General features: G+C 46.9%; 6 protein-coding genes and 1 pseudogene across 6 annotated transcripts; 6 read left to right on the top strand and 1 right to left on the bottom strand.

Annotated features, from left to right (window-relative positions):
* Positions 1 to 9,929: 9,929 nt before the first annotated feature.
* Positions 9,930 to 10,877, top strand: LOC149521272 (olfactory receptor 14A16-like). The gene has a single exon (XM_089774427.1). It carries the CDS (start codon positions 9,930 to 9,932, stop codon positions 10,875 to 10,877), a length of 948 nt encoding a protein of 315 aa, XP_089630553.1.
* Positions 10,878 to 17,874: 6,997 nt separating this feature from the next.
* On the top strand, positions 17,875 to 31,005 carry LOC149521271 (olfactory receptor 10A2-like). The gene is made up of 4 exons (XM_089774426.1): positions 17,875 to 17,883; positions 20,262 to 21,203; positions 29,383 to 29,661; positions 30,892 to 31,005. The coding sequence occupies exons 1-4, from the start codon at positions 17,875 to 17,877 to the stop codon at positions 31,003 to 31,005; spliced, it is 1,344 nt and encodes a 447-aa protein (XP_089630552.1).
* Positions 31,006 to 32,662: 1,657 nt separating this feature from the next.
* LOC142821311 (histo-blood group ABO system transferase 1 pseudogene) lies at positions 32,663 to 38,125 on the bottom strand (annotated as a pseudogene).
* A 3,542-nt stretch (positions 38,126 to 41,667) lies between these two features.
* LOC102448276 (olfactory receptor 5AP2-like) lies at positions 41,668 to 42,630 on the top strand. The gene has a single exon (XM_006132662.3). The coding sequence runs from the start codon at positions 41,668 to 41,670 to the stop codon at positions 42,628 to 42,630; it is 963 nt and encodes a 320-aa protein (XP_006132724.3).
* Positions 42,631 to 50,307: 7,677 nt separating this feature from the next.
* On the top strand, positions 50,308 to 51,270 carry LOC102448509 (olfactory receptor 5V1-like). The gene has a single exon (XM_006132663.3). It carries the CDS (start codon positions 50,308 to 50,310, stop codon positions 51,268 to 51,270), a length of 963 nt encoding a protein of 320 aa, XP_006132725.2.
* Positions 51,271 to 59,239: 7,969 nt separating this feature from the next.
* On the top strand, positions 59,240 to 60,202 carry LOC106732668 (olfactory receptor 1M1-like). The gene has a single exon (XM_014578337.3). The coding sequence runs from the start codon at positions 59,240 to 59,242 to the stop codon at positions 60,200 to 60,202; it is 963 nt and encodes a 320-aa protein (XP_014433823.3).
* A 6,917-nt stretch (positions 60,203 to 67,119) lies between these two features.
* LOC102448751 (olfactory receptor 1M1-like) lies at positions 67,120 to 68,100 on the top strand. The gene has a single exon (XM_014578338.4). The coding sequence runs from the start codon at positions 67,120 to 67,122 to the stop codon at positions 68,098 to 68,100; it is 981 nt and encodes a 326-aa protein (XP_014433824.4).
* The last annotated feature ends 2,203 nt before the right edge of the window (positions 68,101 to 70,303 follow it).

The following is a 70,303-nucleotide window of genomic DNA, read 5'->3' as shown; positions in this document are numbered from 1 at the left end:
AGCCCTGGCCGGGTTGATTTAGTTGGGATTGGTCCTGCCTAGAACAGGGGACTGGACTTGATGACCTTCTGAGGTTTCTTCCAGCTCTTTGGTTCTATGATTCTATGATTCCTTCAACTTCCTGTGTGTAGACAGCACCAAAAACGGAATGAAGCTATTTCTACTTTAGCTACGCAGCTGACGTAGTTGAAGTTCTATAGCTTAATTCAACTTTTGCCCTGCTGTGTCAATGTTTAAAATTAAGTTGGTTTATGAGAAAACCTTTAAGGGGCAGGAGTATGCTAATGGTGTTCATAGGCTTGACTGCTGTTTGAAGTTTCTTCATGGTGAAAGGACCCAAGTGCCTGACTGATTCCCTATTCCTGGATTCTTTCATTTAATTTCAGAAAAGCACAAAAAGAAGGAAGTTATTTAGACAGAAATTAAAAGGTATAGTGACAGAAGAAAAGTCCCGTCAAGTTCCCGGGAAAATTTCTGTGATCTGTTCTAACCATAATGTTCTATGGTTCTAAGACTGATGAAACATTCTAAAGACACCGTAACAAGGCTCAGTTGCATATTACCCCAATTTGGGCATATCCCAAATTAAAAAAAAAAAAACATTATGAGAGAACCAAAAAAGTGCCACTGTGATAAAACAGCAGAGCAAATGAAGCAGTGAAAGACAAAAAGGCATCGTTTAAAAAAATGGAAGTTAAGTCCTAATGAGGAAAATATAAAGATGTAGGAACTCTGGCAAATATAGCGTACAAATATAATTAGGAAGACCAAAAATGACTCTGAAAAACATTGAGGCAAAGACTCAAAAAGTAATAGGAAAAAAATTAAGCACAACAGAAACAGGAAGCCTGCTAAACAACCAATGGGTCAGCTAGAGGATGGAGATGCTAAATGAGCATTCAAGGACAATAAGGTCATAGCAGAGAAATTAAATGAATTCTTTCCATCGGTCTTCACGGGTCAGGACATGAGGGGGATTCTGAAACATGAGGCATTCTTGTTAGGTGACAGATATGAGGAACTGATCCAAACGCTGATGAGGGGGCTGGAGCACATGACTTATGAGGAGAGGCTGAGGGATTTGGTCTTGGAAGTATGGAGAGTGGGGACTATTTGGTTAGACGGGGATGTGAGATTTTTGCTGTTAATTATTGTATCTGTCAATATTGTCATCTGTTCGGTGCAGTTTCCAGAGAGCTGAAGGTTAGCTCTGATAATGATGAAGAAACGGGGAAACATGTCAGTAGCTCTAGCTGAATTCTCATGAAGGCCTGGTCTACACTAAAGATGTTAAATTGCTATTAATTGACTAGTCGACTAGTCCTTGACATCCTTAGTCTACACTAGGACTTTATTTCAGAATAACTCCCCTTAGGTCGAATTTATAAACAGAGCATCCACACAACCAAATATCAAAATAACGGGCCACTTATTTTGAAATCTGCACTCCTTTTCATCAGGAGTAACGCTCATTCTGAAATAGTTATTTCGAAATGGCGGCCATGTGGACGCTCCGGGACTGCTATTTCAAAATAACTTCCCAGAGTCATTTGAACTAATTACTCCCCAGTGCTTCCTGGGGCTTTTAGTCCAAGATAGTGCATTAGTGGAGCCTGCCTCCGACTAATTTAGAGGGTTCCCCGTAGCGTGAACACGTTAACTCCTGATTTAACAAGTCAAATTTAGTAATTTTGAAATAATCTCTAGTGTAGACATGGCCTAAAAGACTAATTTAAGACTCCTGTGTTATTAATGATATGTTAAAGCATCTAGAGCCTTGGAATGACATGTTGTTGTTCTTTTTATCTAAATAAATTCATTGTCCATCATTCTAGTTGTGGTGGAAAAACTTTCTGGAACAGGGCATACCTGAAATACTCTGATATTTTCTTCCCCCAGACAGTAATGCTTCAGCTCCAAATCTGTATAATTAGATATACGCCACACCTTCTTAACACGTAGGCTAGGTCTACACTGCAAGGGTAAGTCGGAAAAAGAAATGCGCTTTACTGTCGAAAGAGGCTTTTCTGAAATTTGGCGCATCTACATGGCACCAAATTTGGGGAAAAAGTGCTCTTTTGACACACCCCTTCTTCCTTGTGAAATAAGATTTATAGGGATGGTGAAAAAGCATGTCCACTTTTTGAAACATTTTCCAAAAAAGCGGACGCGTTCCTTGGACGGGAAACCTTCAGTATCCCAGAAAAGCAGTGCAGTCTAGACATAGCCTTACCAAATTTTAAAGCAATCTAAGTACAGTTATAACTCATTTAACACGTGCCCACTTAACACATTTTCACAATAGCATGATTTTTTTTTAGGGAACTTTTTTCAAATAACACAGCTATCCCCGAAATAGCACGAAAATAATCAAGTGACAGACTACTTTGCATGGCAGTATAAATTAGTGAAAACAGTGGTAATACACATGAGCAGATGAATACATATGGTCACAGTGCTCCTCTGCTCAGTCACGTGTTTAGCTTTGTGTTTTAACAAACCGCAGAGACTTGTGTTTATAAGCGATGTAACAAACATTTTTGATGAACATGATCCTGATCCTGAATGGAGCTCAAAAGTAGCGAAAAGCTTAGAAAGCGCCATATCTTGCTACACGCAACTTTACAATGAAAAACAAAAAGCAGCAAAGCAGCTCTCTAGCAAACGTTTTCTCATGTTCAACCTAAAAAAATCAGCTAATGAACAAGATAGCCCTGTACCAGCTACATCATCTAATGTTGACATTGACAACCCAGCACCCACAAAAAATTGACTTCGCCAACACCACCTGGAACACAACCCCCACCTTTTCCATTATTTTGACCCCGCATAGCACGTTTTTGCTTAGCACAAACATTTTCAGAAACGCATCTATCATGTTAAATGAGGAATTACTTAACCATTTGGAGTGAGGGCAAACAGAGCACTCCGAGACACAAATGCTTTCCTGTCCTTTAGCGAGGTAGGCCAGCAAGCAGAGAAACCTGAGAACTGTCTGTCTGGGATGGGGGGTCGGGTCCCTTTAAGCACAGACCTCAGCTAGCCTGAAGCAGCAGCCCCACACACTAAGTCCGACAATGTTGCCCTTTTGGTTCCGGCCAGCCTTGCCTTCGATTCAGGGTCCACTCAACGTGGACGCACTATTTCAAATTAGTTTTTGGGTCTAGATGCGTTATTTCGAGTTAGCTTATTTCAAATTAACTAATTTGAAAGAAGTTAATTCGAAATAACGCTGTAGTGTGGACATGCCCTTATAGATACTTGAAAGCTACTATCATGTCCCCTCTCAGTCTTCTCTTTTCCAAACTAAACAAGCCCAGTTCTTTCAGTCTTCCCTCATCGCTCATGCTCTCTAGGCCTTTCACCATTTTCCCTCCGGACCATCTCCAATTTCTCCACATCTTTCTTGAAATACGGTGCCCAGAACCGGACACAATCCTCCAGCTGAGGCCTAATCCCAGAATCACATTCGCTTTTTTTGCAACAGTGTCACACTGTTGACTCGTATTCAGCTTGTGGTCCGTTCTGACCTCTAGATCCCTTTCTGCAGGACTCCTTCCTAGACAGTCGCTTCCCATTCTGTGTGTGAGAGACTGATGGCTCCTTCCTTCCCACTTTGAATTTGTCCTTATTAAACTTCATCCCATTTGCCATTTCTCCAGTTTGTCCAGATCATTTTGAATCGTGAGCCTGTCCTTCAAAGCAGTTGCAACCCCTCCTGGCTTGGTATCATCTGCAAACTTAATAAGCGTCCTCTCTATGCCGATATCTAAATCATTGATGAAGATTTTGAACAGAACTGGTCCCAAAACAGACCCCTGCGGAACCCCACTTGTTATGGCCTCCTAGCAACAGTTAGTAACTACTCTCTGAGAACAGTTGTCCAGCCAGTTAGTTATGCACCTACCTTACAGCAGCCCCATCTGCATTGTATTTCCCGAGTTTATTGATAAGAAGGTCATGCAAGACCATATCAAACGCCTTACTAAAGTCCAGGTATACCACATCCACCACTTCTCCCTTATCCACAAGACTCGCTCGCCTCTCGAAGTAAGCTATCAGATTAGTTTGCCATGATTTGTTCTTTACACATCCATGCTGGCTGTTACCACTATTATAGAATCACAGAATACTAGAATCCTAGAATTGGAAGGGACCTTGAGAGGTTATCAAGTCCAGTCCCCTGACCAAGCACCATCTAGATTGTCCCTGACAGGTATCTGTCTGTCTAAACTGCTTTTAAATATCTCCACGATAGAGATTCCACAACCTCCCTAGGCAATTTATTCTACTGTTTAACCACCCTGACAGGTAGGAAGTTTTACCCAATGTCCAACCTAAACCTACCTTGCTGCATTTTAGGCCCATGGCTTCTGGTCCTATCCTCAGAGGCCAAGGAGAACAATTTTTCTCCCTCCTCCTTGTGACTCCCTGTTGGACACCTGAAAACCGCTATCATGTCCCCTGTCAGTCTTCTCTTTTCCAAACTAAACAAGCCCAATTCTTTCAGTCTTCCCTCATAGCTCATGTTCTCTAGATCTTCTCTTTTCGAAACTTATAACTAATTTTCTCTGTGTTGTGAAAAATCTACTCCCTCCCCGTGGGACAGCATTGATGTGACCTAAGGCATCATGTAGACAGTTCTGCCGGGGGGGGGGGGGGGAGACAGGAGAATTCTGTGCTTGTCCTAGCTACAGGAATTCAGGGATGTGAATTGCCCACACCACGGTGTAGGTAGCATCTTCCTGGAACTCTACAGAGGTGCAACATTTCAGAGTAGGAAGGAACTTGCACTTCTGCAATGATTCCCATGAGAAAAAGCTAGGTGAGTGCACATTTCTGAAAACCTCGTCTCCTCGTTAATTTGCGTTAACAGGCAAAGATGCGTAATGCAGGAGGAGCCCAGGCTGGTGCAAACCAAATGGCCAAGTTCTCATTTTTCATTGTTCTCCCTTCTAACTATCAGTGTTGTCTTCAAGTCATCACTGTCAAGTCCAAGTCAAGTCTCAAGTCACTACAATTCAAGTCTCAAGTTGAGTCTTGATACCCTAACGTCACTTTCGAGTCAAGTTCCAAGTCGAGTCTCAAGTCTTCATTTAAAAAACGTCAAGTCACTTTTGTACAAGCCATCCACATCAGCATTTTAGGACAATTTTTTCACCAAGTCAATTTAACAAAATTAGCAAGTCTCAAGTTGAGTCTCTAGTCACAAACAATGAACCCGAGACGAGTCTCAAGTCGAGTCACCTACGCGACTTAAGTTGGACTCGAGTTCAAATCGTGGGACTCAAGTCAACAACTTTGCTAACTATGTAATCATTGGAATTAATATCTTTATTAATGATCTGGATGAGGGGATGGATTGCACCCTCAGCAAGTTTGCGGATGATACTAAGGTAGGGGGAGAAGTAGATATGCCTGAGGGCAGAGATACGGTCCAGAGTGACTTAGATAAATTGGAGGATTGGGCCACAAGAAATCTGCTGAGGTTCAACAAGGACAAGTGCAGAGTCCTGACCTTGGGACTGAAGAATCCCAAGCATTGGTACAGGTTGGGGACCAACCAGCTAAGTAGTAGTTCTGCAGAAAAGGACCTGGGGATTATAGTGGATGCGAAGCTGGATATGAGTCAACAGGGCGCCCTTGTAGCCAAGAAGGCTAATGGCATATTGGACAGCATTAGGAGGAGCATTGCCAGCAGATCCAGAGATGTCATTATTCCCCTTTATTCAGCTCTTGTGAGGCCACATCTGGAGTAGTGTGTCCAGTTCTGGGCCCCCCACTACAGAAAGAATGTGGGCGCATTGGAGAGGGTCCAGTGGAGGGCAACAAAAATGATTAGGGGGCTGGAGCACATGACCTATGAGGAGAGGCTGAGGGAGTTGGGTCTGTTTAGTTTGCAGAAGCGAAGAGTGAAGGGGGATTTGAGAGCAGCCTTCAACTTCCTGAAGGGAGGTTCCAAAGAGGATGGAGAGAGGCTGTTCTCAGTAGTGACAGATGGCAGAACAAGGAGCAATGGGCTCAAGTTGAGGTGGGAGAAGTCCAGGTTGGATATTAGGAAAAACTATTTCACTAGGAGGGTGGGGAAGCACTGGAATGGGTTCCCTAGGGAAGTAGTGGAGTCTCCATCCCTAGAGGTGTTTAAGTCTCATCTTGACAAAGCCCTGGCTGGGTTGATTTAGTTGGGGTTGGTCCTGCCTAGAGCAGGGGACTGGACTTGATGACCTTCTGAGGTCTCTTCCAGCTCTGTGGTTCAATGATTCCATGGAAGAGTAGAGTTTCTCACACCGTCCTTACATGGCACTTAATTGTCAGTCTTTGCTTCTGGGGACCTCTTAGTGGCTAGCTTCAGAGCACCAGGGCATCTTGAGCCGGGAGCTCTTCTAGCAGCTGCATCCCAAGAATCGCTGATGCAACGCAGGAGAAAAAAATAATCTCTGCACTCCCTGGAAGCAATGATGGGAAGTTAATGAGCAAGTTCGCTAGTCCAGGCCAGCTGAGGTTTCACTGCTGCTAGGTTCCGAGCTAATGTAGGTCACATGGCTGTGCTATAAAGACACATTTTATTTGGTGGATATCTTGAGGCAAACCTGCCTCACCCCTGCCTTGTTAGTAGCCAATGTCTTTCCAGGGCTGTAGCCACGGTGTGAGATCTAGTGTACTGCTGATCCCTTTCCAGTACAGGTTGTCCAGGCGGCTTGGTTTAGAGGTGGGATCGGAGCTGCCCTAGAGAACCGATTCCGCTATTTAGCTCCAGTGCAGGTGAACAACAGGCTGTGACGGTATCAGCTCCGGACACGTGACAGACTTTCAAAAAAAAGTCCCAGATTCTCTTTTCTTCTTCATCTGCCAGCACAGCTAGGAGGGAACAGGAAAAACTCCTCTGTAGAGTGGATCCTTCTCGGCTGGAAACTGCAGAGGAACCCAGCCATTGAGGAAATCCAACACAGTGGCAAGGAAGTGACTGTTGGACATCATATTGATGAAGGCTAAGAGATGAAAAGATGGAGAGACCATGACCATTACAGACCAGTAAGTCTAATGTCAGTACCGGGCAAATTAGTTGGAACAATAGTAAAGAATAAAATTGTCAGACACATAGAAGAACATAATTTGTTGGGCAAAAGTCAACATGGTTTCTGTCAAGGGAAATCATATTTTACTAAACTATTAGAGTTCTTTGTAGGGGTCAACAAACGTGGACAAGGCGGATCCAGTAAATATAGTGTACTTATATTTCCAGAAAGCCTTTGACAAGGTCTCTCACCAAAGGCTCTTACGTAAATTAAGATGTCATAGGATAAGGGGACTGGACATCTTAATTTGGAATCAAAGCACCACATGTTGGAAAATCATCCAGAGAGTCTACCACAATAGGTTTGCTCTTTCAATGGACTACATGAGTAAATTGAAAAAGAATGCACCAGTCAGAACAGAAATGAGTTGCAGTCGGGACTAAGGATTAAGGGTAAGGTTAGTTGATTTCATTTCATTTCAACATGTGGAGCCAGAGTAGTTTTTTTTCCTGTCGATTTTTTTGACTTTTCTTGCAAGTTCCCAAAATCACAAGACAGAATGAAGCATTTTCTATTTTTAATCCACTCCCACTTAAAAAAAAAAAAAGGATTAACATTTCTAGGTCCATTTGTTTAACGGAAAACTCAAGTTACCTTAAAAAAAGAAACCATATAAGTAGAACTTTTCTCACCATCTCAGCTGGAAATATTTTTTTCCAGGATGGCGATATTCAACGATACGATATTGTCAAACATTCATTTCTATTTCTGGTTGAAAGACATAGCTTCAGGGTGGGAAAACTGAGAAAACAAGAGTTGTTAGCTTGTGGGCTATGTTTTAGACCCTCTTCTACATTGAAATTCAGAATCAAAGTGGAACCAAGAAGTTGCAGCCTAGGTCAGGGGTTTTGAAATGCTGGGTTACAGATCCCTTTGTTTCCCAGATATGCGTGATCACAGCTACCATCTGCCGTGGATCACCGTTTCTGGCCAATGAGAGCTGCAGGAAGCGGTACAGACCAGGACACTGGTTGGCGATCAATGGCCAACAGGAGCTACAATTGCCTGTACCGGTGGAGGCACAGGTAAACAAAACATCTAGTGGCCAGCTAGCGGCTTGTGCTTACAAGCCATGAGCCAGCATTGGAAAAACCACTGGCCTAGGCTACATCTATACTGCAGAGCTCAAAATAGCTATTCCGCGTCTTTAAAGCAGCTCGTTATTTCGAAATAGATTTCAAAATAACATCCATGCTGTTCCGATGTCTCTGTATGCCTCCTTCCACAAGGGTTAAGGGACGTTTCGGAATGGTGCTTTATTTTGAAATAAGTGCTGTGTAGACAGTGCCACGTTTTGAAACAAGCTATTCCGAAATTATCCCAAAATAAGCTACACAATTTGCATGGCTGATTTCGAGGTAAGGGCGCAGTGTAGATGTACCCTAAGGGTAGGTCTATACTGCAGCTGGGAGTGTCCTTCCAAGCTTGGGTACGTAGGCATGCATGAGTCGTGTGTGAGCAAGCAGACCAAATCCAGCAATAATGGTGCTTTGTGTACAAACCTGCCCAAGTTCTGGGGGTACCCACCCAGCCATACAGTCTGAGCGGATGGCCAGGCTACTGCTGGCTACATGGGCACTCACTCAAATACAGCCAGTCCCCGACTTATGAACAAATTACGTTCCAAGCACTTGGTTGTAACTCGATGTATTCGTAAATTGGATTACATTCACTGACGTATGGCCAACTGTTTGTAAGTGCTAATTGTGTTTGTAACTCGGGTTCTGGCTGTATAGGAGGTTGGTTGTAAATAAAAACGGTTGTAAATCGATGCGTTCATAACTCGGGGACCAGCTGTACAGATAAAGAATGCCTGTCTATTGGATCTGGGAAGGTCTGTCCCTCCTGTAGTGTAGACAGACCCACAGGCAGTCGTTGGGAAGAGAATCCAGATCTGGTTTGTAGGACAAATCACAGTAAGACGAGCTCCATCCTACACAGAGTTCACAAGGCAGGGAAAGGGAGGAAGGGGACAGAGAAGCACAAAGAGGGGCAGTAACTGGCCCCATGTCACACAGAACCAAGCACAGAACCCAAGTTCTCATGATGACCACTGGCCAGCTGGCACGGACATTACGTGACCGAGGGAAGCCATGCAGCCTAGACAGTCCGAGAGAGACTCTTACCCCATCATGAGCCAGAGAGGAGATTGGTGCCCACAGGACGCTAGGGGAATCTGTGAATGTGGGAATCAGGCAGTGCTGGGATTTCAATATTTTAGTGTCGTGCCGAAGTTTCAAGTCTTTCGCTTGGCAGAATTGAGGGGCCATCTTTGCTCAGTTTATCCTTTTTTTTTCTAAAAATGCATTTGGCCAAGGTGCATGTCAAGCTGTGTCCTAAGTGTAATCAGATGCAGTCCCAATGCATTGAAGAGAATTAAGCCTGTGGATACGAGCATCATTAGACTCTCAGAATCATGGGGCGGGAAGAGGAGTCATCGTGTCCAACCCCCTGCCCAAAGAAGAACCAACCCCAACTCAACCATTCCATCCAGAGCTTGGTCAAGCCGGGACTAAGAAACTTGCAGGCACGGAGATTCCACTCCCTTCCTAGGGGACCCATCCTGGTGTTTCCCCACCCACCTAGGGAAAGAGTTTTTCCTAATATCCATCCTAGACCTCCCCCACTGTAACTTGAGCCCATTGCTCCTCGTTCTGCCATTGCCACCACTGAGAACAGCCTCTCTCCATCCTCCTCGGGAAATAACACCCTTAAGGAGTCCATGCAAATGGCAGGAATTCTGAGGTTTTGACAAGCACATCATGAGATATTCTGGGGGGAAATCCAGGCCATTCCGTCCAACACTTGAATGCTGACAGTGACCCTTCGCTTTCCCTCCACAGGCAGGACACAATGTCCAACGGAAGCACCGCTACTGAGTTCCTTCTCCTGGGCTTCTCTGACGTGCGGGAGCTACAGATTCTGCACTTTGTGCTGTTCCTGGTGCTTTACCTGGCCGCCCTGGTGGGGAACCTTCTCATCATCTCAGCCGTCACTGTCAACCGCCAGCTCCACACCCCTATGTACTTCTTTCTGGGGAACCTGGCTGTCCTAGACCTCGGCGCCATCTCCGTCACCGTTCCCAAGTCCATGGCCAACTCCATATTGAACACCAGGTCCATTTCCTATGTTGGGTGCATCACCCAAGTGTTTCTCTTTGTCTTCTTCAATTCAGCAGACATCACCTTACTGACCGTCATGGCCTACGACCGGTACGTGGCCATCTGCCAGCCGCTGCACTACCAGAGCATAATGAACCAGAAGGCTTGTGCCCACATGGCGGCCGGGGCCTGGATTAACGGCATGCTCAATTCTGCCATGCACACGGGAAACACCTTTGCGATCACCTTCTGTGAGAGCCATGTGGTGGATCATTTCTTCTGTGAAATCCCCCAGCTGCTGAAGCTTTCCTGCTCCGACGCCTACGTTGGCGAAACCGTGGCAATTGTCTTGAGCGCGTTCTTAGTCTTATGCTGCTTTGTTCTGATCACCGTGTCGTACGTTCTGATCTTCCAAACGGTGCAGAGAATCCCCTCGGAGCAGGGCCGGCACAAGGCCTTCTCCACATGCCTGCCCCACCTCGCCGTAGTCTCCTTGTTTATTTTCCCTGGCACCATCGCCTACCTGAAACCCACCTCCAGCTCGACATTCGGTTTGGACCTGGTGGTGGCCACTGTCTATGCCCTGCTGCCACCTGTAATGAATCCGGTCATCTACAGCATGAGGAACATGGAGATCAAAGCTGTCCTGTGGAAAATGTTGGGATCGAGGCTGTTTTCCAAAAATAAAAAGCCCACCTGAGTCCTTTGAACTGGTGTCTCTTGATCAATATAATCAACTGATGGAAGTATCTCCTCGACAATATGCTTTGCAATCTCATTGTGCACTGTTTACACTGGAAAAATGCATCTCAACATGACTCGAGGCCAATAGAGTTATTGTAGCTTTGCACCAATGTAAATAAGATCAAAATCTCTCTCTCTCCCTTCTTTACTGCCACCTGTTACCACACCCTTCCAGCATTGTCCATATAAATCCAGTAGCCACATGGAAGTCCTTTTGAACTTCTTGAAGGCCATGTCTCACCATTAAAAAGACTGGGACTTTTCAGCTTAGAAAAGAGTAGACCAAGAGCATGTCTACACTATGGGCCAAAGTTGAGTTAAGATACACAATTTCAGCTACGTTAATTGCATAGAGGAAGTCCTAGTAGCTTAGCTCGGCTTTTGGCACAATCTATACAACAAGAAGTCGAAGAAAGCGTGTTCTTCCTTCGACTTCCCTTACTCCTCGTAATATGAGGGTTACAAAAGTGGGAGTAAGATGCCCTTTATTTTGACATTATTTCGAAATAATGGGCTTGCTGTGTAGGTGCACACTGTTATTTTGAAATTAGCATGCAGTGTAGACATAGCTGAAGGGGGAAAGGATAGTGTTCTGTAAAATCATTACCAGTGTGCAAAAACTAAGGGAAAGTTAATTACTCGTTCCCATAACATAAGAACCAAGGATCACCACATGAAATGAAGAGGTAGCAGGTTTAAAAGAAACAAACAAAACAAAACTCAGTCCACTATCAACTTGTGGAACTCCTTGCCAGAAGATGTTCTGAAGGCAGGAATTTAACAGGGTTCAAAAAAGAACTACATAAATTAATGGAGGGTAGGTCCATCAATACTTATTAGCCAAAATGGGTAAGAATGGTGTCCCTAGCTTGTTTGTCAAGGGCTGGAAATGGGCGACAGGAGGTATGTCGCTTGCTGATTCCCTCTTCCGTTCACTCCCTCTGGGACACCTGGCATTGGCCACTGTTGCAAGACAGGACACTGGGCTGGATGGACCTTTGGTCTGATCTGGGGTATGTCTAGGCTACAGGGTTTTGTCGACAGACGTTTTGTCAACAGATATTGTCGACAAAGCTTCTGTCGACAAAGAGCGTCTAGACTACATCCAGTTCTGTTGACAAAGCAAGCCGGTTTGTCGACATAACAGTGTGGACACAAAGGACAGTGTAGATGCAATATCGACAGAACTCTGTCAACAAAATGCGTTATTCCTCGTAGAATGAGGTTTACATACGTCGACAAAACTGCTGAGTTTTGTCGACGTTATGTCGACATAACTCAAAGGCAGTGTGGACGCAGGTAGAGTTGTCTCAACAAAAGTCCACTTTTGTCGACAAAACCCTGTAGTCTAGACGCACCCAAGGCGTTATTGCATCTATACTGTCCTTTGCATCTACACTCTCATGTCAACAAAGCCTCTGTCGACAAAAGCCTGTAGTCTAGACACCCCCCGGTATGACTGTTCTTATCTTCATATCTCCTTTTTGTGGGTGTAACGTCTGCTTTGGGTACAGTGGCTATTGGGTTGTGGGTTGTTTCTGTGACAGTCGGGCATGGCAGTCTTAAGTCATGGACTGTGTGTTGTAGAATGTGTGGGATTTCTGGCAAGCTGACCTCACTGGTCTCCTGTGAGGAAGTGGGGAGTTTTGGGGGTTCAAAGGGAGGTGTTGCATGCAGAGGGGGTGCTCAGTGCCAGGATGTTACTGGTTCCATGTGACAAGGGGGGGGAGTTTGTTGTTGCAGAGAACAGCCCAGAACTAGATCCCTGGTGCCCCCAACTCTGCTCAGAGAACACGGCCAGTCTGGCCAGACGACAGACAAGGGGCTGCAGAGGGGAGACCCCGTCAACTGACCCAGCTGGCCCCAGCGAGGAGAGAACAATGGAGGGGGGCAGAAAAGAGGGGCCCAGGCGACCCTCTTACCTGGGGAGAAGACACTGTCCGGGGGAGGGGCTGTTGTGGGGTGTATTGGGGGCTCTGCTGGGAGACTAGGGCTGTTTTTTGGGGACTGAGGGCAGTGCAGGCAGGACTCAGCTGGCTGCAGGGGAGACTCAGATGTGGGAGGTTGGGGGACCGAGGCTGCCAGGCCTGCGGGATCCTTTGCTACATAAACCCCCCTGTTTGCTGCTGGCTGGGAGTTGCTCTGGGCTGGAGAACAGGGGGGCGCTGTTCCCTCTGCGAGTAGGGGTCCCAGGAGTCCAGAAGGAGGGGACCCCCCAAAAGGGGCTCACAGTGGAGGCAGGCGGCTGGAGGCCCTGAGAGGTGCATCCCGGAGTGGCAGCCTCCCCCGGTGAGACTGGGCCCCCCAAGAGAGGGTCGCTGCACTGGAGTGAGCTGTCTCACTGCTGCAGGGCTGGAGGAGCTCCCCAAGAGGCGGCTGCCATGCTGGAGGGGGGGGTCCCCTCTGGGGCCGAGGGTGGGCACGACCAGAGAGCCGAGACATCTCCTCTCTCTCAATGGCAGCTAAGTGCGCTGAATTCCCGACAGCTCTCCTGTCCGGGTGAGTTTTGAGACACCTTGGTAAAGGGCTATCGCTGAGACATCTGGGGGCCCCATTTTCATTGGGTTTCCTCTCCTTGCCCAGCCACATGGGAAAAAAATATTTTTTTTCTTCACTAGGAGCCCACAACACTGCAGAAGAGAGCGGAGAACCTCCCCTTCCCCCTCGGTCGCCAACATTCCTTAGACTTCTTTCTCTGCCCCAGCTTCTATGGGTAGCTCCCTGGGGTGCCCTCTCTCATGTACACAAAGCAACCACAGTGCACACCACTGCATGCACACACACACACACACACACACACACACCCAGGCTTGTCTAGACCGCAGGGTCTTTTCGAAAAAAGTAGCCTTTTTTCAAAAACTTCCCCTGCGTCTAGACTACAGCCGCGTTCTTTCGAAATTAAATTGAAAGAACGCGGCTTTTCTTTCGACGGCGGTACTCCTCATTTCACGAGGAAGAACGCCTTTTTCGAAAGTGCTCTTTCGAAAAAAAGGCATTCTTGAATGCAAATAGGGCTTTTTCAACAGAGAGCATCCAGACTGTGTAGGTGCTCTTTCGAAAAAGTGGCTCACTTTTTCGAAAGTACTGCTTGAAGTCTAGAGACTCTTTTTCGAAAGAGGCTTTTTTGAAAGTATCTTTCGAAAAAGCCTCTTTCGAAAGAGGCTTGCAGTCTAGACATAGCCACACAGTCCTTGGGTTGACTTGGGGAATCTGCATGCATAATGTTTGAATTCTGTATCACGAGAGACCTCCTGCATGCTCTGGTTGGAACAGAGGTCCATACTGGTTGCCTTCTCTGGTACGTCTACACTACAGCGTAGTTTCGAAATACCTTATTTGGAATTAACATGTCTACACACAAAATGCACCCTGGGAAGGGCTGTAGGCCCCCTATTTTGAAATAAGCATCTACACAGGGCTTATTTCAAAATAGCAATTTCAAAATTGGCGCTATTCCTCATGGAAGGAGGTTTACTAATTTTGAAATAAGCCCTCCGCTATTTCAAATTAATTTCAAAATAGCAGTTGGCTTGTGGACACTCTAGGAAAGTTATTTCAAAATAACTTTGCTGTGAAAACATACCCTCTGTGCTTTTGACCACATGTTAGACTGGAATCCAAAGGAGGGACAGGCCATGAGGTCCTTCACTTAAAGTGTCCAACCCCCTAAAACAGAGTAGCTCCACACAGAAGGCTGTCTCCTGACCAAGAGAACTGGCTTCGGGGATACGTCTCCACAGCCGCATTATTGCAGAGTAACTGACGTTATTTCGAAATAACAGAGAGTGCGTCTGTGAGGGGGTGAGGCACTATCCCCAGCAAGGGACTCCGGACACGGGTGGGGGAAATGCGGACATGCCCCAAGGGGCGGTGGGCTGAGCACCGCCGGACACTCCCGGCGCAGTACTACATGGCATTGCAGCACCACGGCCGGGATGCGAGGCAGGTACGGACAGCCCCCTCAACCACTGACATCGCCGGACGTCACCGGTGCAACGAGAGGGAGCGGGGCATGGGAGTAGTCAGAGCGGGAGACGTCACACGCGGAGGATGGGGAGGCGGTACGCTTAAAAGCGGGAGGGGGAGCGCGGATAAGGGGGGAACAGGGGCGGCAGGTAATGGGAGCGCGGGTGAAGGGACGTGGGAGGAGGTTCCTCTGGGGAGATGGCCGGAGGGCACGCCGGTGGCAGAGTTGAATGTGGCCCAGAGTTGGGTCGTGGAGCCTGTGAACAGGCGAGTTTAGGGGAACCGCCCACCTGTTATCGCTGGGTGTTTTGCTTCTAGCGCTAGGGCCTTGGGCCGGGGTCCAGGAGCGTGGGTGGGACTGGGTCCCCCCTCTCTGCCACCCAGCTGTGGTTATAGTCCCGCAGACGGAAGTGGAGACCTTATTGAGCAAGACTGCCTTACGGATAGGCCCGGATTGGGAGGATAACCCAGAGCAACCCGGGCGGGACAAACACATTATAATTTTGTGTAATACCTGAATAAAACTATGCACTCGTAACAGCGTCTACACTACAAGCCGTTATTTCAAAATAACGTCGAGCTGGAGGACGTCTTCTCCAACTCCTGTAACCCACATTTCATGAGGAGTAAGAGGAGTTGAAGGAAGTGTGTCCTTTCTTCTGAGGAAGTGGGTCTGGCCCACGAAAGCTCATCATCTAATAAACCATCTTGTTAGTCTTTAAAGTTCTATATAGTCCTGTCTTTTGCTTCAGCTACACCAGACCAACACGGCTGCATTTCTATCACTGTCCTTTCTTTGACTTCCTGCTATGTAGACAGCACCACTAGCCGAGTTAGGCTATGCAATTGACGCAGCTGAAGTTGGGTAGCTTCATTCAACTGTAGCCCTCCCGTGTAGCAGCTCCATTGCTTTCTCTCTCTGGCCATTTTTCACCTCTTGAGGTGGGAGAAGACACTGTAGGAGACAGGGAAAGGGCGACCCAGCCTACCTGAACTCAGACCCTACCCAAGAACCTGTTGTGCAGAAGAAACATGCGTAAGGCTTATTAACTGTGTCAAGTGCTTTGTATTTCTCCCGTCAGGAAGTAAAGAGCACCCACTGTGTAGATTTCTGCTCAAAGTGTCTCCATGTTATAAACTAGAACTGACCTGTGATCTGGAGGGGTTGAACTGTAATGCCGATGGGTCACATTTTCTTGGGGTTCTGCAGAAGTTGTGGGGAATCTAAGGGACCAGCACCACATGACCATGGCTATGAAGGTGCAGTGGTGCAGACAAGCCCCCTTGGATGACTCTCCAGGCCAGGATGGCACGTTGGTGGTGTCCCACGTGTGGAAAGAGCAGGATTGCTTCCTCCATGCTCAATGCACGATTCCCCACAGTGGGCTTGGGGAAGGGAGGATGAGAATGGGGAAAGAGTTTCTTTCGGCAGCACTGGCCCATCCTTGGCAGCCATCACGTCTTCCTCCATGCATGTACTGAGCCTCCTTCCAAGTTGTGGCCACCATCCAGGCCACGTCTGCATCCCTGTCCTGTCCTTAATTCGACTTTGTCCCGTAGTGTAGACGTACCCTTAGTGCCCTCGCTGGAACCAAGCTAGCTCCAATCTACAATAATCAACATTCTCTTTGGGTACATCAACAGAAGACAAAGTTGAAATAAGCTACGCAACTTCAGCGATGCTAATTGCGTAGCTTAAATCAAAGTAGCTTACCCTGACTTTTGGCGCTTTCCACACTGCGGGAAGTCGGAGAACACTCTTCCTTCGACTTCCCTTCGTCCTCATGGAATCAGGGCTATCGGCATTGACAGGAGCGCCCCTCTAAGTTCGAATTAGCTGTCTTCTCTAGACCCGCTCATTCGAACCCTAGAAGATGGACAGTGGCAGTTTCGATCTTCTGTAGCGTAGACACCATCCTGCAACCCTTATTCTTTTGGGCAACACCTAATCCTTGCTGACCTCTAGAGGGAAAGTATCTCAGTTGAGCGCTGAAATATCATCTGGTTATTTTACACTTTGTGGGTCCCCACTGGTGTTCAAGGTGGACAATGCCATAGGGAAGCTGCAGGAGTTTGCCAAGAACAGTGAGATCACCCATCGGGTTTCATGTCCCTAGACGAGTTCTGCAGCTCATAGTTAAAGCAGCCTGATGAGACGCTGAATAAACGACTCTCGGCTCCCAAGGCAGGTAAGAGACGGTCTTGATGTTATTACAGAGCTGGTGTTGCTTCCTGGTGTTCTTAGAGCCATGGATTGAAGGCTACGTGAAAGGCACGATGGAGATAACAGCACTAGATGGATGAAGTGGGACACAATGTACGTAACTGGGCAAAGAACATTGCTTGATTGATGTCGCTGGCTGGCTGGCTTTCTTTCACTGTGAAGAGCCAAGGGGGCAGGCTTGGAGGACTGGATAAACACATGTACTGTATTATATGTTTATTATTCCTTGGGAATGTTTTAATGTGGTTCCAGATCAATGTACAGACAATGCACCATGCTGATGACATGCCTCATTTAATTCAAAATGGAGCATGGGTCCGTTTGTTGACGGTGTAAAATTGAGAGCAGTTAGAATTGCTGTTCCGTAGGAAATTCTGACACCCCGAAACTTTCATTCATATAGAAATGAAAGAGAAACTCGCCGTGAAATTTCCCACAAAACTGACATTCTAAAAACTCTCTCATTCTGGAAACAGTGAAACAGGCTCATTAAAATACCTTTTATTACAAACCGGCCAATGTGTTTCGTTTTTATATTTGAAGTAATTTATTCCGACTTCATCATTTCTATATTATATTATTGCACGTTTCAGTACAATTTTGACAACTGGTACATTCTCATTTTTTTTAAGTCATCATTTTCCAATGGGCAACTGTCATGAAGAAAAATTTCGACCAGCTGTAGTCGACAAACTACAAGGTCTCCTACCTCACAGAGGTTCCAGAGACTGGTGTGGTCTTGAAATAGATCAACCTCCATAACATGGGAAAGGTGAGTAGGAAACATGGGAAGCTAGACATACAGTACTAGGAAACATGGTTAAATATTCTCTTTGATAGTGAGGGCCAAAAATATTGCTATTGTAAGCTGCAGTGTTTTGATCATTATTGTAAAGCCATGGAAAGAATGAATAATATGGTATCTGTCCTTTTTTTCCATCAATACAAAAATGGAGAAATACCATGAAAAAAGATGACAAATTCCTAAGATTAATAATGATTTTCTCTCTCTCTCTCTCTCTCTCTCCCCCCTATATAATCATTAATCCCTAAATTAAACAAATGTGAAAAGTCTGTGTATTTTATTACAGGAAATCTTAATCTATTGTTGTCAATTCAATACAAGCTACCAATATTTCAAGGTATTTACAAAATAAGTGTAAAGGTAAGATTCCCCATTAATGATACTTGCCAAAAATGTTAGTGGTAAATTACATCCTATAATATCACTGAGTAAAGGAGATATTTACATTATTTTATGAATATTCTCCATCCGTTTGTTTGCTTGCTTGTTTTGGTATGGGTTATGTTGTTACAAAGAGGGTTCTCACGTAAGTGGACAACTAGACAGGAAGGGATCGTTTCAGATAACACCAGTCACCAATACTTAGAGACTCTTAGGGTGGGAAGAGACCTCAGGAGTCATCGAGTCCAACCCCCTTTCCAAAGCAGGAACAATCCCAACTCAATCATCCCAACCAGGACTTTGACAAGCCGGGACTTAAAAACTTCCAGGGATGGAGATTCCTCCCCCTGCCTAAGTAAAATTCAGGATAATTCAAGTTTCAGTTGTTCTGAACTTTGCTTCTGACCAAACCGAGTCATAACCCCAGCTAGGTATGAAGGTGGAGGGAGAGATTCTGGTGGGGAAGCGGAATCAAACAACTTGGCAAGTAACGAAAACCAGAGCCTCTGAGCTTGTCCAAGACGAATGTCTAGATAACGAGGAACGAGTCTGGATTCCAGAGGGGGATCTAGAGATGCTGAGGCCACCTCAGATGAGGCAAGATGGGACCTTATAGACCGTCCATTGCTCTGGGTTATGCTTTGATTCCTGCTGTTGTGGTTACCCAACACTTCGTTGAGAAAAGCCTGTTCCGGGGTCAATGGACTCACCATTCCTCCTGGATCTCAAGGGAAAACCTTGCAGGGCAGACAAAATCGTGGAGCAAACATCATTGGTACCCAGTGGTCTGCACCCTCTTTGGAGGGTGGGAGAATTCAGTATCTCACCCCAGACAGATGACAGCAAGAGGCCCGGCATCTGTGCCAAAGGGGTGGCCCTGAGGGAGAAGGCAAGAGGGAGGAGAGGCGCAGCTAGCCCTGAGCGGTGATCGTTGGTATTAACGGGTCATTTGTTTCCTGATGACTTTCCTGTAGTCAAAGCGTTTGGCTCCAGCTAGGACCCTGCTTCTGAAATGGGGTTCATGAAGCTAGTCTCTTGTTCCCACACCGAATAACGTGATAGTAACAACGTGATAGTAACAACGAGCAGTCCTGTGGCACCTGAGCCCTGGTCAACACCAAGGAGTTGTTTCAAAATAGCCTCCCCTTATTTTGAAAAAGTAAGCGGAGCGTCCATACTATCAAGCCCGTTATTTTGAAATGATGGGCTGGTTATTTTGAAATCTGTACTCCCGCTTTCCTCAGGGTACGTCTACACAGCAAAGTTATTTCAAAATAACTTTCCTAGCATCTACACAAGTCAACTGCTATGTCAAAATTAATTCGCAATAGCGGAGGGCTTATTTTGAAATTGGTCAACCTCATTCTATGAGGAATAACGCCAAATTCGAAATTGCTATTTTGAAATTTAACTTCCGACCTGATGCCTTGCCGGAACTGGTTCCAACCAGCCTTCACTTCAATTCAACACCCACTCATTGTGGAAGCGTCATTTCAAAATGCATTTTGTACGTGGACGCATTATTTTGAAATAAGATATTTCAAATTAACTATTTTGAAATAACACCATAGTCTAGACATACCCTCAGGGAATAGTGCTATTTCAGGAGTTATTATTTTGAATTTAGTTTATTTTGAAATAATTTCCTACTGTTGACATGCCGAGAGAGAGAGAGAGATAGGATGTATGGGGGTTGATAGATAGATTGTATGGGAAAAGAAAAGAAAGAAAGAAAGAAAGAAAGAAAGAAAGAAAGAAAGAAAGAAAGAAAGAAAAATTGCCTAGGGAGGTTATGGAATCTCCATCCATGGAGATATTGAAGAGCAGGTTGGACAGACATCTGTCAGGGATGGTCTAGATGGTGCTTGGTCCTTCCATGAGGGCAGGGGACTGGACTTGATGACCCCTCAAGGCCCCTTCCAGTTCTAGTGTTCTATGATTCTATATCTGTGTCTGTCTTGCAGTTGATGTCCGATGAAGAAGGGATAAGTTTGAACCAAACTGTGGTGACCGAGTTCCTTCTCCTGGGATTTTCTACCTCTCCGGAGAGGCGGTTTTTGCTTTTTGTGGCAGTGCTAACCATTTATCTGATCGCTGTGGTGGGAAACCTCCTCATTATCCTGGTGACAATGGTGGATCCTGTGCTTCACACCTCCATGTACTTTTTCCTGTCCAATTTATCAGCCTTAGAGGTCGGTTACATCTCGGTCACTGTCCCCAAAATGCTGGGGATTCTCATCTCAGGGGACAAACACATCTCCTTGGCTGGCTGTGCAGTGCAAATGTTTTGCTTCCTTTGCTTCGGTGTCACGGAGTCTTCCTTTCTGGCCACCATGGCGTACGATCGCTACGTGGCCATATGCAACCCCTTGTGTTATCCCATGATTATGAACAAGAAGGTGTGTGTCCTGCTGGCCACCGCTTCCTGGACTATCGGCGTCCCAGCCCAGGTGGTGCAGACCGGTTTGGTGTTCTCCTTACCCTTCTGTGGCTCCAGAGAAATCAACCATTTCTTCTGTGACTCCGCCCCGCTGCTCTTGCTGGCCTGTGCTGACACCTCCATGAACGAAATCTTGACTTACCTCGTGGTCACGCTCTTTGGATTGGTCCCCTTTACCCTGATCCTGTTCTCCTACACCCGGATCCTCACCACCGTCCTCATCATGCCATCTGCTGAGGGCAAGAGGAAAACCTTTTCCACGTGCTCCTCCCACCTCATGGTTGTGGCTTTATTCTACGGTTCCGGCATTGTCTTTTATTTACAACCCCGGGCTGGGGAATTTCCAGACAGCGGTAAACTTCTCTCCCTGTTTTATACTGTTTTACCTGCCTTGCTCAACCCTATTATCTACAGCCTGAGGAACAGGGAAATCCAAACAGCCCTGAGGAGAAATCTGTGGCACAAAGTGACCCCTCACTAGCACTTTCCTTGCCTAATCTACCTCAGGCTGAAACTGAGGCCTACTGAAATTTTACACAAGAGCAAGGCCCATCCAACCCAGAACAGCAGAGTATTTAGGACACATGCCCTGAAGGAGTTCCAAAACAGGACGAGCAAAGATTTGGACTCTTCTCATTCGCACCCCTCCCCCCTCCCAAAAGGCCCAACGCACCACTCTAGAGCATCCAGCTCTCTGGAGCATTAAGTATTTCATTATTTATCCATCGTGGGATAGCGCCAACCAGTGCGAAGGAAACTCCCACCCTCATGTCTCCCCGCGACTGTCCGGCAGTCTAACTACCGGCCGCTTTGAGGGCAGGGTCTCTTTCTCTATTTTGAGCGGCCATTCCCTTCCAGGCCAATAAAACTTGCATGAAAATCGAAAACGGTTCCCTCAGAAAAAGGTTCCATTTTGACAAATTGGAATTTTCCAGTGGAAAGAGTTTTAATGGAACGTTTCCCCGTGGCCTCTTGCCTTCAGAGAATGGGAAGTGGCCAATAAGCTTTCTCCAGCAGCGGGGAGGGAGGAATTTTCAGAAGTCCACATTGATTTGTGGCTGCTTTGGTGACGGGGCTGAGACCCCTAGGCCTTGTGGCCCGGGTGCCCCCAGGAACAAGGAAATCTGTGGTCCTCAAGAAAAGTTCAGATGGACACAGCTGCTCTGCTGCCCCATCTGGGAGTGCAGAGGGGCCTGGATGCCTGGTATGGGCATCAAACCTGCCCTGCCCCCATGCCCCTTACCGGCTTCTGGTTGGGCCCTAGCAGCCATGATGATTGGGGCACGTGACCTCTTGTGTGCCCCTCATCACCCCTGCGTCCAATCATCAGTGGGGAGTCATATGGGCCCGTAACCAGGAACTCTCCTCACCTGGGACCAGGCTCCAGGGCTGGAGAGAGACCTGGCCTTGACGGCTGTTCCTGCACCCTCTGCCCCATGTGCCCAGCCTGCCTGCCACCCCATGTGCTCCCCCTGTACCCTTTTCGGCTCTGCCTGCTGCCCTGCACACTCCCCCAGTGTGTCCCCGGGCCTGCCAGGAGTTTTAGAAAGTCCCAGGGGCCGTTGTGTCCACAACTGGCAGCCCAGATGGGCTAGCGTGGCTTCCTGCTGCAAAGGATGTGGGGTCCCTGAGCATCCCCAGCCTGTTTCACCACCCTGACCAACTGGACATAGTGATAAGTAGCCGCTCGAAAAATCACACGCACCCGATTGCTCCCAGGTCAAAGAGGGGGCCTAGAGCATCCTCCTGATGGGCAACCTGTCCCCCACTCCTTCACCCCATCCTTACCCTATACTCCCCCCCAGACTCCTTTTCCTGTGCTCCCTGCCCCAGGCAAGAACCTACACCCAACACACACCCTGCACCCACATTCTGCCGCAGAGCCCATACCCTGCAACCCAATACTTGGCTCCATCCCAGAGCTTGAACCCCAGACCTCCTCCTGCACCTCTCCTGCTCCCCAGCCTCTCCACTCCAGCGGGAAGGAATTTTCCCTCAACTCCATTTTTATGGCTTCTTCTCTCAGAAAAAAAAAAAGAGGGCAGATAGTGTTGAAGAGCCTGTAGGCTTCTGTTAGTCTCAGAGTAAGGGATACCCGTAGAGTTTCTGACCACCATTCCTCACACACAATGGCTACGTGCTTCCCAGCTAGCACTTTGCTGCTAAAATTCCTTATGTGCGTCTCACACACCTTCTCTCTCGTTCGTTGGCTTCCTTGACTCCCTGCAAATTGAAGAGTACCAGCATCAACCAGCATTTGATTTAGTAGGTCTTTACTAGACCTGCTAAGTCAAACTCCAGAAGATTGAGCACTGGTAGTGAAGACGCGGCCTAAGAGATTTTACAAATATATATCTCACTCCTCTGCATGTTGCAGGTAAATTCCTTCAAGTCAGAGGTAACTTTTCTCTCACTTGGGGTGGGGAGGCCATTTTGAAAAGCCAAGCTGAAAAGGACAGTGACGGCTTCCCATTCCTTACATAGAATTTCCCTAGCACAGGAATCTTTTGTTTACATCGTCCCATCCCCATGGAAACATGTCATATCCAGGATGGATTCCAGCACCGTGGCATGCTCACATGTCTTTGTAGGACCAACCAGAATTTGGGCGTAGAGGCAAAAAGTAAACCATTTACAGACCATTATCACTGGGATGGTGAGTTCCCTAAGGAGGTGGTGGAATCTCCATCCCTAGTGGTTTTTAAGTCCAGACTTGACCAAGCCCTGGCTAGGATGATTGGGTTGGGTTGGTCCTGTTTTGAGCAGGGGGCAGGACTCATACCACTAATGGCTCTCACTGAAAATTTTAGATGAAGAAGCAGGTTTGCACTTCATATTTCTAACATCCCATACAAGAATGATGCATGCACACAAACAGTGTACACATTTAGGGGATCACTGGCTCTCGGCTACTTGACCTATATTTCACAAAGCATATTTGAGTTGTGTGTATTCCTGTTCAAAAGCATATTTCAATAAAAATAGGCAGGCAAAGCACCCCACTAAGTTCATACAGGATAGGCCACCCATGGCTAACGTCCAAGATAGCCATGGATGCAGTTCCCAACCTCTGGGCATCCCTGTTGGGCACAATTCCTCTCATCCCTCAGACACCGGCCACCTCTGGAAGATGGATTGGTGATCTAGATAGACCATTGGTTGGACTCAATATGGCCATTTCTTCTCATAGAATCACAGAACACTAGAACTGGAAGGGACCTCAAGAAGTCATCAAGTCCAGTCCCCTGCACTCACTACAGGATTCAGTACCATCTAGATAGATGTCTGTCTAACCTGCTCTTAAGTATCTCCAGTGACGGAGATTCCACAACCTCCCTGGGCAACTTATTCCAGTGTTTAACCCCCGACAGGTAGGATGTTTTCCTAATATCCACCCTAAACTTCCCTTGCTGCAGTTTAAGCCCATTGCTTCTTCTCCTGTCCTCAGAGGCCAAGGAGAACAAGTTTTCTCCCTCCTCTTTGTAACACTCTGTAAAACCGTTATTATGTCTTCTCTTTTCCAAACTAAACAAACCCAGTTTTTTCAGTCTACCCTCATAGCTCATGTTCTCTAGACCTTTCATCATTCTTGTTGCTTTTCTTTGGACCCTCTCCAATTTCTCCACATCTTTCTCGAAATGTGGTGCCCAGAACTGGACACAATCCTCCAACTGAGGCCTAATCAGTGCAGAGTAGAACAGAAGAATGACTCCTCGTGTCTTGCTCACAACACACCTGTTAATGCAGCCCAGAGTCATGTTTGCTTTTTTTGCCAGAATGTCCCACTGTTGACTCCTATTTAGCTTGTGGTCCACTCTGACCCCTAGATTCCTTTCTGCAGGATTCCTTCCCAGAGAGTGGCTTCCCATTCTGTATGTTTGACACAGATTGTTCTTTCCTAAGTGAAGCTCTCTGCATTTGTCCTTATTAAACTTCCTCTTATTTCCCTCTGACCATTTCTCCAGATCATTTTGAATTCTGACCCATCCTCTAAAGCAATCGCAACCCTTCCCAGCTTGGGATCATCTGCAAACTTAATAAGCGTCCTCTCTATGCCAATATCTAAGTTGTTGATGAAAATATTGACCAGAACCGGCCCCAAAACAGACCCCTGCAGAACCCCACTTGTTCTGCCCTTCCAGCAGGATGAGCGTACGTCGGCAGGGGCTGCTGTGTGGATTCATTTCACAGTCCTGGCTATTCAATCCATTGAAAAATGGATCCTGAGTTTTGGTAACTGAGGGTATGTCTACACTACAGCACTAATTCGAACTAACTTAGTTCGAACTAGTTAATTCGAACTAAGCTAATTCGAACTAACGCATCTAGACTTAAAAACTAGCTTGAATTAGCGTTTTGCTAATTCGAACTAGCATGTCCACACAGAGTGGACCCTGAACCGGGGTTAAGGCTGGCCGGAAGCAGTGCCGGCAGGGCATCAGGTTAGGACTTAGAGTGTGGAGCTGCTGTCTCAGGCTAGCCGAGGGCTGTGCTTAAAGGGATCCGACCCCCACCCCAGACAGACAGTTCCCAGGGTTCCCCGCTTGCAAAGCAGTCCTGTCTTGGAGTGCCCTGAGTGCCCACACTCAGCACTCGGCCATCAGCCCGGCTGCACTTGCCACAGGCTGCCATCCGGGGGGAGGGGGCAATCGGGGGGCTGCAGGAGAGCTTCCACCCCCAGAAGCCAGCAGAGCCAGCCCAGTCCTCCCCATCGGGGCACGTACCCCATTCCTCCCTCACCTCCTTCCACTTACCCCTCCCGAGCCCCCCTTCCTGATGTACAAAATAAAGGACACGTGTGTTCAAAAATAGAATCTCTCTTTATTTAACAAAACTTGGGGTGGGGGAGATTAACCTTTGGGGAGACTGGGAAAAGGAGGTGGGAGAGGGGAAGAGAGAGGGTGGGAGAGGGGAGGGAAACTAAAACGATCAGGGGTTGGGAACAGGTCCCATATGAAGAGAGGCTAAAGAGACTGGGACTTTTCAGCTTAGAAAAGAGGAGACTGAGGGGGGATATGATAGAGGTCTCTAAAAGCAAGAGTGGTGTGGAGAGGGTGCATAAAGAAAAGTTCTCCATTAGTTCCCATAAAGAAGGACTAGAGGACACCAAAGGAAAGGAATGGGTAGCAGGCTTCAAACTAATAACAGAAAGTTCTTTTTCACAAAGCAAAGAGTCAACCTGTGGAACTCCTTGCTGCAGGAGGCTGTGAAGGCTACAACTAGAACAGAGTTTAAAGAGAAGTTAGATCAAGTCATGGAGGTTGGGTCCATGGAGTGGTATTAGCCAGGGGGTAGAAATGGTGTCCCTGCCCAAAGTTTGTGGAAGGCTGGAGAGGGATGGCACGAGACAAATGGCTTGGTCACTGTCTTTGGTCCATCCCCTCCAGGGTACCTAGGGTTGGCTGCTGTTGGCAGACAGGCTACTGGGCTAGATGGACCTTTGGTCTGACCCAGGACGGCCGTTCTAAGCTCAGGGCTCAGGGTCGGGGGTCTCAGTGGACCCCCTTGATTTTCATGCAAACCTGCTCCTGGGTGGCCAGGCTGGCAGCTCTCCTGCCCTAGACGGCCACTTTCCTGTGCCTAGTGCAGAGTTCGTGGACGAGGTCCACGATGTCCGCACTAGCCCAGGCAGGTGCCCGCCTCTTGCGGTCCTGGCCAGGCTCCCGAGAGCCAATAGCCTGGTCCCGGGAAGAGGTGGAGGGCTGGGTGGCAGCGGGTGGCTGGCTCATGGCGTGCCAGGTGCAGGGTCTGCTGGCTGGGTGCTGGCTTCAGGGTTTGCAGATGTTTCAAAGAGCTTGCAAATAAGATTTCATCCTCCAAAACAACAAGGACCACATCTAATTAATGCTGCTTTGGACTCATAGCAAACAGCTGGCCTTAAGGCAATACAATCTGCCGTGTATTAATTAGTGACATCACATTTAAAAAAATCCTTAAGCTCAGAGTTTTAGATTTCTGCAACTCTCCAAAACCCACCTGTGCAAAGAATTGTCTTCTTTCTTCCCTGAAGCCATTAATAGCGCTGGAAACCTGATTGGAAATGCAATCATGCAAATACCCTCCTGGCCTCCCTCTGCCCCCAATGCAGCCTGCTCCCCACTCCCTGCCCTCCAAACCAAGCCGAGAGGGCTACAGCAAGGGGGTTCAGACACCCCAGACAAACTTCCCCTGCCTCCACCTCACCCCAGTGCCAACACCCACCCACCTCCTCTTTCTAACACTTGCAGGCACAAACAGCCTACAGGACACAGCACAAACAAACTCTCCCCCCCCCCCACACACACACACTGCTGCCTCCACCTCACCCTAAGACAAACAGCACAAATCCCCCTCCCCAATGCCAGCACCCACCCATGCAATCACCCCCTTACCTCTCCTTACCCAGCCCAGGAGGCTGGAGTGCTGGGTTTCTCTTTCTGCTCCCCTCTGTCTCCTAGCACACAGGGGACTCAATAAACTCTCCTCTCCCCTTCTACCTCCTCACACCAGACAATTATTTCCTCCTTATTGCTCCCCCTGCTTACCGGCTCTGGCTCGGGGAGCTGCTCACTTCCAGCAGGCTGCTAGATCCCTGTAGCTGCTGCTTAGCCAGATGCTCCGCCCCCTGCCGGCCAGCTGAGTGCCCTGCCTTGGAGGGGGCGTTGAAACTCTGAGCAGGGCTCAGCAAACAGCTGTGCAGAGCTTGCAGGGAACACTGGTGGGGAGGAAAGAAAACACCCTGGCTACCGCTACACTGTAGCTGTTCTTGTGCAAAAACTTGCCAGGTGTCTATACTGCATGCGCGTTCTTGTACAGTCCAGCATCTGAAAACAGGGCTTCTTTCAGAAGAGTTATTCCTCTCCCCATGACTATGGGTAGCAGGTTTAAAACTAATAAAAGAAAGTTCTTAAATTAATAGAGATTGCCTATCTCCTAGAACAGACCTTGAGTCCAGTCCACTGCAGGACCAAGTACCATCCATGACAAATTTTTGCCTTGAATCCTAAGTGGCCTCCACAAGGATTGAACTCACAACCCTTGATTTAGCAGGCCAATGCTCAAACCACTGAGCTATCCCTCACCCTCTTCATAGAGTGTGTAGTCAACCTGTGGAATTCCTTGCCAGAGGAGGCTGTGAAGGCTAGGACTATAACAGAGTTTAGAGAGAAGCTAGATAATTTCATGGAGGTTAGGTCCATAAAAGGCTATTAGCCAGGGGATAAAATGGTGTCTTTGGCCTCTGTTTGTCAAAGGCTGGAGAGGGATGGCAGGAGACAAATTGTTTGATCATTGTCTTCAGCTCACCCCCTCCGGGGCACCTGGTGCTGGCCACTGTCAGCAGACAGGCTACTGGGCTAGATGGACCTTTGTTCTGACCCAGTACGGCCGTTCTTATGAATAAGCCCTCTTGCGCAAGAGCTGTTCCACAAGAAGACAGTGTAGACAGGTAACATGAATTTCTTGCGCAAGAGAGCGTCCGCACCGCTATGGATGCTCTTGTGCAAAAGCACATGGCCGTGTGGACACGCTCTTGTGGAAGAGCCTTTGCCTAAAGGGAGAGGGATAGCTCAGTGGTTTGAGCATTGGCCTGCTAAATCCAGAGTTGTGAGCTCAATCCTTGTAGAGGCCATTTAGAGATTTGGGGCAAAAATTTGTCAGGGATGGTACTTGGTCCTGCTGTGAAGGCAGGGGACTGGACTTGATGACCTTTCAACATCCATTTTAGTTCTAGGAGAGAGCCCATCTCCATTTATTTAAAATTTAACTCTTGTGCAAAACAGTTCTTGTGCAAGAAGCTGCCAGTGTAAAACAGTTCTTGTGCAAGAAGCTGCCAGTGTAGACGTAGCTCCTGTGTTCCTCTCCCTCCACCCTAGAGAGGGGAGGCAGGAGACGGTCTCCTGCTATAGTAGGGAATCAAGGGGGAGAGGCAGCCCCACAAAGGCACCCATGGGTGGAACAGAAGGTTTATTGGTTGACAGGGGCACAGCGTAGGACAGACTTGCCTGCACAGGAACAACACACCTTGGAGAAAGAATCAGAGTCCTCTCCCTGTCCACTGAGGGTGATTCACACCCCACTCCTGCTCCCAGCCGGCTCCTCCTGGCTATTGTCCTGCTTCCTGGGCAAAAGGAGGCAAAAGGGGTCACCGTGCCACCCCCCCCCACCCGGGCTCGGGTTACAAAGGACGGGGGAAGCGATCACCCCAACATTCCCATCCCCATCCAGGCACTGGTGCAGCACCCCAGGAAACTGAGGCACGCACGTGCAACATGAATGCAATCCCCCAGTGGTGACAGGAAGGCGTTGGCCCGCTGTGCAGGGAACAAGCCAGGGGACAAAAATTCGGGTGGGTGATGCAGGGTTTGCCTCAGTGGGGTTGGTGTAAGCTCTGCCTCTTGTGTGAAGAGATTCAAGGGTGCAGGATTCAGGGCGGAGGGTGGGGTGGGGTGCAGGTATGGGGGGCTCAGGGCAGAGAGTTGAGGGAGGAGGGCTCATGGCAGGGAGGTGTGGAGGTGGAGGGGCAGGGCGGGGGGTGTGTGGGAGTGAGGGCAGGAGGTGGGGAAGTTGGGAGGAGATGCAGGGTGCAAGGTTGGGTATGTGATGGGGTTGAGGACAGGAGTGAGGGGAGCAGGGGGCTCCAGGCAGGGGACTCTCTACTTTTCTAGACCAAAAAAACCCAGAGCCCATTACGACTTTCATCCAGAAAAGCACATCTGGAGGAGGAGGAGGAGAAGGAGGAGGCGAGGGAGGATGATGAAGAGGATGAAGAGACAGATGACGAAGAGGAGAAGGAGGAGGAGGAGGAGGGGGAGGAGGAAGAGACGGATGATGATGAAGAGAAGGAGGATGATGAGGAAGATGAAGAGGAGGAGCAGGAGGAGGAGGATGAAGAGGATGAGGAGAAGGCGGAGGAAGAGACAGATGATGATGAGGAGGAGGAGGAGGTGAGGGAGGAGGAGGACGAGGAGAAGGAGGAGGAAGAGACGGATGATGAAGAAGAGGAGGAGGAGGAGGAGGAGGAGGGGGAGGGGCAGGATGATGAAGAGGATGAGGAGAAGGAGGAGGAAGAGACGGATGATGAAGAGGAGGAGGAGGAGGAGGTTCCCATGTTCCCCAACTCAATTAGACTCCCAAACATCTCTTCCAGTCCCCGTTTCTATTGGCCAAACCCCATTGGCACCAGATCCTGAAAGGAGATCCCCAATCTCAGTGATTCATTTGGATACTCAAATTATCAAGTCTCTTATGAGCCCAGAGTTTGATTCTCTTCCTCTCCCCTTCTGCCCCCGCACTATTTACATGTGTCTTGTCTGAGTGGTGCCCCACGGTTTCCTGCTGGACCTTGAAATAAAGCATATCTAGCCACAACATTTTTATTGTTTGTTGGAAAACTGAAGGATCTGTCTTAGGTCCTGTCTTGTTCAGGGCAGTAGTTCAACCCTTTTACATGTTCCCAAGTAATGCGGTGCACCTTGAAAAATACTATGGCAGTAACTGCTGATGGGGTTACTACTGGTGCCAGCTATTCAAAGAACCTGCTCCTTCTTTCACGCCAACACTGGCTTGCCCCATTGCAAACCCTCAAGGACCAAATTCCATGGGATAGAACCAAACCCACACCCTTCCCCAGTGATCATAGAGTCTCCCTGATCAGTGGTTGACCATTTCAAGTTTCGTATCCTAGGCTGTCGCTGCCAGCATACGTGTTCTTAAGAAAACTGACATGGACATTACAAGGAGCAAGCCCCCAACTGAGCCCAAAGGGTTGATGGTCCACGTTGAGACCCGCCTTGCGACAAAAGCGGAAAAAAAGTCGGAAGATAAAAAAGGACTTTCTCCTAGCAGATGGAGCTAAGACTCCAGAATCAGGGTCCTCAGTCCCTTGGGGACCCACATGTAAGTCCTTGCCTGAGATCATGCTCAACTCGAGGGATTGCCATTTATGGATTGGCTGATTGAGTGACTGACATCACACAATTCCAAGTTCCAGCCACAGGAATGGGCTCACTGGTCCAAAAAAGGACTGCCCTGAACGATGCTCCCAAAATCCCTGTGCCAGGCAAACACGACTGCTCCATGAGGTTGTTGGGATACAGCCACCCTGCCCAAATCCATACATAGCAAACTGGTGTATGGCTTTGGATAACCATTGAGCCTACTGACAAAGGCCCCAGCCAGGAGGTGAGTCCAAGGTCATTAAGGTTGCCTGCAACACCATGGACCGCATCTCCTGTTCATCTGTAATGGGCAAGTCGGTGACCGGCCTTCCCACTACTGTACCTGCATGACGCTGTGAACACCACAGCTCTGCCACAGGCGTGGGATCTCTGTTACCTGCACAACCATCCTACGCCAACGGCTGCTCTAACTAGCGACAGCCGCTCAAGTTCTTGGCCACCGCCCAGCACCCGTGCGTCTCAAAAGGTGCCCAGTAGGCCACACACTCCTTAGCCCAGGTGCCCTGTCCTGGTATGAATCCCCTTGATCGTGTTGAGAGGCTAATACCCCAACTCTCACTGACCCCCCTAGCCCCGCCTTGCCTGCTCTGTTCAGAATGTGAATCCTTCCCTCCCACTTGTCTCCGGCACTAATGACGGGAAAGGGAGAAGCGAAACTTCATCTGAGGAAGTGGGTTTGGCCCACGAAAGCTCATGATACTGTATATTTTGGTTAGCCCCTAATGGCGCGTCTACACAGCAGGGCAAAAGTAAACTTAAGCGACACACCTTCAGCTACATCAATTGCATAGCTGAAATCGAAATAGTTCAGTTTGGTTTTTGGTGCTGTCTACATAGCAGGAAGTCGAAGGAAGAACGCTCTTCCTCCTTCCCTGATGCCGCATGAAATGAAGGGTACAGAGTAAGAAGTCTTCAGCTCAACATTATTTCAAAATAACGGCAATCAGTGTAGACGCGCTCTCTGTTATTTCAGAATAACGTCAGTTATTCCGCCATAACGCTGCTGTGTAGACGTACCCTAAGGTGCTACAAGACCACACTTTGTTTTCCATAAAACAAGATCCATCAGTGATCTAGCGGGGAACTTCCATATCTGCCATTACCAACACTCCCACTGATCAGTGTGTTCTAAAAAGGACATTGAGGAGTAAATTAGAGTTAATTAATAGCACAGACCACTGAGAGCCAGGCCTGGGGGCTGTAAACAAACTCTATGGGACCACGGGAAACTTGGCCACACCCATGCTAAGTGGACATCTGGCTTACTAACATCATGCCAGACCATGGATGTTGCCAGACCAGAGAGTTCTGGACTGGAGAGATTCAACCTGTATAAAGAAACTGACATAAACATGTAAGAAGAAGATGATCCCATGTCTTCCTTACCTTTTGTTCTTCATAGGAACGGAAACACAATGGCATGTAACTGGGCTCTACCTCCATAACTTGGGAGTAGATAGAGAATTCTAGGCATATAGATAGTCTGTTCTCTTGGGATTTATTTTAACTAATCCATAATTTCAGCCTCTCGCCGACTGACTCTCTCAGCTGCAAGAGGCATCTCAGAGCTTTGGGGGTTTTTTTTAGGATGTTGTGGAAAAACCACCAGTGAAGAGATGTAGATGATAGTACCAAAACTAAATAAAAGAGTTGCAGAATAATGAAGAAAAAACCCACAAGAAGTAAATTGTTCAACTGGTGATGGCTGTGAATTGTCGGAAGTCGGGCAGGTACAACTAGGTACAACTATGCAACCACCTCCTCTCTGCGGACGGCTGGAAGTCACATGACTTTAGCATTTAATCCAACATACTCCAAAGATATTTAAACTTGCAGGAGATTGCCATATGTGTTACAGCATCCATCCACCCATCCGTCCATCCATCCATCCATCCGTCCACCCATCCATCCATCCATCCACCAACCTGTCCATCCATCCACCCTCCCACACACCCATCCACCCATCCTTTTCTTTTTCATCTTTCCTTCAAAACCTGACATGTTTCAGATTCTTGCGCACCGAGAACAATCACTCCACCTTAACAATGGGAGGTCGGGTCAGCTCCTCATCCCAGTAATACTCCAGGGACAGCAGGCGTGTGGGCTTGTGGTACAGGAGATATTTATTCCAGCGGATTTCCTCGTGCCACTTGGCTTTGATACCGTTGGCTCTGTCCTCTGTGACCCCTTTGAAGCAAGCAGTGGTCAACTTGTAGACCTCGGACACGGTCCCTCCGTAGAAGCTGGCTGCGTAGTAGAAATCCCCTTCCCCGTGGGGGATGGCCACTTGGGAGTCTGGCCGCTTCTCGTAGGAGTTGTTTTCCCGTGGCTCCGGGTATTGCCAGGAGCTGATGGTTCCCACAAGCGTGTCCACGATCTCCACTCCAATGTGCATGAACATCTTCATGTCGATGTCCATGGAGTAAAGGTAGTCTACCTCGTAGCACCAGCGGCTGCGGATGTAGTTGCTGATGATGTCCATGCAGTTCATGGAGATGTCCTGCCACCACGAGTAGTTCTGGACAGGGATAATGGGTGGGACAGACAATATGGGACAATTTCCCCCTTTTTAAAAAAGTATGCAGGAGGGCTTAAATATGGGACTGTCCCTTTAAAAGCAGGAACTCTGGTCATCTAGACATACCCTTATAGGAGAAATACGGCCTAGGGGGCCAAAGTCCACACACAGGTCCTCTGTATCAGGGGCAATAAGTCCTTGTGGTCAGAGTCCATACACCAGTCCTCTCTACGGGTACGTCTACACTACAGCGCTAGTTCGAACTAACTTAGTTCGAATTAGTTAATTCGAACTAAGCTAATTCGAACTAATGCGTCTAGAACTAAAAACTAGTTCGAATTAGCGTTTTGCTAATTCGAACTAGCAAGTCCACATTGAGTGGACTCTGAACAGGGCTTAAGGATGGCCGGAAGCAGTGCCGGCAGGGCATCAGAGGAGGACTTAGAGCATGGAGATGCTGTCTCAGGCTAGCCGAGGGCTGCGCTTAAAGGGTCCCGACCCCCACCCCAGACAGACAGTTCTAAGGGGTGCCCCGCTTGCAAAGAAGTTCTGGCTTGGAGTGCCTGGAGTACCCACACTGGGCACATCACACCACGCGGCCATCAGCCCGGCTGCACTTGCCGCAGGCTGCCATCTGAGGAGAGGGGGCAATTGGGGGGCTGCAGGAGAGCTTCCACCCCCAGAAGCCCACAGAGCCAGCCCAGTCCTCCCCATTGGGGGCTCGTACCCCATTCCTCCCTCACCTCCTTCCACTTACCCCTCCCTAGCCCCCCTTCTTATTGATGTACAAAATAAAGATAACGTTTTTTCCAACATTGATTCTGTCTTTATTGAACAAAACTGGGGGAGACTGGGAAAAGGAGGTGGGAGAGGGGAAGAGAAAGGCTGGGAGAGGGGAGGGCAACTAAAATGATCAGGGGTTGGGAACAGGTCCCAGATGAAGAGAGGCTACAGAGACTGGGACTGTTCAGCTTAGAAAAGAGGAGATGGAGGGGGGACAGGATAGAAGTCTCTAAAAGCAGGAGTGGGGTGGAGAGGGTGCATTCATAAAAGTTCTTCCTGAGTTCCCATAAAGAAGGACTAGAGGACACCAAAGGAAAGGAATGGGTAGCAGGCTTGAAACTAGTAAGAGGAAGTTGTTGTTCTTGACAAAGCAAATAGTTAACCTGCGGAACTCCTTGCTGCAGGAGGCTGTGAAGGCTGGAACTAGAACAGAGTTGAAAGGGAAGTGAGATCAAGTCATGGAGGTTGGGTCCATGGAGTGGTCTTAGCCAGGGGGTAGGAGTGGTGTCCCTGCCCAAAGTTTGTGGAAGGCTGGAGAGGGATGGCACGAGACAAATGGCTTGGTCACTGTCTTCGGTCCATCCCCTCCAGGGTCCCTAGGGTTGGCCGCTGTCGGCAGACAGGCTACTGGGCTAGATGGACCTTTGGTCTGACCCAGGACGGCCATTGTAAGCTCAGGGCTCAGGGTTGGGGGTCTCAGTGGACCCCCTTGATTTTCATGCACACCTGCTCCTGGGTGGCCAGGCTGGCAGCTCTCCTGCCCTAGACGGCCACTTTCCTGTGCCTAGTGCGGAGATCGTGGACGAGGTCCACGATGTCCGCACTAGCCCAGGAAGGTGCCCACCTCTTGCGGTCCAGGGCAAGCTCCCGGGAGCCGCCAGCCTGGTCCCGGGAAGAGGGGGTGGTCTGGGGGACATCGGGTGGGTGGCTCTGTGCCTTGCCAGGTGCATGGTCTGCTGGCTGGGTGCTGGCAGGCTTGCACCTGGCACGGGCACCGTAGCCAGCCCGTGCCCATTTAAGGGGTCCGGGGCCGGGAGGGGGGCAATAGAGTTTCCCTGGTGTTGGCCAGAGTGGCCACCAGGGAAACCTGGGGAGGGCTAGCCTCCCACTAGTTTGAACTAAAGGGCTACACAGCCCTTAGTTCGAACTAGCTAGTTCGAACTAGGCGTTAGTCCTCGTAAAATGAGGTTTACCTAGTTCGAACTAAGCGCTTCGCTAGTTCGATTCAAATTCGAACTAGCGGAGCACTAGTGTAGCGCCTATTAAAGTTAGTTCGAACTAACGGACGTTAGTTCGAACTAACTTTGTAGTGTAGACATACCCTACCAGGGGTAATGCAGCCTAGCAGCTAGAGTCCAGACACAAGACTCCTCTAATAGGAGTAAAACAGTCCAGAGGCCTAGTCCAGAGGCCTGTAGGAAAACTTCCTTCCTTGGGCTAGCTCCGGGTAATCCTGCCATAGCATGCTGAACGTTCAGAGAATAATATGGCTCTTGTGGGCAGTGAAATCCTTGACTTTTGCCCTGCTGTGTAGATGTCCCCAGGAAGTCTACTCCATGAATTTGGGTAAGTCTTCATCAGAGGATGTCATGGCTCCTTCTCCACTCTGGGGAGAAGTGGGGACTCGCAAAAGTACCCCAAAGCCATATCTACAAGGCTTTGGTATAAAGCTTCCCCCCAAAATCTTAACAATCTAGATTTTGGGGATAAAATCCATTGCCACCACCCAAGTAAAAATAAAGAAACCAGGGACAGACTACTTGGGAAATTTCACCTCCTAAAGTAAAACCAGGACACAAAATTAACCAATACTAGGTTAATAAAAGAAAAGAGAAAGAACTTTTATTATCACCACCATATTCCTGTTGCAAGCATAATGACTAGATGGAAAAGTCACAACGTAATACTCATGGGGAAACTCCACCATGGGCCTAGAACTTAGTTACAAAGGACAACAAAAACATTTTTAACCTAAACTTTACCAGAAGAGTGAAGAGTAGCTGGAGTGAAACTTCCTCAGTAGCTAGAGTGAAACTGCCCAGAACAAAGGAGGGAAAACCCGAAATTTCCTTTGTCCCAGTTTGAAATTCCTACCTACATTCCTATTGGCCAACTCTACCTGGATTAGGTATGGTTATCCCCTTAATCCCCAGGCTGCTCATGACAGAGAAGTAACTAAAATACCAGGGAGATTTTGTTCTTTAATTAGATTTTTTAATTAAACTTTGATGAGAAATATTGTCATGCGAATGGCGCATTTGTGTCTGGGGGAAGGGAAACTCCTAGCACACAATCTCAGCTGAGATTTTCAAATATGTCCTGAGCTTTTGAGTGCTCATTTGTAACTCATTTTAAATTCATTCATGGCTTTTTATTTGAGTGGGGGACTCGTCTTATGAACTTAGAGCATTGTGGTCATACGTCTGATGGTTGCACTTAACATACCTGCATCAATGTCTACATTGCTCTCAGTATCGACAGACGTATAGGTATTTCAGTATTGCCTCGATCCTGAAAATGTGACTGAATAAGCAGCAAATTTCACATGGAAGGACACTAAGGGTATATCTAGACTGCAAGGCTATTTCAGAATACTGCCGGTATCTTGAAATAGCAATGTCACATCCAAGGAACGTGTCCACTATTTCAAATTAATTTTCAGAATAACAGATACCCTATTTTGGCATCCCTGTAAGCCGCGTTCCATGAGGAATAAGGGATGTCTCGAAATAGCCTATTTTGAAATAAAATTGAAATAAGATACGCAATTGGCGCAAATTGCATATCTTGTTTTGATTTTAGAGTGCATTCTAGACATACCTTAAGACGTTCAGCCTTCCAGATTTTCTTTTTTTTTCATTACCAAGCTACAGAACTACCCAGATTACAACTCGATACAAGTTCTCCGATCACCGTGGTGGCAACATTTGTGACTAACTTTCCAAGGCATAACTGAAAATAGAAAGTCCCAATCAGTAGAGAATGAATGCAGTTGGATTCAATAGGATTGACAGCAAATTAAGGAAGTACGGGTTGGATAAATGGACTGTAAGGAGCAAGATGGACTGTAAGGTGGCTGGAAAGCTGGTGGGATTGTCAGGCCCAACGGGTAGTGCTCAACGGCTTGATGTCAGGTTGGTGGTCGGTTTCTAGTGGAGTGCCCCAAGGTTCAGTTCTAGGACCTGTTTTGTTCAACATCTGTATTAATGCCCTGGAAGAGGGGATGGATTGCACCCTCCACAAGATTGCAGATGACACTAAACTAGGGGGAGAGGTAGATACATTGGAAGGCAGGGATAAGGTCCAGAGTGACCTAGAGAAATTGGAGGGTTGGGCCAAAAGACATTTGAGCAGGTTCAACAAGGACAAGTGCAGAATCCTGCCCTTGGGAGGGAAGAATCCCAAGCATCGGTACAGACTAGGGACCGACTGGCTAAGTAGCAGTTCTGCAGAAAAGGGCCTGGGAATTCCAGTGGATGAGAAGCTGGAGATGAGTCAACAGGGCGCCCTTGTAGCCAAGATGGCTAATGGCACATTGGGGAGTGTTAGGAGAAGCGTTGCCAGCAGATCCAGAGATGTCATCATTCCCCTTTATTCGGCACCAGGGAAGCCACATCTGGAGTATTGTGTCCAGTTCTGCCTCCTGCCCCCACTACAGAAAGGATGTGGATGCATTGGAGAGCGTCCAGCAGAGGGCATCCAAAATGAGGAGGAGGCTGGAGCACATGACCTGTGAGGAGAGGCTGAGGGATTTGGGCTTATGCAGTCAGCGGAAGAGAAGAGTATGTATTAAATGTAGGAAAAATGAATGCTCAAAATCCAGGGGAGAGAGAGAGAGGAAGAACGAACCAACTCTGGTCTCAAGAACTCAAATGGGATGTGTATTGTCGTAGGCCAGGACAGCAATACAGTAAATTCAGGATTCACTGGTGTAGTGGCCTGACAGGTGTCCTACTCCATCAGAGGTAATAAACATTCGGCGGTGTGCGTTTGTACCCAGGACAATGGACTTGGCTCAGTCACTAATATGGATTCACTAATATGGCTCCCAGGCCAGTCAAAGAGTAAAATAGAGGTTCCCCAACATTTATAGGGAATGAACAGAAATGAACAATCTACGATACGCACCGTAGGTATCATCTTACGCATTCCTAACACATTGGGTGCCTCCCCTTGGACTTTCCTCCAAAACATCCCTATTCGCCATCCCTTGTTCTGCTTTCTCTCTTGTTCCAAACTATTTTATCATGTGCTCAGTGGGGAGTCCTTGTACTGTGCTGATGGAATTGGAGCTTACGCTATGATTTTTTTTAAACTTTTGAGCATTTTAATTTTCTTCCTATCAAAGAGAATAATTTTCTCTTGTTCCAGCAGATGAAATACATCAGGTGAACAGAGATTTCCAAAGATCAGGAGGTCTTCCTACATTAATTCCCTTTCCAGTGAAATTTCCTCTATTGCTATGTTAACATTCCTCCTGTCTCTGCTATTTTCCCTTTTGAATCCATTGGGGTTTTTTGACTTCCCCTTTGAGGCTAGAAATAAGACTGTCGTCGTCGGATTGTTTTTCCATTTGAAAAATAAACATCTTTCCTCAATGCCATAATTTCAAATTCCCACCAGCAGAAATCTCAAGAGAGGTAACATCAACTCACAGGAAAGAGAAAGACATAAATAACCGCCACACGGAAAAACAACGACATACAGCAAGAAGCGCCGCATGATCCAGACAGCCAGGTAGAACCCCAAAGCTCCATTGACTCGGATAATTGAAGGCTATAGGTAGTAGAAGGGACTGGGAAATGTCGTGCAAAGACTGTATCTCACAAAATCTGAAGGAAGGGTTCATGGGATGGAGCAGATGTGAGAGAGAAAGGGGTTGTCTGCAGACTGTCTCTAGCAAAACATGCCCAAGAAAGAGCAGTGGACATCTCTCAGATTTAGAACATCAGAATGGACAGAGTGGGTCAGACCAAAGGTCCAACTAGCCCGGCATCTGCCCACCATGGCCAATGCCAGGTACTTAATGAGCACATGAGGTAATCATCAAGCAACCCATTTCCTTCCACCCATTCCCAGCTTTCGGCAAACACCCTGAAATTGGGCCCTACCATTCTGGCTACGAACCATTGATGGACCAATCCTTCACAAATGCATCTTGATGACTGGTTCCGTGGGTGTATCCTTTGTTTTCCACCAAGTGAGTTTTATTGCTCATAATTTTTTAAATGTCTCTCTTCTGAAGTTTAATACAGACAAAGGCAAAGTGCTCCACTTAGGAGGGAACAATCCGTCTCTCACACACAGAATGGGAAGCGACTGTCTAGGAAGGAGTCCTGCAGAAAGGGATCTAAGGGTCAAAGTGGACCGCAAGCGAAATATGAGTCAACAGTGTGATGCTGTGGCAAAAAAAGCAAACATGATCCTGGGCTAGATGTATAGGAGTGTTGTGAGCAAGACACGAGAAGTCGTTCTTCTGCTCTACTCTGCACTGATTTGGCCTCAGTTGGAGTCTTGTGTCCAGTTCTGGGCACCATGTTTCAGGAAAGATGTGGAGAAATTGGAGAGGGTCCAGAGAAGAGCAACAAGAACGATGAAAGGTCTAGAGAACATGAGCTATGAGAGAGGACTGAAGGAATTGGACTTGTTTAGTTTGGAAAGGAGAAGACTGAGAGGGGACATGAGAGCAGTTTTCAGGTATTTAAAAGGGTGTCACAAGGAGGAGGAGGAAAAATTGTTCTCCTTGGCCTCTGAGGACAGGACAAGAAGCAATGAGCTTAAACTGCAGCAAGGGAGGTTTAGGTTGGACATTAGGAAAAACTTCCTGCCTGTCCGAGTGGTTAAACACTGGAATAAATTGCCTAGGGAGGTTGTGGAATCTTCATCCCTGGAGATATTTAAGAGCAGGTTGGACAGACACCGGTCAGGGATGATCTAGACGGTGCTCTGTCCTGCAATGAGGGCAGGGGACTGGACTTGATGATCTCATGAGATCCTTGCCAGTTCTAGGGTTTTATGTTTCTCTCTGTCCGTGTTCGTTACTCTGGATTTCTGTGTCTCTGCCATACGTTTATGTAGAACCAGTGTCATTCTACCATTGCTACTTCTGGTGCAGACACAATTTATATGACTGCACCAGAAATCAATGCATGAAAAGACCAGAAGGTTGAATGTATCTAGGGGTGTATCTAGACTGCAGGGTTTTGTCGACAAAAGTCTACTTTTGTCGACAAAACTATACCTGCGTCTACACTGATGCTGAGTTCCGTCGACATAACATCAACAGAACTCAGCAGGTTTGTTGACGGCTATCTATCTATCTATCTATCTATCTATCTATCTATCTATCTATCTATCTATCTATCTATCTATCTATCTATCTATCTATCTATCTATCCCCACACACCCCCTCTATCTATCTATCTATCTATCTATCTATCTATCTATCTATCTATCTATCTATCTATCTATCTATCTATTCCCATACACAAATCTATCTATCTATTGGGTCTATAATGCCATCTTTTCGCTCCAATTTTTCATTTTTCTCCAAGCATATTCTCTCTTCTCCACAAAAACACTTTTATTTCTCACCCCATGAGTTTTCATTTTTCATTGGATACATTTCATGATGTGGGATTGGATTCCAGTCTCAGTAAATCCACACAAAGGTGATGATGTTTTTCCCTGGAATAATGGAGATCAGGGAAGAAAAACATGGGTGTGTTTGTGGGGGGATCTTTGCTTCTCAGCTGCATTGATCAATTGCCGTACGTTATTTTATTGATTCTGTTGGGAGAGGAGACCTGCAGAGCTCTTCAAACAAGCCTCAGCCTGAGCCTCTTTGTTTTCATACTAAACTGCATCTGGGAAGCATAAGTCTCAGCTCTGGTAGACCTATCCACGCTATCTTTGAATCAGCTCCACCTCTTAAAGAAATGAGGTTTCCTCTGCTGATGGACAACTTCGTTTTCCTAGTGGAGTGACGCAGTGGTGAGAGACATGGCTGCCGGTTTCCCGATATTGCGCAGCATGGGGTTGGGTTGGGAGGGAATGAGGGTGATACACAGAGGGGAGGGCTCTGCGGTGGGGCTGGGGGTGAGGGGTTCGGGGTCTGGGAGGGGCTCAGAGCAAGGGCAGAGAGTCGAGGAGGACAGGTGAGGGATGCAGTGCGGGGCTAGGGCTGGGCCAAAGATTGGAGTTGCAGGGTGAGGGCTTTGTCTGTGGATTTTCCTCCAACCCTCTCCCTGCTGGCAACACTGAGTTCCAGGGTGGTCTCCCCCGCCAGCCAGGACTGTGAGTGCCGGGTAGGGGATAAATGGGGCAATTTCCCAGGGTCTGGGCAATTTGAAAGGGCCCATGTGCCAAGGCAGCTGCTTCTACTGTGCGGAAAAGAGGCTTCTGATGTGCCCCATGCAGGATTGGGGGATATCAAAAGTGTCTCTGAATCCAGCCGGGTTGCACCTGCCCCAGGGCATGTCTGGGAAGGTGTGCCAACAGGTGCTTGAATCTTCTTCAGGCTGGGTGGGAGCATTGGGACCCCTGGCTGAGGTGAGCCAGGCCAGGAGGCAGGGCCAGGAGAGGAGCCAGGCCAAGAGGTCCAAGGACACCTGCTCCAGGTTGTGACCACCTCAAATGGAGGATGAGCTCTTCAGCAATAACGAACAGTTTCCTTTTTCTAGGTACGAACGATGGAGAAAGCTGCAGGAAGAAATGGAACGCCCATCAATCAATTCATCCTTTTAGGGTTTGGGAACAGCCCAGAACTACAGCCCCTACTCTGCCTTGTCTTCCTAGTGATCTACCTTGTGACCGTGGTTGGGAACCTCCTCATCATTGCGCTAGTTGTGACTGATCGGCACCTCCACACCCCCATGTACTTCTTTGTGGGAAACTTGTCCTGGTTGGAGACCTGCTACAGCTGCACCATCCTGCCCCGGCTGCTGGCCAGTCTCCTGACAGGGGACAGGACCATTTCTGTTCAGGGCTGCATCGTTCAATTATATTTCTTTGGTGTCACATCAGCTACAGAAAATCTGCTGCTCACGGCCATGTCCTACGATCGGTATCTAGCCATCTGCCATCCCCTCCGCTATGCTGCTCGCATGAACGGCCGTTTCTGTTGCCAGCTGGTGTCCGGATCCTGGATAAGCAGCTTTCTGGGCTGCACCACGGGCCATATTTTCTTCTTGCAATCAACGTTCTGCGATTCCAAAGAAATTGACCATTTCTTTTGTGATGTATCACCCGTGATAAAATTGTCTTGTAGCGACACCCGGACTCACCAAACCTTCACGTTTACTATCTCTGCCGTGGGGACAATTATACCCTGTCTACTGACCCTGGCGTCCTACGTTTGTATCATCACGGCCATCCTGAGAATCCCGTCCAGCACTGGGAGGCAAAAGGCCTTTTCCACCTGCTCCTCCCACCTCATTGTGGTGACTGTTTACTACGGGACCGTGATCGCTGTCTATGTGGTTCCAACAGATAATGCTCCCAAGATCCTACACAAAATATTCTCCGTCTTCTACACAGTCCTGACGCCCATGATCAACCCCGTCATCTACTGCCTGAGAAACAAGGAGGTCAAAGAGTCCCTCAGAAAAACTATTGTGAAACTGGTGGCGCGCAGAAACTGGCATGGAGTCTGAAAGGATGGAGTTTGGTGTATGATAAAATAGAGATGAACTGATACAGTTTTTTTCCTCCCTCCTTCTCTTCCTTCCTTCCTATCCCCATTTCCCATCTCCTCCCTTCCTTTCTGGCCCTACAAAAGAAGTGGAATATTTTAGAGTGTTTTTGTTGTCGTCTTCCCCTTTCCCTCTTTTTTGGGTGATAAGGAAAAGGACAAATCTGTGAGACAATCTGGGGGGAAATCTTACCAAATACATCCCACGAATACTGGTGGATACGGGGGGTTCTCCAGGCATCCGCAAAGGGACATTTGATTGTGGGGCTGGTCTGCTATGTTTTTGCCTCCACTCTGTACTAACATTCCAAGGTGTGTGTGTGGGGGGGGGGGGGGGGGGGAGTACAGCCTCTCCCCTAGCTACGAACGAGTTATGGAGGAAATGCTTGGCCCTAACGGGATTTGTTCGTAACTCAGACCCCATTGAGTTACATACATACCGCACTGTTCGTAAGCGCATGTTGCGTTCATAACTTGGGGACCACCTTTATGACCACTGCATTGGATCTTTGGTCGTAAATGCGGACGGTCGTAACTCAACCATGCACAACTCATATGCTTTGTTGTCGTGACAGGACAAATAAATCAAAGAAAGCAAAGGAAGCTGGAGAGCACCATTAGTTCACTTGGTGGTACCTGAAGGATGTACAGGTTTAATTAAAGATGAGACCCAGTTCAGCGAGGGCTAACATAAAGGGAGACTTTAGGGCAGTAAAATGGAAGACAGTGAATGGTGAGGAATTTTGATAGATCACACCAGTAATACACTGTGGTGTATTGGACTAAGTACAGGGTAATTGTGCTTAGAGACCCTCACCACCTCTGTGTCTTTGATACACTTGACATCTCGTCCTTGGAGAAGAGCGACATGAATTCAGGTCTGGGACGCCATGTGCTTGATCGACTAGGGTATGTCAAGCACCATCACTGCTCTTCAGAGCCCAAGAAAAGTGACGTATGTCATTCCATTTCTGCGAAGAAAGGAGGAACCATGCTGCATGCTGCTGAGATCCAGGAAATTTCAACACACACATGGCTAGGGCCCTGGGATCTAACACATCTGCCTGGGAAATCATAGCATCATAGAATCCCAGGGCTGGCAGAGTCCTCAGGAGGCATTGAGTCTGACCTCCTACCCAAAGGAGGAGCAACTCCAACGCAATTATCCCAGTCAGGGCTCTGTCCAGCCAGGACTGAAACACCTCTAGGGATGGAGATTCCACCCCCTTCCTAGGGAACCCAGCCCAGAGCTTCCCCACCCTCCTAGGGAAATAGTTTTTCCTAATATCCAACCTAGACCTCCCCCATGGCAACTTGAGACCATTGCTCCTTGTCCAGATGTAGGCCTTCATGTTCTGTCATTGTTCCGGGACATTCTCAACCAGGCACACAACAATATTCACTCCTGAATACCCAGCCATGAGCCCCTAGGAATACAGAGACAATGATGAACACTCCCGTACACACAAGCGCTCCTAGATTAGGCACCAATGTACCACGTTCTAATCCACCAATGCGTGGCCAGTGACAAACTGTGAGACAATGACAAACATATTCACATCTTGTAGGTTCACCTACACACACACAAGGGCACAAACACGTATGCATACTGCTTTAGCCCTAGAAATAGTCCAAATAATGTACACTGGCAAAAACATATTCACATTTAGAATCCCAGGGCTGGAGGAGACCTCGGGAGCCATCGGGTCCAGCCCCCTGCCCAACGCAGGACCAACCCCAACTCAATCAACTGAGACTTTATTCCCACCTTAGGGTTCTATGATTCAATGACTCTGAAAATCTCAGCATAGCTTCTCTCACATGCCCCGCTGTCACACCAGACAGAAATACCCTGTATGCAGAGCAATCAAAGTTGACTCATGTTTTGGAGTGCTTATTTTCTGTACATTTTATTCCTTCATTTCATTGTATTTGGATGGCAGGCACACCCATCATTGAAACCCAAATATCTTTCCAGACAATAGGGCTATGTCCAGACTGAATTGCTTTTCCGGGATACCTGTGGGATCTTGGAAAAGCAATGCCACAAGGAACGCATCTGCTTTTCCAAAAAAATAGTCAAAAAAGCAGACACGCTTTTTCACCATCCCTGTGAACCTCAATCTATGGGGCACAAGGGACGAAAGAGCAGGTTTTTCCCAAGTGTGGCTGTGACGTAGTGTGGGTACCTTGCTGGTTTCTAGGCTTGGGCTGTGGGTGACCCCCACTGGCTGCTGCCGGTACCACGGCCCAGCCGAGTAGCTGATGGGACAGGGAGGTAACCTGTTCTACCAGTTACCCCCCAGGTCTCCCTGGAACAAAGGAACAAAGGAACAAAGGAAGGTGGAATGCCACCCCTGGCTGGGGGGCAGAGCTGGAAGGGACGGTCTTTAGTTTCTGTCTGGGAAGCAGGGGAGAAGGAGCTAGGGAGGGGGGCTGTGATTGTATGGCCCAGCCACCCCCCATCTCAAGGGGGGGCACTGAGGCCTCTTAGCCCCAGTTCCAGATAACATCTGCGCTGTGCTGTATCCTGGAGAAGCAATAAACTCCCTCTATTCTACTGGCTGGTGGAGTCTGTCTGTGCCATTACGGGGGTGCAGGGGACGGGAAAACCCCAATGCACCATCAAGTGGCTCCGCGTAGACGTGCCAAAATTCGGGAAAGCCTCTTTTGAAAGAAAAACGGAAAAATGACCTGCAATTTAACTCTGCAATGTAGGCGTCACCTAGATGTTTTTCTTTGTCTTCTACATGGGTGAAGATCACATGGGAAGGATGCTGATATACAAAATCCCAGCCCCAAAAGTCTGTATTTAACGTTCAATGCCACTGAAGGGGATTAGGGGGATATATCCATAGCTCCACTGGGTTCACCTCCATTAGAAGCTCCACCTCTTAAAGAAATGAGGTTTCCTCTGTTGATGGACAACTTCAGTGGAGTGACGCAGTGGTGAGAGACATGGCTGCCAGTTTCCTGATATTGCACAGCATGGGGTTGGGTTGGGAGGGAATGAGGGTGATACACAGAGGGGAGGGCTCTGCGGTGGGGCTGGGGGTGATGGGTTTGGGGTCTGGGAGGGGCTCAGAGCAAGGGCAGAGAGGAATCCTTTCAAGTAGGGATAAGAGATCCTCTGGAAAAGGGCTTTATTCCGGAGGATCGCGCCAGTCTAGACGCTTTTTTCCGGCTTTTCCCCAAGCCGGAAAAAAAGCGGCAGCCATGTTTATTTAAATCCCGCGGGGGATATTTAAATCCCCCACGGATTTCCCTATTCTGAAGTTGGAAATTAACATGCCTCTTCCGGAGAAGGGGCCAATGTAGACGTAGCCTACATGTCTCTGTCACCAGAGGCATGTAGTTTAGACATACCCATGCTGACCTATGAGCTTTATCCTAGGTTTTTTTTTTTTAATTTGGGAGCACTGAATTCGCCCCTTCCAATGAAATAGAATTAAGATTGTTGAATTTTCATGTATCAGAGGGGTAGCTGTGGATCTGCAAAAGCAACAAGGAGTCCTGTAGCACCTTAGGGTATGTCTACACTACCCTCCTAGTTTGAACTAGGAGGGTAATGTAGGCATACCGCACTTGCAAATGAAGCCCGGGATTTGAATTTCCCAGGCTTCATTTGCATAAGCGGGGAGCCGCCATTTTTAAATCCCCGCTGGTTCGAACCCCGTGTAGCGCGGCTACACGGGGCTCAAACTAGGTAGTTCGGACTAGGATTCCTATTCCGAACTACCGGTACACCTCGTTTATTCTTTTACGTAGGGACTGTCCAGTTTGGCTGATGCATATAGCAGAGGAACATTGCTGGCACATGATGGTGTATATCTCATTGGTAGATGTGCAGGTGAATGAGCCAGTGATGGTGTGGCTGATCTGGTTAGGTCCTGTGATGGTGTTGCGGGTGTAGATATGTAGGCAGAGTTGGCACGGAGGTTTGTTGAATGGATTGATTCCTGATTTAGAGTTACCATGATGTGGTGTATAGTTGGTGGTGAGAATTTTCTTCAGGTTGGCGGGTTGTCTGTGGGCGAGGACTGGCCTGCCTTCCAAGGCCTGTGAAAGTGAGGGATCATTGTCCAGGATGAGTCGTAGATCACTTATGATGTGTTGGAGAGGTTTTAGGTGAGGACTATAGGTGATGGCCAGTGGCGTTCTGCTGGTTTCTTTCTTGGGCTTGTCCTGCAAGGAGACTTCTGGGTACACGTTTGGCTCTGTCAATCTGTTTCCTTATTTCCCCCATGCGGGTATCATAGTTTCAAGAATGCTTGGTGAAGATCTTGTAGGTGTTGGTCTCTGTCTGAGGGGTTGGAGCAAATACGGTTGTACCTCAGTGCTTGGCTGTAGACAATGTATTGTGTGGTGTGTCCAGAATGGAAGCTGGAGGCATGAAGGTAGGCATAGCAGTTGGTAGGTTTTCAGTAGACTTTTATCGACAAAACTATACCACACTGCCTTTGAGTTATGTCGACATAACATCGACAAAACTCAGCAGTTTTGTTAACGTATGTAAACCTCATTCTACGAGGAATAACGCTTTTTGTCGACAGAGTTCTGTCCATAGAAGGCATTATTGCATCTACACTGTCCTTTGCGTCCACACTGTTATGTCGACAAAGCAGCTTGCTTTGTCGACAGAACTGGATGTAGTCTAGACGCTCTTTGTCGACAGAAGCTTTGTCGACAGTATCTGTTGACAAAACTTCTGTTGACAAAACCCTGTAGTCTAGACATACCCTCTGGACAGGACTCCTTGTCGCTTTTGAAATTTCGTATAATTCTAGCAGATCTACTCATCGAAAACCTCAAACAAAGCAAGAATGCCACTGATCGCAGGAGAGATGTGGGCAATAACTTCCTTCGTAAGGAGACATTTAACTTTTTCCAGTTGCTTTGTCTTTGAGTTAATAGTTCTCCCATTTCTGTTGTTTACCCTTGGGCATCAGTTGCTTTCGATAACTTCTCCTGGGGGGGTTCGTAATGAGACTATCCTTGCACCGTTGTTTTGCCCTTAAAAAGAAAATTATCTTCTTATGCAAAAACTTTGAATTCCCACCAGCAAAAATGTCAAAGGAGATGACTTCATCTCCCAGACAGAAGGAATTGCCCGCTAGGAACGACATATATTTCTGTGAACAGCAATAACAAGAACACACAGCTAGAAGTTCTGTGAGATCCACACATCCAGGTAGGAGCCCAAATCTGCATTTGCTCAGATAACTGAGGACTAGCAATAGGAGTGGAAAATGTAGTGCAGTGTCTATAACTTTCTCTCTTAATGCATGACTGACGGGTTAGTGTGAGGAGCACATGGCAAATGATCACCGGTGAGAAAGTGAAATCAGCACAGTTACATATCTGCTCAGGCTTCCACCATGTGAGAGAGAACAGGACTGCGTGTAAATCAGTGTAGATGGGTTATAGGAAAACCTGGGTTTTATGTCGAGTATTGTGCCCAATTCTGGGCCTCCCCATTACAGAAATTATGTGGGCGCATTGGACAGGGTCCAGTGGAGGGCAACCAAAATGATGAGGGGACTGGAGCACATGACCTACAAGAGATTTGGGCTTATTTAGACTACAGACAAGTGAGGGGGGATTTGAGAGCAGCCTTCAATTCCGCGAAAGGGGAATAAGAAAGGGCATCAGCTGGCTCTCATATTAAAACATAAGAGTGGCCAGACTGGGTGAAAGCAAAGGTCATTCTAGACCAGTGTCTATCTTTGATCAGCGGCCAATGCCAAGGGCTTTAAGCGCAATGAGAAGAACAAGCAATCGATCCATTGCCAGCTGATGGCAAGTGAGATGAGGGCCACCATTCTTGTGCATCTGGGCAAATAGTCATGGATGGCTCAGTCCTCCCCAAAAGTATCGGGTGTGTAACGTAAGAGTCTCGTTTCTCGCCGTGTGAGCTCTATTGTTTGTAACAATTTTGAAAACCCTTTTTTCCTTGGTTGCTCTTTGCGTGTGTGTGCTATTCTGGATTTCCATTTTCTATCACATAGTTGGGATGGACCAAAGTCAACCCATTCTTTCCACTGCCGGTGTAGACTCAGGTTATATTAGTGCACCATAAGACAGTGGATGAAAAGACTGGAATTTAGGATAGGTCTACAAGCGTGCAAGGGAAAAGGAAGGAAGAAATCACAAAACTATGTGTCCTGATTTAACAGTGAGGATCTGCTGCATCTCTTTAAACTAATCTGTAATTTATTGCCCAAAACCTTTGGATAAATAAACTCTCTCTCTCTTTCTTTCGTGCTCTGTATTTTTTTCTCATTCTGCCTCTTTCTTTCTTTCCTTTTTTCCTAAAATTTCTCATTTTCTCTCCCTTTTGGATGAAAATGACTCACCATTTCTCCCTTGATGAGTTTTCATTTTTATTTTTCTCCTATTTCTTTATACAGCGTTGGATTCTGATCTCAGCGGCACTTGTGTAAATCCACATGAAACTGACTCAATTTACCCTTGTGTAACTGACATCAGGAAAAAAGAACCCAGGGGGTGAGCTTTGCTTTTTGTGCAAGTCTCTTTGTTTCTCAGCTGAATCAATCAGCGCTCTAAATCAGTGTTTCTCAACCTTTTATTTAATAAAGTACCCCTTTTTCAAGAAACTAATTATAAGTAACCATTTTTTTAAAAAAATTATAAGTACCCTCTTTTAAAAAATAAATGTATATTAGTACCCCCAGTACCTACAGTTTTCAAACACAGAAAAAAAAATTCTATCATTGCAACACAACTTAATCGTAGATGGTTGGGCAATGAAATTTTTGGAGATAAAAAGTACCAAAATAATAAAGCACTGTAAAACTTAAAACAAACATTCAGTATTCTACAAATGTCAGTTGTGTTGACATACCCCCCCAGTCTTCTCTTGAGTACCCCTAAGAGTACCTGAACCACTGGTTGAGAAACACTGTGCTAAATTATTGTTTTAATCAGCTGGAATGAAGGGCAGCTGGTTAGAACTTCCTACACACAGCTTCTTTGGTGTTTTGGTTTGTGTTTTATGGGGGATGGTTATGCTGCATCTAAGCAGTGCGATTCCCTGCCTGGGTAAACTTCCCCACAATATCGTGGATGGAGTTATGGTGCTAAAACTATCAGCGAAGTCTCGGTAGCACAGACTAGCTGCCTGACACAATCGTATCTGAGATCTTAGGAACGTACACAAGTGGCCACTACAAGGCATTGTCTGGGCTGTCAAATTCAAATGGCTAATTTTATCCTGCTAGCGTGCTCAAATCTAGTGCATCTCCACCCGGCCAAGCTGGGAATTTCATCTCCTCTGGCTGAACGCCAAATCGCTTCCGTTTACAATCTATTGACATTTTACGTCTTTTAGCTTTGTTGATATGACACTGATCTGATAAAATTACTTCAAAACCCTGGTTAAAAGTCTTTATTGAATATTCAGGGGAACTTAAGGGTCTTAGACTGGGCATTTCTGCAATTCATTAGGGTTCCAAACTCTTGGCTCATCTTGGCTGGAAGTGTAACACCTAAATGCAACACGTCTTCCTCTGTTTATTGACATGTTTCCAATGGAGAGATATAGGAGAATGATGTGTCCTACTCCAGGTTGGGTGCACTCCATCAATATTTAACGGTTTTCTTTTCCTAGATACATTTTATGGAGACGGCGGAAGGAAGAAACCAAACGCCCATCTCAGAATTCATCCTCCTAGGGTTTGGGAACGGCCCCGAACTGCAGCCCCTGCTCTTCATGCTGTTCCTAGTGATCTACCTTGTGACCGTGGCTGGGAACCTCCTCCTCTTTGTGCTAGTTGTGACTGATCGTCACCTTCACATCCCCATGTACTATTTACTGGGCAACTTGTCCTGGTTGGAGACCTGCTACAGCTGCACCATCCTGCCCCGGCTTCTGGACAGTCTCCTGACTGGGGACAGAGCCATTTCCATTAAGAATTGTTTTGTGCAGTTGTATCTCTTTGGCGTCCTGTCCTCTACAGAAAATATGCTGCTTGCGGCCATGTCCTTTGACCGGTACATAGCCATCTGCCACCCTCTCCGCTACACTGCCCTGATGAATGGCCGGGTGTGTTGCTGGCTGGTGGCCGGGGCGTGGCTAGGTAGCTTTCTTCTCAGCACGATAGTAGACAGTTTGTTGTTCCAATTAACCTTCTGTGGTTCCAAAGAAATCGACCATTTCTTCTGTGATTTTGCACCCATCATAAAACTGTCCTGTAGCGACACCCGGACTCTGGAGCTGGTAACCTTTGTTGTCGCTGCCGTAGGGTTCACTGCCCCCTGTCTACTGCCCCCAATATCCTATTTTTTCATCATCTCCACCATCTTGAGGATCCCGTCCTCCTCCGGCAGGAAAAAGGCCTTTTCCACCTGCTCATCCCACCTCATCGTGCTGGTAGTTTTGTATGTGACCACGATCACCGTCTATCTGGTCCCCACAGCCAACACGCCCAAAGTCGTACACAAAATATTCTCTGTTTTCTACACAGTCCTGACTCCCTTGCTCAACCCCATCATCTACAGCCTGAGAAACAAGGAGGTCAGCGAGTCCCTGAGAAAAGCCCTTCTGAAACTCTCTGATTTTGGAAACAGGCATAGAATCTGAAAGGACAAACTTTTGCACAAACTAAATAGAGGTGGACTGATAAAATGTTTTTTTTTAAATACAGTCTATCTGAATCCTTGAGAACAGGGTTACTCTTTCTTTCTTTCTTTCTTTCTTTCTTTCTTTCTTTCTTTCTTTCTTTCTTTCTTTCTTTCTTTCTTTCTTTCTTTCTTTCTTTCTTTCTTTCTTGTTGCTCAGGGCTAGGGCTGGGAATTTGTCAGATGAAAGAGTCTCGGCAGGTGTTTGAGAGGTATGGGGGACTGAATGTAGGCTTTGGGGAAGCTGAAGTAAGAGCTGGAGGTGAGGGGTGCAAGAGTTGGACAGGGGGTGCAGGCCTCAGGGCAGACAGTGGGGAGGAAACAGCATCAGTTGGACTGGTGTGTGTATGTCACCAGATAAATACCTCCCCACGAGGCAACTTCCAACCTCCCAACGAATTCAATCCTCCATGTGTTGTCATCCTTTTAGTAGACACAACCTGGTGGACGTCACTCCGGTCATCTGAAGAAGTGGACTGTGCCCACGAAAGCTCATGATCCCGTCGACCTGTTTTGTTAGTCTATCAAGTGCTACCAGACCATTTGTTGTTTTTTCAGTTTATCTCAGTATAGTACAAACATTCCACCATCCTGCGTATCAGTTTAATCAGACACGCCCAAAGTCTTTGTAGTTCAGAGAAAAGTCTCTCGGTTATTTCACTACAAGGGGCTTTATGTCAGGCCCAATATGGGGCACAAGAAATAACTGGCTGCTCCACTTCAGACAAGGGCTGGCAATAGATTACCTGTGTGAAAGGTGAAGTAGCATCATTACAAGGAAACCATCTGACTTTGAGAAGAAATTTTCTATTTCGTCATCCACCATGTCGGAAAGAGTAGGAGTCCCTGTTCCTTGAAGGGGAAGACAAATGAATGTGCATGATGTGACCCCCATAGTCTTCATAGCGATATTACTATGATACCATCATGGGTCAGTGATGATATCTTGTGTGTAAGATGGGTCAGTAGAGGTGTCAGTGGCAAAGTTATGATTTGCTGAACATAATTATCCTACTTCTATGCCAGTGCCATAGTTGCATCTCAAGTTATGAAGAGTGACTATGTATCTGTATTTGAAATATAGTTACGCCTCGTAGTTCACTAAAGGTAAGACGTTTTCAGCCCAGGTAGATGCTGGAGGAGGACCTATTCAAGGTAATGAGCCACTAGAGAAACCAATAGGACTTAAGAGCAGCTGATCTCCCACCTTGGGGACCTTCCTTCCTTCCTTCCTTCCTTCCTTCCTTCCTTCCTTCCTGCCTGCCTGCCTGCCTGCCTTCCTCCATCCCATTCTTCTTTCCTTTCTTCCTCCCTTCCTCCCTCCCTCCCTCCCTCCCTCCCTCCCTTCCTTTCTTACTTCCTTTCTTCCTCCATCCCCCTCTCTTCCTTCCTTCCTTCCTTCCTTCCTTCCTTCCTTCCTTCCTTCCTCCATCCCACTCTTCCTTCCTTCCTTCCTTCCTTCCTTCCTTCCTTCCTTCCTTCCTTCCTAGCATTCATCTCACATACATTTCATACCCATTTCTTTATACCAATTTTCACACAGAAAGAGGCATTCTTGATTAAAAGTGGGCTTTTCCCCCCTCCCCCCAAACTCACATTTCAATAAAGCATTCTAATTCCTCTACCCAAATTGTGCAACAAATTCAGCATCTTTGGAGTAGTCTCAGGTCTCCTCCACTCCAATGGGAGCCAAAGCCATTTGCCCTTTAGTGATTAGGGTATTCTGTTTTCAATTCTGACTGAAAATTAGGTGGCAAAAGTTACCTCAGCAGTGAGTGGGCACTTTTAATTAGGCGGTTTTCTATGCCTCTGTTGCTGGAGAAACAAATATCAATTGTCATTTGGGGTTGGAAGTGTCAATGTTCGGCCATGGGAAATTCCTGTCTGTTGTATCTCTTTGAAGGGAGCAGGCAGCATTAGAACACCTGTATCTGTATTGCTATAATGTAAACATAAAGCTGAACGGCCAAAATGTGAATGTTCATGAGACCCGACTTCCCTCCCTAGCTAAATAGGAAGAATGCATGAATGAAAATGACAAGAAAATGAACCCCAAAGGCAGTAAGCAACAGTGCTTATCTCTGCCTACATAGTGTCACCTGGGTCTCCCTCACTACAGAGAGGAATGTGTTATGGCCAGAAAAACAACACTTTTGCCAGCAAAATCGAACACGAATGAGTTGAAGAATAAAATCTCTCCGAGTCCCCCTGGCATTTTTTGTACTGTCTGCCAAGTTTGGGGTCCTGCTTTTTTGAGAAAGTGGCTCGTCATTTCCCGTCTCTCCTTGTCATTGGTTAGATGTGTATTGTTTCCCTGAGCACCCATTCCCCCCTCCTGCTGTCCCCTTATGCACGAGTAGATGGGGTGCACAGACAGACATACAGGGAACGTTGGGTCCTCTGGTGCCAGCTCTTTTGGATGAATGGCTGATTTGATCAGCTCCAAAAGATTCATGACCGGTACTCCAGGGGTCTGGATAGCTTGAACAAAAATCAATTTAAATCTCTCAGGACTTAGCATCCCACCCCATTAGAACTTTTTAGACTGTCTTTAGAGCACACAGTGTGTGTGTATGTGTGTGTGTGTGAGTGATACCCACATTGAATAACTTTCCTGGATGAGGCGGGCAAGATTTCATTCACCTACACTAAAAACAAAGATATTGTGCTACAGAATATCTGTCTAACTCTCTATAGATCTCTGCATCTGTCTATTTGTCTCTCTAGTTAAAGTTGTTTCATTTCATATGAATAATGAAATAGGCATTGACACAGTGGTCTCAAATTACAGTGGGGAAGGTCTAAGTTGGATATTAGGAAAAATTATTTCCCTAGGAAGGTGGTGAAGCGCTGGGATGGGTTCCCTAGGGAGGGGGTGGAGTTTCCATCCCTGCAGGTTTTTAAGTCTTGGCTTGACCAAGTCCTGGCTGGGATGGTTGAGTTGGGTTGGTCCTGCCTTGGGCAGAGGGCTGGACTCGATGACTCCTGAGGTCTCTGCTGGCCCTGGGACTCTATGGCTGCATCTAGACTGGCAAGTTTTTCTGCAAAAGCGGCCTCTTTTGCGGAAAAACTCGCCAGACATCTACACTGGCCGCTTTGAATTTGCGCAAGAACACTGACGATCTAATGTAAGATTGTCAGTATTCTTCCGCAAATACAAGGACTCTCCTGTTTGGGAAAAAGCCCTCTTGCGCAAATGCTTTTGCACAAGAGGGCCGGTGTAGACAGCTGAGAACCGTTTTGCACAAAAAAGCCCAGATGGCAAAAATGGCGATTGGGGCTTTCTTGCGCAAAACCATGTCTAGACTGGCACGGACACTTTTCTGCAAAAAGTGGTTTTGCACAGAAGCATCCGTGCCAATCTAGACGCTCTTTTCCACAAATGCTTTTAACGGAAAAATGTTTCCGTTAAAAGCATTTGCGGAAAATCATGCCAGTCTAGACGTAGCCTATGACTATAACTCTGTAAGAGCACCCAAAGCAACCTAGAGACGTTGACTACAAAAAGGAGGCTGCAAGTTGAGTTTAGAGGCCTACAGAGTTTTGGAGCAGCCAAGTGGAGGTTTAGCGAATCCCACTGAGGTAGAATTATGGGATTGCGGCTCTTCTAATGGTCAGGAGCCAAAGGCCATTTTTTGAGTATGTTGCCTCGCATCTGGGAATAAACAATCAGGGTTCTAACCCCAGCTCCCCAGATGTGTGTGTGTGTGTGTTTACATATTTACAGTGTTGTAATTATCCATGGGCAGCATGGATTGGTTACAAAAGAAGCCCAAACGTAGCGATTCTTCTGTGTGCTACATGTGATAGTAGAATCCTAGAATTCCTGGGTGGGCAGAGACCTCAGGAATCATCGAATGCACTCCACTGCTCAATGCAGTATTATTGCATGTCACATTATTTTTGAGATACTGGAGAACTTTCATGTCCACAATGGCCCAGATTGTCTTTTCGGTAATGCTGGTGTGAAAAGAGTAATTCCACTGACTAGAGTGGGCTTACCTGACTCACTAGCTTCATGATAAATACATTGTGCTGTAACCACAATGCAAAGAGAGGAGTTACACCAGGAAAAATTTGGACCATACCACTGAAAACTCCCTGCAACTTTCTAGCAATATTTCAGAGGACACGACACGATCAGTGTTGTGGTTAATTAATACCCAGAGGCCCTAATTGCAAACCCTTCATCCCCATTGGGACATATGAGCTAAGGCACAGTTTAGAGTCCATCGAGAACTTCTTGCGTTGTGTTTGTACATCAAGAGTTTATTACCAAATTCCCCAGTTGCTGCAAAGCAACAAACTGATCAGGCTTGGGGCAGTCAGCTGGGCTTTCCAATATTTCAAATTCAGTGACTCTGGCTACTATCTAAATGTTAGTAAAACATAAGGATAATTTGATAGCTTTGGCCCATTACTTAGTGGACACATGTCTAAGCCATGGAGACAGCTCCAGACCTAAGACCTGGGAGATATGTGTGAAGCTAATCAACGGAGCATCAATGTCTTCCGATGAAGAGAGACCTGTTACTTATCGTTAGTTTTGTCACCAGTTCAGCACTGGGGAGGCCACATCTGGAGTGTTGCTTCCAGTTCTGGGCCCCCCACTACAGAAAGGATGTGGATGCCTTGGAGAGGGTCCAGTGGAGGGCAACCAGAATGATTCAGGGGATGGAGCACATGACCTACGAGGAGAGGCTGAGGGATTTGGGCTTATTTAATCTGCAGAAGAGATGAGTGAGGGGGGATTTGAGAGCAGCCTTCAGCTTCCTGAAGGGGGGGTTCCAAAGAGGCTGGGGAGAGGCTGTTCTCAGTGGGGGCAGATGGTAGAACGAGGAGCAATGGGCTCAAGTGGCAATGGGGGAGGCCAAGGTTGGATATTAGGACAAACGATTTCTCTAGGAGGGTGGGGAAGCACTGGGATGGGTTCCCTAGGGAGAGGGTGGAATCTCCATCCCTAGAGGTGTTTAAGTCCCAGCTTGACCAAGCCCTGGCTGGGATGATTGAGTTGGGGTTGGTCCTGCCTTGGGCAGGGGGCTGGACTCAATGACTCCTGAGGTCTCTGCTAGCCCTGTGATTCTGTGATTCTATGACTCCATATCTTTGGACTGGGGAGATGTGAGTAAACGTACAGTGGTTATGGAATGTACATGGATACAGTGACTAGCAAGCTGTAGCAATAAACTTTACCGACACGGGTTACTTTGTCTCTTCAGTGTATTTGCTCATGAACCAAGGCGGGTGAAGCAATTCGCTGTATCATTCATCGACACAAAGTAACGTTGTTTTGATTGCAATATAATTAAAGAGAGACTGATGATTTAGACTGGTTTGTGCACGGTCTCCGCTCAATCTCTCCCCAGGAGACAACTGCTCATCATGAGCCAGCCCCTAAAATATAAGTTGTATCCAGTTAGTGGATACAGAACAGCTGCCAAACCGTTCTTTACCTCTCTACGCCTCCTTTGCTCCAACCTCGGATTCTGATCATCATGAGCCAAAGTCATTTGTAGATAAAGGGACAACTCTCAGGTATTGACTAGAAGGGGTCTTGTGACAGGCCCCACATGGAGCAAAGACAACATTTCTCTTCTCCTTCGCTAGAAGCTAGAATCCGTGTCTTCCCTGTTCGCTTCCAGAATCCACAAGGACCGGTGCAAATCAGGTGTCCAAGCAGGAATTTTCAAAGGAGCATAGAAAGATTGGGTGCCTAACTCCCTTAGGTTCCTTTATGATTCCCAGCCACTGTCAACACATGCATTGAAACTTCTTTCAGGTGGCAGCTTAGGGCATGCTTTTCAAGTTCCAGGTCTAGGACACATGCTGAGCCGTGAGCTTTATCTTAGATTTTTTTTAACTTGGGAGCACTCAATTCACTCCTTCCCCTGAAATACAATTGAGATTGTTGAATTTTCATACTATTCTAGGAGATCTACACCTCAAAAACCTCAAATGAAGCAAGAATGCCACTGATCGCAGGAATTCTGTGGGCAATAACTTCCTTCACAAGAATACATTTAACTTTTGTCTTTGAGTCAATAGTGTCCCATTTCTGTTATTTACTCTTGGGCATCAGTTGCTTTTGATGACTTCCCCTTAGGGGATTCGCAATGAGACTGTCCTCGCACTGTTGTTTTGTCTTTTAAAAATTAATAATAACTATTCTCTTACGCAATAACTTTGAATTCCCACTGGCAAAAATGTCAAAGGAGATGACTTCATTTCTCAGACAGAAGAAATTGCCAGCCAGGAACGACATATATTTCCGTCAACAGGAATAACAAGGAGACACAGCAAGAAGTACTGTGAGATCCACACCTCCAGGTAGGAGCGTAAAGCTGCATTTGATCAGGTAATAACTCTTCAGACTAGCAATAGGAGTGGAAAATGCAGTGCAGTGTCTATAACCTCTGAATGCGTGACTGACGGGTTAGTGTGAGCCGCGGATAGCAAATGATTATTGGTGAGAAAGTGAAACCATCACAGTTAAAATGCAATGATCTGATTTCGAAAAGAAAAAAAATATCTGCTCAGACATCCACCATGCCAGAAAGAACAGGACTATGTGTAAATCAGTGTAGATGGGTTATAGGAAAGCATGGGTTTTATCTGGAGTATTGTGCCCAATTCTGGGCCCCTCTATACAGAAATGATGTGCATACATTGGAGAGAGTCCAGCAGAGGGCAATCAAATGATTCAGGTGCTGGAACACATGACTTATGAGGAGAAGCTGAATGATTTGGTTTGTTCAGTCTGCAGAAGAGAAGAGTGAGGGGGGATTTGAGAGCAGCCTTCAACTTCCTGAAGGGGGTTCCAAAGAGGATGGAGAGAGGCCGTTCTCAGTAGTAACAGACGGGAGAATGAGGAACAATGGTCTCACGTTACAGTCTAGATTGGATATTAGGAGAAACTATTTCTCTAGTCGGGTGGGGAAACACTGGGCTGGGTTCCCTAGGGAGAGGGGGTGGAATCTTCATCTCTAGAGGTGTTTCAGTCCCGTCTTGACCAAGCCCTGGATGGGATGGTTGGGTTGGGATTGGTCCTGCTTTGGGCAGGGGACTGGACTCGATGACTCCTGAGGTCTCTGCCAGCCGTGGTCTGGCTCTGTCATTAACATAAGAACAGCCATTCTGGGTGAGAGCAAAGGTCCTTCTAGCCCAGCAGTGCCCAATGCCAGATGCTTTAGATGCAATGAGAAGAACAAGTGATCGATCCATTCCCAGCTGATGGCAAAGGACTCTAGTGCATCCTGGCAAATAGCCTTTCATGGCCCAGACCTCCATAAATGTATCTGGTGTATAACGTAAGTGTCTCATTTTTTCACTGTGTCTAAGCAGTGTGATTCTCTGCTTGGGTAAACTTCTCCACAATAGCATGGATGGAGTTATGGTGCTAAAACTGTCTGCGAAGTCTCGGTAGCATGGACTGCCTGACACAATCCCATCTGAGATCTTAGGACCATACACAGGTGGCCACTGCAAGGCATTGTCTGGGCTGTCAAATTCACACTGCTAATTTCATCCTGCTAGTGTGCTCAAAGCTAGTGCATCTCCACCCGCCCAAGCTGGGAATTTCATCTCCCCTGGCTGAACGCCAAATCACTTCCCTTTACAAACTATTGACATTTTACATCTTTTACATTCATTGGTGTGACACGGATCTGATAAAGATACTTCAAAATCCGGCTTAAAAGCCATTATTGAATGTACGGAAAAACTTAAGGGTGTTAGACAGGGCATTTCTGCAATTCATTAGGGTTCCAAACTCTTGGCTCATCTTGGCTGGAAGTGTAACCCCTAAATGAGATGCATTTTCCTCTGTTTATTGACATGTTTCTAGAGGAGAGATGCAGGAGAATGACTTGACCTACTCCAGGTTGGGTGCGCTCCATCAATATTTAACGGTTTTCTTTTCCTAGATACATTTTATGGAGACGGCGGAAGGAAGAAACCAAACGCCCATCTCAGAATTCATCCTCCTAGGGTTTGGGAACGGCCCTGAACTGCAGCCGCTACTCTTCATGCTGTTTCTAGTGATCTACCTCATGACCGTGGTTGGGAACCTCCTTATCGTTGTGCTAGTTGTGACTGATCGGCACCTTCACATCCCCATGTACTTCTTTGTGGGGAACTTGTCCTGGTTGGAGACCTGCTACAGCTCCACCATCCTGCCCCGGCTGCTGGACAGTCTCCTGACTGGAGGCAGAACTGTTTCCATTAAGGGCTGCATTGTGCAGTTGTATTTCTTTGGCGTCCTGTCCTCTACAGAGAATATGCTACTTGCGGCCATGTCCTTTGACCGGTACATAGCCATCTGCCACCCCCTCCGCTACGCTTCTCTGATGACCAGCAGGGTGTGTTGCTGGCTGGTGGCCGGGGCGTGGCTAGGTAGCTTTCTCCTAAGCACGATAGTAGACAGTTTGATGTTCCAATTAACCTTCTGTGGTTCCAAAGAAATCGACCATTTCTTCTGTGATTTCTCACCCATCATAAAACTGTCCTGTAGCGACACCCGGACTCTGGAGCTGGTAACCTTTGTTGTCGCTGCCGTAGGGTCCATTGTGCCCTTTCTACTGCCCCCAATATCCTACTTTTTCATCATCACCACCATTGTGAGGATCCCTTCCTCCACGGGCAGGAAAAAGGCCTTTTCCACCTGCTCCTCCCACCTCATCGTGCTGGTAGTTTTGTATGTGACCACGATCACCGTCTATCTGGTCCCCACAGCCAACACGCCCAAAGTCGTACACAAAATATTCTCTGTTTTCTACACAGTCCTGACTCCCTTGATCAACCCCGTCATCTACAGCGTGAGAAACAAGGAGGTCAGCGAGTCCCTGAGAAGAGTCGTTCTGAAACTCTCTGATTTCGAAAACAGACAGAGAATCTAAAAGGGCAAACTTTTGAATAGAGATGGACAGATAATGGGGGTTTTTTTAGATACAGTCCATATGAATCCTTGAGAATAGGCTTACGCCTTATTTACCTTCCTTCTTTGTTCTGCAAAATATATGTTCATTTTTATGGCTCTTTCTTTCTTGCTTTCTTGTTGCTGGGAATGTGGGGGATGAAAAATTAAAAATGAAAAATGAAAAAGAAAAAGAAAAAGAAAAAGAGAAAAGAAAATTAATGCATTAAAAGGAATATAAATTGAACAGCAAAAAACAGGAATCAACTCTCTGCCCATATAGGCCAGGTCTTCCTGAAATTGAAGATTGACACTGCTGTGATCGATCTTCTGGAGTTCGATTGAGTGAGTCTAGTTACAACTGGCTAAAACGAACACAGAAAGTGCTCCTGTTGTGGACCGATACTCCTGCTTCTATGTGGAGTACAGGTAGCTCTCGTCAGTCTTCCCTTTTAGTGTAAACCTGGTCTTCTCATCTACAAGACCTCTGTTGCTACAGGAGGAAGTTTCTTTTATACATAAAACATTTCCCCCCAAAATTTGATTTTTCTCCTAGGTTTTGGGGCCCCGCTTTCTTGACCAAAAAAGTCACCATCTCCCATCTTGCCTTGTAATTGGTGAGACGGCCTAGTGCTTCCCAGATCATCCATTCCCCTCCTGCGGTCTCCTGATACAGGACCGTAGGGGATGCACAGACAGATGTGTAGGTAGCTTCTCTTTTTCTGACTCAGGCTCTCCCCATCCCCCATCGTATTATTTAAGATGGTAGTTGGAGAGCTCGTATGGTATGTGTGTGTGTGTGTGAGAGAGAGAGAGACCCACATTTAATAACTCCCCGCCCCAAACCTGAGGTGGGAAATATTTCATTGTCCAACATTAGAACCAAGTTCATTGGCCTATGAAAAACTCTCTCCCCTGCCCCCTTTTTCTCTTCTTCTCTTTCTCTCTCCTGTTGGTCATAGAATCACAGAATCACAGTACTTGAAAGGACAAATATTAATCTATAGGAAAATAGAGATCAACTACTATTCTCTCTTAGGGTATGTCTAGACTACATGGCTCCATCGACGGAGCCATGTATACTAGTTTACCCAGCATAGGCATTAAAATAAACATGGCTGCCGCACTGTGCCAACAATCAGCTGATCCAGCACAGCGCAGCAGTCTAGACGTGGATCTGTCAGCTGAGAAAGCCTTTGCTGACCGATCCTGTAAACCTCATTTCACGAGGCATGAGGGGTCGGTTGGCAAAGGCTTCCCCAGCTGACAGATCCGCGTCTAGACTGCTGCACTGTGCCGGATCAGCTGATCGTCGGCACAGCATGGTGGCCATGTTTATTTTAATGAAGCGAGGATTATTTAACTCCCCGCTTCTTTGCCTATGCCGGGTAAACTAGTTTACATGGCTCCGTTGACAGAGCCATGTAATCTAGACATACCCTAAGGCTGTGTCTAGACTGGCAAGTTTGTCCGCAAAATCATCTGCTTTTGTGGAAAAACTTGCCAGCTGTCTACACTGGCTGCTTGAATTTCTACAAAAGCACTGACAATCTCATGTAAGATCATCAGTGCTTTTGCGGAAATACTATGGTGCTCCCATTCGGGCAAAAGTCTTTTTTCGAAAAACTTTTGCGCAAAAGGGCCAGTGTAGACAACAGAAATTTCTTTTCCGCAAAAAAACCCTGATCGCGAAAATGGCGATCGGGGCTTTTTTGCGGAAAAGCGCATCTAGATTGGCCATGGACGCTTTTCCGCAAAATGTGCTTTTGCGGAAAAGCATCCTGCCAATCTAGACGCACTTTTCTGAAAATGCTTTTAACGGAAAACTTTTCTGTTAAAAGCATTTCCGGAAAATCATGCCAGTGTAGACGTAGCCTAAGAGAGAATAGCAGTCGATCTCTATTTTCCTATATATTAATGTTTGTCCTTTCAAGTACTGTGTTTCTTTCTGAAGTCTCACTGAGTCTCCCTGGTATTTTAGTTCTTCTTTCCCATTTTTGGGCCGTCTTTTTAACCAAAATATATTGGTCTTCCTGTACCTGGGGAAGTGTCTACCGTTCCTCCAATTGCCCTCCTGGGGGCGATACAGGACCAATGATACAGGGCCATACGGGCTGTCTAGACCATGGGTTCCCAAACTGGGGAGCATGCCCCTCTGGGGGGGGTGAAGAAATTCCGTGGGGGCGTGAGGTGACCCAGCCACACACACACCCTTGTCAATTCCACCCCAAGTTTTGCTGCTATTTTTTGGGGGGGGGGTGAGGGTTTCTCAAAAATCAAAAGTGGGCGTGATGTCAAAAAGTTTGGGAACCAGTGGTCTAGCCTGCGTATATCGTTTTTTGGCTTCATATATCACGCTTTCTTTGAATGGACAGCGGATTTGGACATTCTGAGGTGACTTATGAATGCGACTAAAATTAGGTAAATAATACAGCAAAACCAATCAAAATCTTTCAATACTTAAATGCGTTTAGGGACCCTAACATGTGACCTAGTGGTTAGAGCATTCCTGAGGGTGGGGAGTTTGTGTGTATTCACACATTTAATGGCAGTGTAAACAAGGAATTTGAAATTTGTTCATGCAGCAGTTTAGGGGCGTTCTTCCCTATGGTTTAGAGTTCGAAATGGAGTGCTTAGATTGACCTGAGCGCTTTAGACATGAATGTTTTAACTTGGGGATATTTAATTTTCTCCTTACTATAAAATGGTTCGTTTTAATGATGATTCTAGCAGGTCTGCTCATCTCAGACATCAGCTGAACAGCAATTTCCCTTGAGATCAGACGTTCTGTCTCCATTTATTTTCTTCCAAAGGAGACATTCCTTTTTTCTTTCTATTGCTTTGCTTTCGGGGCAACGGTTCTCCGATGTCTGTGATTTCTCCTTTGGAATCCATGATTTTGCCTTTGAGATTTGTCATAACACTGGCCTGGAATGGTTGTTTTTCCATTTGCGATTTAAATCTCAACTCGCCGCGATGTAATAATTGGAAATTCCCACTGGCAGAAATATCCAGGGAGATTATATCATCGGCTATAAAGCAGAAATTGCCAACGGAGAGAGACATTTATCGCCGTGAAATGCAATAACGGGCAATATAACATGCGGATTTGTAGGATCGAGACATCGAGGTGGGTTCAGTGAGATAACTGAACCCTATCAACCATAGAAGAGAATGGAAAACATGATGCAAAGGTTGTAATTTCTCCAAAAATCTCAGTCAAGGGTGAGTTTCCGGGGGAAAAGGGCAATAGATCATTCAGAGCAAGGTAAAGAAGCCAAGTTGCAACAGAAGACTCTGACACAGACTAGAAAAAGCCTTCTTTGGCATCCACCATGGTGGAAACCAGCAGGGCTTTTTCTAGTCTGTGTCAGTCCAGGGGGTAGCACATAAAAGCAGATGGGTTAGGGCAAAAGATGCCAAAGAAAGAACAGTGAATGGCTCTTTGATTTAGAACGTCTGAACTTAATAATGGCCATATTGGATCGGACCACAGTCCATCAAGTTTGGTATCATGTCTTGTGACAGTGTCCAAAGCCAGGTGTCCCATAGGGAGTGAACAGAATGGGGAACCCTAACCCTAATCCTCCACTATCGCCCAGCCTGACCTCACCTCCATGTTTTTATTAAGTTCATCGGCACCATGTGCGTTTTATTGCTTGTAAAATCAGTTTTTAAAAGTTTCGCTCCCTCTTCTGTATGAGTGTGAGATTCTGGATTGTTCTTTCTGTTTCATCGGGTTTAAAACAAACAAAAGGACGTTTTTCTTCACTCGGCGCACGGTCAACCTGTGGAACTCCTTGCCAGAGGATGCGGTGAAGGTTAGAACTTTAACAGGGTTCAAAAAAGAGCTAGATAGATTCATGGAGGTGAGATCCATCAATGGCTATTAGCCAGGATGGGTAGGAATGGTATCCCTAGCCTCTGTTTCTCTGGAGGTAGGTGACAGGAGAGGGATCATTGGATGGTTCCCTGTTCTGTTCACTCCCATTGGGGCACCAGGCATTGGTCACTGTCGGCAGACAGGGCACAGGGCTAGCTCTTACGTTCTTATGACAACGTACCATTGCAGCTGGAGAAACAGATGATATGGGCACATTGGAAGTCAAAGGATGAAGCTATCAGAAGGTAGGATAAATGAAGAAATGTGCAGGGAAAAGCAAGGAAGAGATTTTCCACTTTTTGGCACGGATACCTTTGCTTTAACAGCAAGGATCTGCTACTTCTCTTGAAACAGATCTGTATTTTTTAATTGCTCATCATTTTTTTCTGAAATAAACAATCTTTCTCTCTCTGATTTACTCATTGTATTTTTATCTCATTCCATCTATCCATCTTATCTTTGTTTCTCCACTTTTTCCTTCAGGCAACTTCTCCCTTCTGGATAAATATGGCTCTCTGATTTCTCTCTTGGTGAGTTTTCATTTTTATTTTGCCAACTTTCCTTTGTACGGATTTTGGATTCCCCTCTGAGTTCCACTTATGTAAATCCATATGAAGCGGACACAACCTGCCCTGGCGTAACTGAGAGCTGCGGGCCGTGGTTAGGTTTTCGTGTGCGGGCTGTGGTTAGGTTTTCATGTGTGTCTATTTCTTTTTCTTTCAAGTGGTACTTTTTTTTTTCATTGAAAACGCTCTGGCAGAAGTCAGCTGGTTAGAACGTTGTGTGGAACACGGCCGGGTGGGTGTTTTGGCTCGTGTCAGGCAGAGTGTGTTTATCCCATATCGTGGAGGTGTATTTCCCTGCTCTACACACAAGCTTAAACAGAGCTAAAAATAGCGGTGTAACCTGGGCACACACACTAGGCCTGAGCCCAAGCCCTTCTGAGACCCCAAGCGGCACATACACTGTGAATGGCTAGCCAACTACAAAAACACTTTCTCCTCTCTTGGGGTGCGTCTTGACTGGCAAGATTTTGTGCAAAAGCGGCCGCTTTTGAGCAAAAACTTGATGCCTGTCTACACTGGCCACGAGAATTTGCGCAAGAACACTAACTTTGTAATGTATGAAATCAGTAGTTCTTGCGCAAATACTCTGACGCTCCCGCTCAGGGATAAGCCCTCTTGCACAAGTATTCTTGCGTGTTGTCAACCTGTGGAACTCCTTGCCAGAGGAGGCTGTGAAGGCTAGGACTATAATAGAGTTTAAAGAGAAGCTGGATAAATTCATGGAGGTTAGGTCCATAAAAGGCTATTAGCCAGGGGATAAAATGGTGTCTTTGGCCTTTGTTTGTCAGAGGCTAGAGAGGGATGGCAGGAGACAAATCGCTTGATCATTGTCTTCAGTCCACCCTCTCTGGGGCACCTGGTGCTGGCCACTGTCGGTAGACAGGATACTGGGCTAGATGGACCTTTGGTCTGACCCAGTACGGCCGTTCTTATGTTCTTATAAGACGGCCAGTGTAGACAGGCAAGTTAATTTCTTGTGCAAGAGAGTGTGTAGACTGGCACTGACATCTCTTGGACATTAGGAAAAAATTCCTAACTGTCAGGGTGGTCAAATATTGGAATAAATTGCCAAGGGAGGTGGTGGAATCTCCCTCTCTGGAGATATTTAAGAACAGATTAGATAGACATCTGTCAGGGATGGTGTAGACAGAGCTTGGTCCTGCCTTGAGGGCGGGGGGCTGACTCGATGACCTCTCGAGGTCCCTTCCAGTCCTATTATTCTATGATTCTATGATTCTATGAAAAGCAACTGTGGCAGTGTAGATGCTCTTTTGAGCAAATACTTTTAATGGAAAAACTTCTCTGTTAAAAGTATTTGCGTGAAATCATGCCAGTCTAGACGCAGCCTTGGTGTTCACACCTCCACATCAGCTTCTAAAAGTGGGCCACATCCTTCCTGACTGAGTTGACTTCCTTATCTCTGGCCTTCCTCTTGATTGGTACTCCCTTCCTCTCATGTGCTTGCATATTTATACCTGCCTCTGGAATTTCCACGACATGCTTCTGATGAAGTAGGTTTTTGCCCACAAAAGCTTATGCTCCAATACGTCTGTAAGGTGCCACAGGACTTCTTGTTGTTTATACAAAGGTGAGTAATCCAAGTGTCTGCCTGGGCTGACGTGTTCACACGGCTAATTTTATTCTGCTAGGCTGATCAAAACTAGTGCATGGAGGTCTCTCCAAGGTGGGAATTTCACCTCCCCGAAGCAGGGCAGGCATACCCATGGCTAATCTCTATACAACTTCATTGCCAACCTATTGAGTTTCGTGATGTTTTCTAGCTTAATTGGCAGGACAACAATCTAATAAAGATATTTCAAATTCCCAGCCTTCTCGCTGTTAGTTAACGGTCAATGTCTCTTGGGAAGTCCGATGGGACATTTCTGTAGCTCAATAGGTCTCCGTACTCTTGGGTCACTTCTACCACAAGCCCCAACTCACTAAACGTACGTCTAGACTACAGGCTTTTGTCGACAGAGGCTTTGTCGAAAAAGAGCATCTAGACGACAGCCAGTTCTGTTGAAAAAGCAAGCTGCTTTTTCAAAAGAGAGTGTAGATGCTCTCTTTTGAAAAAGCACAGTATGGATGCAATAGCGCCTTTTTGCGACATAACTCTGTCAAAAAAGGCATTATTCCTCATAGAATGAGGTTTACCGCTGTCAACAACACTGCCGTGTTCTCTCAACTTACTGTTGACAGAACGCGGCAGTAGAGTAGACTCAGGTATAGTTTTGTCGACAAAAGTCCACTTTTGTTGACAAAACCGTTTCGTCCAGACACACCCATATGAAGGAAGCCTTCCTCTGTTGACCGGCAACTTCTTCTTTCTGGTGGGGAGGTGCAGTGACAGGAGGTTACCTACACCTGGTCTCTGCCAGTGTAGCCGACTGCACAACCTGACCATGTGCACTCCATTGTTCTTTAATGCTTTTTTCTGACCAGATACGTACTATGGAGGCAGCAGAAGGAAGAAACCAAACCGTCATCATGGAATTCATCCTCTTAGGGTTTGGGAACAGCCCAGATCTGCAGCCCCTTCTCTTCCTCGTGTTCCTAGTGATCTACCTTGGGACCGTGGCTGGGAACCTCCTCATCATCGCACTGGTGGTGGCCGATCGGCACCTGCACACCCCCATGTATTTCTTCCTGGGGAACTTGTCCTGCGTGGAGACCTGTTACACCTCAGTTATCCTGCCACGGCTGCTGGCCAGTCTCCTGACTGGAGACAGAACCATATCGGTTCAGGGCTGCCTTGTGCAGCTGTATTTCTTTGGCATCACGGCCACGGCAGAAAATCTGATGCTCTTTGTAATGTCCTATGATCGGTTTTTAGCCATCTGCCACCCCCTCCGTTACGCCGCACTGATGAACGGCCGGGTGTGTGGCCAGCTGGTGGCGGCGGCCTGGGGGATTGCAGTGCTGCTCTGTACCATTGTAGACAGTTCCTTCTTCCAATTAACGTTTTGTCATTCCAAAGAAATCGACCATTTCTTCTGCGATCTTTCACCCGTGATAAAACTGTCCTGCAGTGACACCCATATGCTGCAAGCTATGGCATTTGCAGTCGCTTCCATAACACTTGGGGCCTGTTTGCTAATCGTAGGGTCCTACGTTTGTATCCTCTCCACCATCCTGCAGATTCCATCCACCGCCGGGAGGCAAAAGGCCTTTTCCACCTGCTCCTCCCACCTCATCATGGTTGCAGTTTTCTATGGGACCCTGATCGCCGTCTATGTGTTTCCAACAGCCAGCACTTCCAAAGTCCTAAGCAAAATATCCTCGGTCTGCTACACAGTCCTGACTCCTTTGATCAACCCCGTCATCTACAGCCTGAGAAACAAGGAGATCAGCGAGTCCCTGAGAAAAGCTCTTCAGAAACTGGCTTGTTTCAGAAACAGGCACAGAAGCTTAAGGACAAATTTTAACGAATAGTAAAATAATGTTGAACAGAAATGGTTACTTACTTTTCATCTATTTATCTATTTCAGTGAGGGGTGTAATTTTCTATTTAAATACAATCATAGATTCCCAGGGTTGGCAGAGACCTTAGGAGTCATCGAGTCCAATCCCCTGCCCAAAGCAGGAACAACCCCAACTCAACCATCCCAGCCAGCGCTTGGTCAAGTGCTTGGGACTTAAACTCATCTAGGGGTGGAGATTCCACCCCCTCCCAGTGCTTCCCCACTCTCCTAGGGAAATAATTTTTTCCTAATATCCAACCTAGACCTCCCCTGATGTAACTTGAGACCATTGCTCCTGTTCTGCCATCTGTAAAATAGCCATAACACTATGGCTTCTAGTGCGGACAGTGAATTGTGGTGATAAAGGTGTCTTATGTTGGTATAGTCGATTGCCCCTGATAGCTAATAGCCTAGTAGCTTCATACTGGGTATCAGAGCAACTGCTCTGAAGAAGTTGTACAGTTTGGACAGTACCAATACCACAGAAGTCCACAAGGTTCTACCAATACCATGGTACAATTTGTGTGGGACAGTCTCTCTCACTCAGGGTATGTCTAGACTACAGGGTTTTGTCAACAGAAGTTTTGTCGACAGTATCTGTCGACAAAGCTTCTGTCGACAAAAAGCGTCTAGACTACAGCCAGTTCTGTCGACAAAGCAAGCCGCTTTGTCGACATAACAGTGTGGACGCAAAGGACAGTGTAGATGCAATAATGCCTTCTATCGACAGACCTCTGTCGATAAAAGGTGTTATTCCTCGTAGAATGAGGTTTACATATGTCAACAAAACTGCTGAGTTTTGTCAACGTTATGTCGACATAACTCAAAGGCAATGTGGATGCAGGTCTAATTTTGTCGACAAAATTTTGTGGACTTTTGTCGACAAAACCCTGTAGTCTAGACACACCCTGGCTACATCTACATTGGCCCCTTTTCCGAAAGGGGCATGTTAATTTCAGAGATCGTAATAGGGAAATCCGCGGGGGATTTAAATATCCCCCGCGGCATTTAAATAAATGTCCGCCGCTTTTTTCCGGCCTTTAGAAAAGCCGGAAAAGAGCGTCTACACTGGCCCCGATCCTCCGGAAAAAGCGCCCTTTTCTGGAGGATCTTATTCCTACTTTGAAGGAAAGCTTTGAAGTAGGAATAAGATCCTCCGGAAAAGGGCGCTTTTTCCGGAGGATCGGGGCCAGTGTAGACGCTCTTTTCCGGCTTTTCTAAAGGCCGGAAAAAAGCGGCGGACATTTTTATTTAAATGCCACGGGGGATATTTAAATCCCCCGCGGATTTCCCTATTACGATCTCTGAAATTAACATGCCCCTTTTGGAAAAGGGGCCAATGTAGACGAGCCCCCTCAGTGACTTCTTTATTCCTTAGTTCCATCTGTTGACTAAGAATTTATATTCTGCCCCCTAACATCTGAAAAGAATAGATCAGTTTTGGGGTCCAGAGTTGAGAAGCACTTAACCAACATAGATTGGTTTTGTCATCAATTAGTTGAATTTTTCTTTCAGTAGTTCTCCAGCCATGGGCAATGACCCCATTGTGAAGGCACTGAAGGGATGCAGAAAAAGATTTGTTCCTTGCTCCCAAGAGCAGAATCCATGGGGTTCTTCACAGTAGCAAAATTCAGTGTTTACAGCATTGGGGCATTAGGGTAAGACTGGGGAAGGTCTAGGTTGGAAATTAGGAAAAACTATTTCCGTAGGTGGGTGGGGAAGCCCTGGAAGGGTTCTCTAGGGAGGGGGTGGAATCTCCATCCCTAGAGGTGTTTAAGACAAAGCTTGATCGAGCCCTGGCTGGATTGATTTAGTTGGGGTTGGTCCTGCTTTGGGCAGGGGGCTGGACTTGATGTCTCCTGAGTGCTCTGCCAGCCCTGTAATTCTATGATTCGATGATTCTAAGACTGGCATACTTCAAGTCAATTCTGGTTGGTAAGAGACGTGCTCATTTTAAGTCATCCAGGGGTGAGATTTCTCCAAAGCACTGTTAATCCCCAAATGCCACTGACTTTGGAATTCCAACCTTGATTCAACGACTGTTATTCACTGAAGCCTAGAAAAGTAAGACTAAATGGGCACGTTTACACTACAGTGTTATTTTGAAACAGCTCACGTTATTGCAAAATAGCACAGGAAGCGTCCACACAGCAAACTCGTTATTTCTAAGTTAT

Source organism: Pelodiscus sinensis, chromosome 30 (genome assembly GCF_052426305.1).
Source record: "Pelodiscus sinensis isolate ZL-2025 chromosome 30, ASM5242630v1, whole genome shotgun sequence".
In the NCBI taxonomy this organism is placed as follows: Eukaryota; Metazoa; Chordata; order Testudines; family Trionychidae; genus Pelodiscus; species Pelodiscus sinensis.
Note: the sequence above shows the minus strand (reverse complement) of the source record. Positions and strands in the feature narration are given on the sequence as shown.

What these genes read in the sequence shown, in the direction of transcription:
- LOC149521272 (XM_089774427.1), top strand. Translation starts at nt 9,930, where the DNA reads ATGTCCAACGGAAGCACCGCTACTGAGTTCCTTCTCCTGGGCTTCTCT.
- LOC149521271 (XM_089774426.1), top strand. An exon ending in GGAGAAATCTGTGGCACAAA is followed by an intron (nt 21,204 to 29,382) that starts GTGACCCCTCAC and finishes CTACTTTTCTAG; the next exon opens with ACCAAAAAAACCCAGAGCCC. An exon ending in ATGATGAGGAGGAGGAGGAG is followed by an intron (nt 29,662 to 30,891) that starts GTGAGGGAGGAG and finishes CAAAGGCCCCAG; the next exon opens with CCAGGAGGTGAGTCCAAGGT.
- LOC102448276 (XM_006132662.3), top strand. Translation starts at nt 41,668, where the DNA reads ATGGAGAAAGCTGCAGGAAGAAATGGAACGCCCATCAATCAATTCATC.
- LOC102448509 (XM_006132663.3), top strand. Translation starts at nt 50,308, where the DNA reads ATGGAGACGGCGGAAGGAAGAAACCAAACGCCCATCTCAGAATTCATC.
- LOC106732668 (XM_014578337.3), top strand. Translation starts at nt 59,240, where the DNA reads ATGGAGACGGCGGAAGGAAGAAACCAAACGCCCATCTCAGAATTCATC.
- LOC102448751 (XM_014578338.4), top strand. Translation starts at nt 67,120, where the DNA reads ATGGAGGCAGCAGAAGGAAGAAACCAAACCGTCATCATGGAATTCATC.